Raw genomic sequence first — 72,089 nt, forward strand, 5'->3', positions numbered from 1 at the left:
ACACACACACACACACACACACACACACACACACACACACACACACTGACACACCATGCATGTGAGATGACAGATGGCATGCAGCATGCTTGTGATACAACTGACAGCATGCAGCTCAGACATCAATAGTGTTTGTAAGCATACCCTCTGGAATGCACACTACAGCAGGCAGGTGTCATATCATTATCCATGCAATTCACACGATCATGGTAGTATGCATGCATCCCCATGATACACCATGTGGACCAGAACAGGATAACAGTACACATGGCTGACGTGACCTTGACATGTAATCTGCTGACGTGTGCATTAACATGCATGCATGCCTGACACAATGGTGTCCTGACACATGTACAGCATCGTACTGGGTATCACATTGTGGTGTTGTCCATATGCCCTACAGATAGAATGCATGTTGAGCAGATGTGCATGGGCATGGTAGGGGACTGAGCCATCTACATTGTTGTACAGTGTGATTTACAGACACTGTGCCATTGCATGGCATCATGAGGCATCTATATTGCTAAACAGTGCATGTTATGTATGCATTGCATATCCAGAACTGCATGCATACCCATGACATACCTGTGGATTGTGACCTACAATGCTGAGGTGTATACACACCCAACCATGCTGTGTCATATGACAGGTCACTGGAGGACATACAGATGACACCCCTGCATGATGACTACAGAGTGTCAGCTGTCTGGAAACCATGTCCACACATAGCTGACCTGTCATGTCACCATTTCACACCTGACATTGATGTACCACGCACACAAGGTGCACAGCTAACAGTGATGTCCTATGGCAGGGGGGAAAGTACAGTTTCTGTGGCCTGGTGTTACTGTCAGTGGAATCTGTGAAGGTGACTACCATCATGCTATGACACAGACATCATGTTCAACACATCCTATGAGGTGCATGTCACTGACACCTCCACTAGCTGTGCACAGGCATTTATGATGTGCAGAGTACCACATCACCTGTACAATCGGTCTAGTATGGCTGTACTTGGACCATGTTTGGACAAAGTGGGACAGGGTGTATCCACATCCCATCTACTGTGTGGCTACATGTCTCTGGCCATCCCCCATGGCCATGTGTGCACATGTGTTGGCCATGTATGTGATGGCCATCTATCACACATATCTGTGTTGTCCCATATGACATACACCCATAGATGTTGGTTATGTCACCATCCACAGGGCTATGCAGACAACAGGTGTATGTGTGGTATGTGGGGTATGGGTTATGGGAAATTGTGACAATATTGCAACCAAAATGCTACGTGTTTCAGACATGTTGGATGGAACATCACAATGTGTGAATCCATCGCAGGGGCATATAACACAATGATGACACCTGTGGTCTGCCCATCTCACTGCTCACTGTGCAGTACTGGTTTGTGTACCACACATTTTGTTCCACTGTATAGTAGATATGCCTCCATTATAGAACACCTCCACCATTGTATGCACAGCTGGACACACATGTAGCAATGACAAATACTGTAGTTTCATGTCTGTGTATCATTTCAGTTGTATATATTGCGCATGGGTGGCCTGTGTGGATGATGGGTGATGTGACCTGTATATCCATGTATTAACTGGCCACATGGCGAATAGATCTATGCTTTGACATGCCTGATGCTGATTATAGTCTCACCTGCAACAGACTCTTGTCTGTACGGCACGCCAGAGGTACTTGTATAGGGTGACACAGCAGTATGAACATTATCCATGACTGTATGACAGCCACAGGTTGCACAGTGCAGGTTAACACATTCACCTGTACAATAGCATATAGTCAGCGCATGTGTGCATACCATATCTCTCAACCTCTTAGAAAAATAAATGTGGACAAAGCCTACTATGATGGGGGACAAATAGGGACAACTGTGACATATTGCTCTTACTAACTTAGAAATTTGCTAGACTAATAGGTTTGCATGCACATGGGTTTGACATGGAATGTGCAGTCGTAAAAACAAATGTATGTCATCATTTAATGACTCCATTCCTCAGCTATTTGTCAGAAAGGGACAGATATTAAGGGGAACACACCAACAATATGAGGCAGACATCTGGACATCCTGCAAATACCTGTACAGTTCGGAGGTATGGTGCAACACAGGGTAGCATAAAGCATGTGTGTCCACATACCTTGCATATGTTGTTACATTACATGATGTACACTGACACATGCATGTACGTGGGGTATACTGGCCATATGTTCAGTACTGACTTACCAGGCAACTCCAGGCTCATTGGTTGGGAGACACCCACCTCCACGATGGCAGCTAGTGTTTGTGGGGGCTGTTCTGAGGGTGTTCCCAGACTGGCCAGTAGCTCCTCTGTGTGTGTGAGTGGAGGCTGGGTTGGTGGCCCACCACCCGTTTCACCTTGTTCCCTGGCGATTGCAGTGGCACGCTGTTTTGCATGACGTATCAGGTCCGTGCAGTGTCTGCACACCTGCTGGTAAGTGCGGTTGTGGCCACCCACTTTGTTGACCCTCCTGCGAAGATCCTGCCACAGGTCATCCTCTGCTGTGCATGCTGTGGCACATGGCTAAATAACACCTCATAGTTCTCATGGAGGTACGGGATTACAACATCATCCTCCTGTCGGCTGTATGCTGGTAGGCGTGTACGGGGCATTATCAGTAAGACATGAAAAAGGTGACAGGTCACATTTACAGACATGTACAGTGATACTGCTGCACATACATTTCTAGTACATTCGCACAGTTATCTTTCCAAATCAACATGACACTAACACGATTGGCATGTATGTGTCACACACATGTAACACCCAGTATGCATTGGATATCATTCCCATATATGTGTATCACCTCATTAGTGTTCCTACTGCATGTGACGTCAGTCTCCACGTGGGCATGTCTGTTTGCCTGCACTGGTGTTCTTACCTATCTACTCATGCCTGATGTATCCACGGTAATGCTGTTGACCTTGATGCTGTGGATATGTCACATATCAACACAGACACAGCCTTACTGGACTTGGGCAGTGACAATGCACCAAGTACGCATGGAAACCTGTACATGCATCTGTTTTGCCATAGACATCTACACTGCACTGTACAGCTGCTCAACATCCTGCCACAGATAGCATGTGTCACATATGTGATGGACATGGGACAATGGGTAGTCGGACGTCATTCGCCTGTAAGGTTATCGGCTATACCATGTACAAGCTGGGTTTCCTAGCTGTATCCAACACCCATTATGCCACCGCGAGGGGCATCAGTGACACATTACTGATCCAGATAGATGATACTACATCTACCATACAGCCATCACACGATGTATGACAGGGATGATATGTGCAGCTATGTGGACAGGGCTGCATGGTATGGCAGGAGTATGTCACAGGTATGGCACAGGGATCTGTCCAGCATGTGGCCATCCTAGTCGTAGGACGGTGGTTGTCCATGACGTATGTCTTTCAGATCAGGCTATGGACATGTAGCATGTCTAACAGCATAGTGTGGCATATGTCTGTATGCAAGGTGGATAGCATGCTGCATACTGGAGGTGAGTATTGTGGAGGCTGGTATCGGCCATCCACGCATGGGCCCTACCCCTGGAGGGTGATGTGTATTCCAATATTGGTCACACAGGTGCTGTGTATGCATGTCCAATCATCTCCATGCTCATGGATACCACCCTGTCATGTCATGGGTACCTCGGATGACTACCTAAAGGGCCAAGGAGATGTCTCCAGCTCAGGGAGGTATACTACATTACACCATCCCTAACACAGTGTCCATACTGTTAACCACAGCCTAGGTGTTTCTTAATGGGTATGGGGGTATTTCCCTAGTGGTGTCATTGCTGATATCATCCACCAGAATGTGAACATATGTCTCACACACACAGCCCATTCTGTATGTTGTTCGCAACACTGTGACAACTATTGCCCATAGGTCATGGCCATTCACATCCTCACATACACAGATGGCTGACATTTGTCTGTTGTGCTACAATGCGGGTGGGGTACAACAGATTAACCCTGGTTTACTGTAGCTGACACCGTGTGATATGCACATGTCACTGTAGCACCTTTAGTAGTTGTGAGTGTGTCAACAGGCCACTAGTAGAACACTCCTGTGACATACAAAGGCATCTGTAGCCGAACATCCGTACTGTCTTGTACATCTGTACTGCTAACATCTACACTGATAATGGTTCATGGACTTGCAGACCATACCCAGCAGTGTTCTGATCCGGTGCCACCAATCATGACTGTTGTCAACACTTGTGGGTTGATATTATCCAACACCCTATCTGTAATGTATGGGCATGCTCGGCACTTCTTCAGGGCTTCTTGGCACGTTATGAGCTACTGCTTAGTTTAGTACCCATTTCACACAAGTACTCACAGGTACACTGTCTGTCCATACATTTCCAGCTTGATAACTGTACAACAGCTGTCGTACACACATCATTCACATACCTCGTGAGACATGGTGATTTATACAGCGTGTCCACCTGGCACGTACCACTTATATACAGGCATGTCCAGCTGGCACGTACCAGTGCTATTGTCTGTCACTATGATGACTATGTTGTAAATGTGGCAATAGAGCTATTCTCATGTACACAGTCAATGCACACCTCCCAACATACAACAGTACAGCCTGTGGGGGATGCACATATGCAGCCCTGCTGGGGGTTATACTGTCACCAACCCTGACTGCACCTGACAGTCATGTGGGGATGTGCAACATTGGCAATGCACCCCACACATCACATAGTCTCACATGATCCCCACCACAGGCCACACATATGGAGACACCTTGTACAGTACCCCTCCATACTCTGTGTGGGCACCAATGACAGCCCACATAGCCAAACACAGCCACACCAACCTATAGCCCACAGACAAGTGTGCCCATCACATACAGCCAATAGGGTGTCATAACATACACAACACACCTAACTTAGGTGACTGTCGGCAGTCACACTGCTGCTCCACTCAGCAGGCTACACAAGGCGATAGTCACTTACATCCTGCTGTCAAGTAACTGGTTCTGCAACATAACCTATGCACACATGCCACAAGTCAGCAGGTACGATGTGACTCATCTTCCATGTTGTGTGACTGAAGTTGTCTCTCAGGGCACAGACTACGTGTGTAGGGACATGCAATAGCCCACCAGTGTTGTAGCCCTAATGGTGTGGTCCAAGCCCTGGGAAACATTTTGCAGACCTGTTCGCACTGTACTACGAACAACTGTGTCACTCCAAACAGTTGTCCATGCTTCTGCTGTCATTCTCCAGGTGTCTAGTATACGTCCACTTTGACAGACCCGGCCAAACAACATGATGCTGTGGCACAGTTGACCTGCACTGGTCAGCCCTGGGAGTACGGATCACATGTTGGACTCTTGCTGCTTTTATACTGCCTGTCTTGCACAGTGTCCAATAACAGTCACCATCAGAACGGGAACTGGCTAGCAAAGCATGTGTTCATGTCACACAATGCTTGACATCATCCTCTGTGACGCATGCAGGCAAGGCACACCTGATACTGCACCACTTCAATATCTCTGCAGTGACTGGGACCTGCCACTTGGCTCTGCAGAGCACACCTGCAATGACTGGCTATAGACAGATCGTACCTCTCAGGCATGTACCTGGACTGGCACACCCACAGCTGAGGTGTCCCCATATTCCACTATGTTGTACACACATCCTGGCTGGTTACTTAGCACAATGCATCACAGGTGCTCCACATGCATATAACTGTGTCCGGAACTACTGCTGTAACTAATGTGAGACTGACAGTAACCCACACTTAACTTTGATAGCCGCACATGTACTGACACATTAGGCATACACTGTGTGTGAGTCATAACCTCCGCTTGGCTGGTTCGACCCATACTCCACCTCCAAGACCAACAGTATCCTTTACATGGACACTACCAACATGTGACTGCTATTCCACACCTGGGGTTTTCCCCTCATTTGTGGAATCCGAACATCTGCTACCCACCCTTGTTAGCCACATACTTCATGGCATACACAGTATATGAGTACTACAACACTAACTACAGATGTCGTATGACAGCAGTAGTTGTTGTTGTGACACACGTGCAGGTGGACAATGCACATGCAAATGCTGAGACATACCCCAGTGCATTTCAATAGCACATACATGACAATATGGTTAATGCTATTCCACACAGAGCCATGATGGTACACACCAGATTACAGACGACACTCTGGGGGTGCAGTTCCACGGATATACTTTACAACAACAGGTGGGGGCTGTTACACAGTGGTTTACATTCCCATGGGTGGGGTGACGCACTGGTCAGCCTCGGTAGGGCCACAGGATCCCTCATCACATACTCCATAACTAGCTACGTACACATTACTGTGATACATTCTGAGATGTACCACAAGGCATTATGGTGGTATGTCAGTAGTTGTATGCAATACCCACATCTGCTCACACATACAACTGTCACTCTGGAACATGACAGTAACAGGTGATGTTGGTAACATGCTGTCTGATGGCTTCAATGCTAACATTACACCCTCTCACTCCCTGCAGGGCCACATTCCTTGCAGGAACATTGTGGTGTACCTGCAGTCATACATACACAGTACTGACCTGCACTCTATATGTCCTAGGACACAGGCCCCTTATCACACTACAATATCCCAGTCTGTGATGTCCACAGACCTCTGAACAGCATGTCTCCCCACTGGAACACCATATTCAGTAGTAGCCTTGTACCAGACATTGTGGCCCCTGACTGGCACACAGTGAAAGTAACACTCCACACAGGTGGCGCCACAATGCACGACTGGGACTATTGCCCTACACACCTCACTGGACTGTTATGCACGGCTATAGGGCACATCATCATGGACATCATTTGTTGAGTCTTTGTTGTGCTCCAGTCCTTTGATGCCAGCTGGGTTGGTCTTGTTGGGGCCACAGCATGCCTCCTACACCTGTTGAACACCTTTCCTACAGTTGCCAGAGTAGTTGATGACGACACGGGTTTCCACACGGCCTGCATTGTCCTCTCGCTGCCATTCAGCACCGTTCTCCATTCTGGTATTGACTACATACACATCCACCTGCACATCCCAACATATGTCTCCGGATGTTATGCAATGTGGCTAATGGACGGGACACACACACTGAGGGTGGCATACCATATCACATACTGCATTCCAGTTACACTTGGCTTACCACAGTCCTCAGTCATGGGGCCCTCATGTTTGGTATATGCTTCCCTGAGGTACAGGCTACCACTGAGGAGACTTCCCTGCCTAGCTTTACAGAAGCCTCATACCCAGCACCAATGTTGCTCCACCAGCTGATACAGACCCCATCCATTCTGGTGTCACTATGATGGATGCCGATATGAACATCATGGCCTCTACCTGCACGACACTTGGTATGAACATCACCTTTGCAGTACACCATCCACCCACTGGTTATCACATAGGTGTTAGTCCCCTACATACATGTCGCATTGTACATGTTTGTAAGACACATGTATGTTGCACACACTCCTGTGATTACTACATTGCCACTGTGGTGTGGATATCCTTCTACGTGTCCACACATGTCTGTACTGGGTGTGTAGCTGGTACATAGGCACCCATTGTACCTCTGCACACCAGACGTATACACACATCCATGGGTAAAACACCCCGCTTAGGGTGTACCTTACACAACAGCTTTACATAACTCAACATTAAAACGCCATGACATTTATTGAGCTACGACTGTTAAAGTATGCGTCTTATGTACAGACATCATGTCTGTACACATTTGCGGACTACATACTCAGGGGTGATGTCTGCTGCAAAGACAGGGCCCATGTCTGTATGGATATACTCCACATACCCAACATACACAATAGCCACTATGAGCACGATGCTCATGGATATGTGCACACACGTGACAGTGTGTGGCATGTGCTTGGGGGTTGCATTCCCAGACCGGACACTCACCATTCTTTGGGACATGATTCCTATGTACATCACGCATGGACAGTCAGTAGCAGTGTTCATGTGATACCTCGCTTGGTGGATGGTGGACACGTACGCCAGGGATCACTGCAGTGGCTGTACTGTGCAGTGATGCAGGTTACACATGGCTCTTCTGTTCACAGGACATTACCCTAGAGAGGTGCCACTGGTGTGCACACTGTAGTTGTTGTTACACATAGACTTGCCAGACTGCATGGTACCCCACTATGAACCTGTGGAGCTATTACATGTCCTTTGTGCATGGTTACTTGTATAGCCCTTCCAGTTAGATAGGCTGTCATGCTATTACAATGTCCCGTGACTACAGGCCATATGTATACTGTTATTGTACATGCCAATCATGTTCATGTTTGTCTGTCACATCTATTCTGCTATTCTAGTATGGGAGTAATGTTTACGTCCTTTGCAAATGCACATGAGTGGATTACATATTATTTCATCATAACTGTTTATACATATATTAATTACATACTACTCACATCACTATATGATACCTTTGATATGCATCATATGCCTGTTCTCCTGTGTAACATATCTGATGTATCAATCTACTTTACTATACATTACACATGTTTTACATGGTATCCCATATTTCAAAGCATACTTGCACAGAGGGTCCTCCTTAGACATGTCATTGATGTTATATGCCATACACATGCGTACTGTTACAGTATATCTACATATACTATCCCCTGCTATGGCATGTACTTATTGGACATACCCTGCGACTGACGGCGGGTCGTATGACATTGTTCTGTTTAAAGCCGTCATGTTGCATCCCTTGTGGTGTCTGTGCTGTTTACCATGTGTCCCACTGCTGGAGGCACATCTTCTACAAGCATTAGTACGATCAGCAAGACATCACTACATAAATACCATTCCCCACTTTATGCATGGCGGACACTTTTAATTACTGCAAACCAGGCTATGCATACACTGACATTACATAATACAGAACATACTATACATACAGTTAGGGTTCTACATACCTTGATATCGTTCTGGTGTTTCATCTCTATCTCGCTCTTCTGTATCACTCTTTCAACTGTTATACAGTATGAGCATACAGTTTGCATATCTGGCAAGTCATCCTTATATACATCTATACCTGCAAAATGTGGTTTACTGCCGCCAATTGGTGGTCCGGTGTGACTAATTATGTGCACTTCAGCTGTGCAGCTACTCCATTCGCCAATTACGCGGCAGCAGTGGAGTATAATTAAATTCTCCACTTGGGCATTGGCCATTTGCCCTGCCTTCTGGGAGACGGCCTGTATTGTGTTTTGCTGTGTGTAATTGCAACTGCTATGTGTAGAGCCAAGTCTATTTTGGGGTCATGTCCCCCGTGGATTGTGTGTGACGGCTTGACTATGTGGTTCTACCTGTGACTGTACCTGTCATCCCACCCGTCTGATAAAGGACTATTGCAAACACCTGTAACATCACCATTTGTTCCATTATATGACGGATACAATTTTGCATGGTGCCTTTAAATGTGTCTCTCACAAGGTATGTAAACGGTTCAGCAGATGTAATTGACTAACTAGATGTTTGGGCTGTGGTTACAGTCTGTATTGCTATTGTTTCCAGTATGGGGGATGTAGGCGGGTGTACGTAGCATATACGGTTTTGTGGGGCTTGCATTTCTATGTGGTCCATATATATGTGTGTGTGGGCCCCTTCCCTAATTACAGTGCTATCACTTAATAGACTTCTGTTATGGGAATTTACTTTGGGCCGCTGTTAATGGGTTTCTATATGGAATGCAGGTGCTGTTGATACTTCCATACCTCCGGATGTATGGCGATATGTGCAGGGATATTTGTAAATGACCGCTATCCCATGTATGTCGGTCCCAGATATCTGCAGTCATTGCAGTGGTGTTGGTGTCAGACCCTCTGTCACATGGCTTGCCAACTTTTCATATGGCTATAGTTGGACACTTGTGGGTCACACAGTGGTGTTTAGAGGCTGACATATGGCCACGGTCAGTACAGAGGATAGCACATACTTTTATCCTCATTACATACCAATTGTTCTTGGTCCTTCACTACTTATCGGTTTGCATGTAACATTTCCGTTTCTTACATACAGGCATGAGTATTTCCTGCAACTATTGCATATTATGTGGGACATACTAATGTCCTAAACTCTCGGACAGTTGCACTTTGTAATGTTTCATGTCAGGACACACCTGCCCAGGGGGGGCTGTCCCTCCCAATGTGGGACAGGTGTTTACTGCATGCCTACAGCTAGCTATACCCGCACCTACCGTAATCATCTACCTCCGAGTTGCCACCTACAGACACATTATGCAGACACACACACACACTTTAGTCACACGGGAACACACATGGCACCCTCAACACACACATACACAGGCTACATCACTCACAACCACAGTTGTACACAGTTCCTACGTGGACCGCACCACAGCCAGTGGTGACTACATGTCCTTACTATCGTCATATTGCTCGCAGTTCTACTGTTCCAGTACTGTGTTCTTTCTGTCTTTCAGCCTCCTGGTTACGTGTGTCGGTGTGTGACACGTTCCATAGTTGGCGGTATCCTGTTTATTTGTACCTAAAAGGTGTTTTGAATGTCGTCAACCTATCTATATATTTGCAGATGTCAGTGACCCCTTGTATATCGACATATATCACACTATCGCCCTTTCTATCTGTATTATGTATGTGTATATATATATATATATATATATATATATATATATATATATATATATATATATATATATATATATATATATATATATATATATATATATATATATATATATATATATATATATACACATATCTCGGACAGGGGTGGTGACAGGCACGCTACGCCTTTCATCGTGTGTTTGTCAGTGCATACTGTGTTTCCTGGACTCCGCACATTTGTGTCTGTACCTGTCACATTACACACCTACCATAGGTTAAGATTACCTCCCATCCCTCTTTGCGAGGGACAGTCCCTCTTTGTGCAGTTGTGTCCTGTGAAATATTTGTGAACATAGCAAATGTCCTGCAACTTTGGGACAAACATTCCCTATAGTTTATGTCATAGTTGCATAACACACTTATTCTGTATCTGACCCACCTACATGTTACAGGACACGGAACACGTACCTGCGACCATTACTAGACTAAGCTTTTTATCTATGCAAAACACTGATGTTCTGGTTTTCATCCTGGCTGGGTGTGTGTCATCCTGCAGACATCTGGCATATGTCCCACATTGGTCATTTGAACTGTGGCAACCATACCGTATGTACATCTTGCCTAGCAATAGTGTTGGGTGATTGTATACATGACTGTCTGTTCCACTCCTGGCAGTGGTCATTTTACCCTTCAGAGCAGGCGCTATTTGTTCAGGGTGACTTATGCTGGTGTCACCTGTTCTGTACATCATTGACAGTGATCTGCGCAGTGGTCGGTGACGCTTAGCCCTGTTTCGAGCATATCCGTATAGTCGTATTTAAACATCGCTTACCAGCTGTGGGCAATGCTTATTCCCACTAACGTGTACTACACATATTCTGATGACCTGCATCCGGAATGCATTACCTGTGCCATCGGGATTACGTTACATCCCTTGCGGGACGTGACACCGGGAACATGCATGACAGTCACTGCATGTACCGCTTGGACATCTGGGGGTTGTACACGAATTATGTCAATTTGTACGTGCAGTACACTGCAGCAGTTACTCCACACTACAATCACATGGATGACTCCATTAGTTTACAACTTGATGGGTCCAGTTAATGGTATGTCCATGTGATGTTTACTGGCTGTACTCCGGCACTGGGTATGTATATCACAATTAGCTATACCCGATAATTTGCTACACCTTAATACAACCGTGGATGCAGCATGCTGGGATGACGAATGCCTGTCATGGGTACATCCCCTGCCTTGACACAACATCCATGATTACATTTTCTGGAGCCCCTCAGTAACGCGGCGGGTAATCCGTGATGACTGTGTGTAGGACAGTGCTTACACACATGTGCTCCCACGATTGTCTCTGCTCCAGTATGCGACAGTTGCTTACTCGATGTTGTGGCAACAGGAGTCACTGTTTGCCCCGTTTGGTGTTTTGCCTCTGACAATCGGGCGTGTACCTACCGATGTACCTGGGAACTTATACACACACAGCACCAACAGGTGCTGATGGGCGCATCTACTGTTCAGGTGTTGACATTTCCGTGTTCCAATGGCTGTTGTGTGTAAAATGTTTGAGGGTTGCCTATGTAGGATTCCACAGTGGGCCACCTATACATCACAATTTACAGGTAGTCGTGTTTGTGTGCCATCAATGTTACTGTGTGTGCAGGTGGGGAGGGGTGTCAGTCTGTGGGAGCCTACACTGTCAAGGTATGTGCTATATGTTCCCTCTTTGCCAAGGCATAGGCATATTGGGCACGCCTCCGTCTGCCTACTCGGGCTGGCACAGTGCATCCATGGTCTGGATCCCTCTGTGCCTGTGTTGGCCTTGGCACTTGTGGTGGGCTGTGAGGCCCTCCCCCATTTTGACCCTGCTGCAGCTGTTTCCGCAGGATCATATTATGTAGCATGGCACATACTATGAAGATGTGGGCACACGTGCCTGGAGATTACTGCAAGGCTCCACCAGATGTGTCCAAGCACCGGAACCTTGATTTCAGCATCCCGAACACACGCTCTATGATGATTCTGGTTTGTGCATGTGCCTCATTATGGCGTTCTTGCATTGGTGTGTGTGCATTTCTGATGGGAGTCATCATCCATGGCTCCAGTGCATAGCCAGCATCCTCCACAAGGTGACCTTGTGGGATGTCCCCCCTGACAAATACCTGATACAACTGTGAGGCATGCCAGATATGGGAGTCGTGGTAGCTTCCAGGGCTGCCAGCACACCCATCCATGATAATGCCCTGGGCATTGCACACTACCTGGCAGTTGATGGAGTGGAATCCCTTGCGGTTTATGTAGCACCTACCATACTCACCGGGTGGTAACTTGATTTGTATGTGCGTGCAGTCTATCGCACCCAGTACCTCCAGGTAGTTTGTCACATGGTGGAAGTGACGCATATTGCTGGCCAACTCCTCCTGAGTTCGGGGGAAGTTTATATGCTCATTGGCATGGGGTAACATGGCATCCAGGAACTGGTGTAGTACCCTGGATGCCGATGCCTGTGAGATCCCCATTATATCTCCAGTTGGCCTTTGAAAGGTATCTGTGGCTAGTATTCGCAAGCTTACACATACCTTCATGTCCACTGGGATGGGTTACCCCCTGTTGTTTCTGGTTCTCAGACGTGGCCGGCACAGCTCTACTATTTGCTGTAATATGTCCCTGTCCACCCTGTAACGCCCTACTATCTCCAGATCATGTAGCCCCTGGTAGGGTACCCTTGGTCTGAACACTCTTCTCCTCCTCAGAGGCCTACGGTGGTTGTCGGCATCATCCTCCACAACACCGTCGGTCTGTAACACATGCTGATGAATCACAGCTATGGCAGCTCCCAACATGTACATTATAAAAGTTCCCCATCTGTTTACACCTATGGTGCGGTGTTTGGGAATACACAGGTGTGTGTTGGGTGCTTTCACACTTTATACTGTTTTGCTGTGAACACTGATGATGTCATAGGGTGTGTATGTATGATCGTGGCTACAGGGTATCTTCTGTGTTTTATTTACGGAACCACTATTGTGCTGCCTTTGGTGTTGCATTACATTTGGATGCCGTGAATTAACTCCTGCCCTTCCATTTACATTTGTGCATGTTACACCTACCATTTGCTGGCATGCATCCAGCTGCCTGCTTTCATTTGTGCTTTCCTAGACCTGGCTTATCTTGCGTAATGTGTGCTATTGCCAATCTACTGTGGGTTTGCTTTGCTCTGCTATGACAGTTCTCCTATCTTTGCATTCCAGGTCCTCCCCACCTTTCTTTGCAATCCTATGCCTCCCCTATCCTGTTTTGCAGGTTTCTGCATGCAGGCTTGTCTACTGCCGTTAATTGGCCGCCGTGAGTTGATTGGTGTTAATTGCTCATTAGTACGCCACTTACCCTGCTTCGGCATTTCCTTCTTTTCTTCCCCTGACCTTCCTGTTTGTGCTATTGTTCACGGTGCGTGCATCCACTTACCGGGTTTCAGGCACGAGTTCATCCCTGTACACATGCGCTTTCGGGCACCATCTGTGCTCTCACCTAAATGGTTCTATACCCTCCTCCCCACCCCTGCCTGCAGCTTTGCTTAGAAATGGCCAGGCCAGATTTGCATTGCTCCAATGTGCTTACTGATACGGTGGCACACCCCTCTGCTGATGTCATGTGTCACCTTTGATACACTCCTCGGTGTTATAGCGCTGCGCCGTCAGGTACAGCCTTAATCCAGCAGGACGTTTGCGATTCAGTATTACCTGCCTCATTTGCATGGCATTGACTACTAATTCATAGTTACAGCGCCGAACACTGTTGTGGGTCCCCGGCAACCCTTGCGCCTTGCTTGTGGTGTGCCATGCCTACCATTGCATATTATGGTGCAATCCTAATTTGTCTTTCATTGTGATTTTATGACATTTGTATATATTTCCTTTGTGTTTGCACACACATGCCCTGCAGTTGTACTGTGCGTTACTGTGGACATGACATTAAATGTTGTTTTTTAGGTGTTGTACATCATTTCTTGTGCCATTGGCTGTGTATTTCACCATTGGCATATGTTAACTTTGTAATACATGAGTCTGGTCCACTTCCATAACTCCAATGTTCTGTTTGGGAAAATGTAAACCATGTTTATTGGTTTACATTTCCGTGGGCTTGCGCTATGCCTGCACCACTTCGTGAATCACTGTATGCCTTCATTAGCATGGTGCGACACTGCGCATGGGGTGATTTGCATTCCTATGCTGAGGGCTGCGTAGATCTGGTGTATGCCGGTAGTGCAAATGGAGTTGGTTTGTACCTGAATCGCTCGGTGGACATATTTGGCGTTGTCTCGCATATGCTACACCTGTGCCTGGTGCAGAGTTCATGAATCTGGGGGAATATGTTCCTTTGAATATGTGAATAAAATAAAATATGTACCAAGGGGACATTTTTCATGTAACAGCAAGGGGGTTATTTATGCCTTAAGATGCCAGTATGGTTTATTTTATATTGGTGAAACAAAAAAAGTTTTAAAGTGAGGTTAATGGAACATATCAGGGACATAAAAAATCAAAAGTAAGATAAGATTTTGGCATGTCATTTTAGAGCTGTACATGGCAGTGACTTTTCTATGCTTCAAGGTTGTATTTTAGAGTAAGTATTTGTTGAAAATGATGATGACATTTTTTTTGAAAGAAAAACTGTTATACAAAGAGTCTGTCTTTATTCTGAAATATGATACTTTGGTCCCTATGGGACTGAATGGAGACGTTAATTGGAAGTATCTGATTTCATTGTTTGATTGTATTATTGATTGATTGAGTTTGTGTTTTTTGTATAAAAGATAGCACATTTTTAATTGAATTTTGTAACTCCTGGAAGGTTTTGTACTGAGGCGCTAGAGAATAAAATACTTTTGGTTCTGAACCAGTGGTCTTGATTTTCTTATTGTTGCTAGTTGTATGGATTAAATATAAATATATTAGTTGTCTCCACCAAAAGATCAATCTTCTAACAAACCTCAGCACTTGGATTTGAAATGATAAAGTGTTCTGATGGTGAGACCAAAGCGATTTCAGATACCACTGTATTTTTCTCATGTAGTGTCTTGCCATGGTCTATGTCATTTAATTGTATGCTTAACTGAGCGGATAGGTATTTGTCGAACTGACTTAAGTGAAAGCTCAATTAAATGAATGATCAGTAGCTGTAACAAAAAACAAAATTAAAAACCCTGCAAAGTGAGGGGCTTTGCCCTCATACCCCCCCCCCCCAGTGTGGAGGGCTGTCCCCCACACCCCCTTAACTAAATATACAAACTCTGAGATTGCATTACAGTGGGAAAAAGGGCAAATTCCTGACTATGGCCAATCACGTACTTTCCCTGGGAAAACATTTGCTTAAACGATCGTTCACTTATTTGAGCATTTGCTTAAGTCAGTTTGACAAATAGCAATTTGCTCAATTAACCATTTGATTAAATGTTATAGATCCATCTTGCAATGGGTATCATGAGACTCACAGATGCCATGAGACCCCAAATCCTAAGGTATTCCCTAGCAGTGACCAAAGTCTTAGTGGAAAATTTTAGAAATAGGTCTAAATAAATATCTATTTCTTTTTTTTTTTTTTTTTTTTTTTGTGGAAGAAAACCTCTTTGAACTGAGGTGTCTAGTTAACATCCCAGAAACAAGATCCTGTGTGATGGAGGCATAAAAGACTTTTGACTGTTCTCTTGGAATGCCAGCTTGGGCAAGAGATCTCTCACCCAAGACAAAGATTCCTAACACTTTGAAAAAGACTCTGTAAAGATGAGCAGGTCATTGAAATATGAACAAATGTGTATGCCCTGCAACCTTCAATGAGCTACAATTGGAGCCTGACACTTTGTGAGCAGTCTTGGTGTAGTGGATAGTTCAGAGACTAAGGCAGAGAACTGAAAATGTGATCCAGACACACAAAACCTTAAGAAACATTTAAAGTTTGGTTGAATAGGGATGTATTAATGAACATCTTTTAAGTCTAGGGCTACTACGAAATTTAAAAGAGGAAAAAGAGTTAACACATGATGATGTGACATCATTTTGAATTTGGGCGCTATTACAAACAGGTTTAAGGTACTCTTTCTTTCCATGACACTAGAAACATTCTTGAATAAAAGTCCTTCCCTACCTGGGAAGGAGAGACAGTTCTATCACTGGTTTTGACAGAATATGTGAAAGAACCAGTGGAAACAAAAGAATCAGATCCTGAGGATGAGTAATGACCCCCTGGAAAGGAGGTATTTCTTCCAAAAGCAATCTATAACCTTGATTAATGATTTTCATATCCCATTTACCTGAAACTATATGTTGCAAAAAAGACAAATGTAAATTCAGACTTTCTGGAAGAAAAAAGGGCCAGAGTGAGAGAGGTTCACAAGATCTGTGAAATGTTCATTCAGACTTGTTGGACTTTGGTTTTGGGAGATGTGAGACTTCTTTTTAGAACCATCTTGTGTTAAACATCTGTTTTCCTCTATTTTATCGAGACTGTTTATAATTCTTTTTGCCAAAACTGGATGAGAAGATAGAAAATGCCTTAGAAATTTTGGAAAAGGGGGCTAAAAAATCTTAAAGATTCAATGGATCACTTTGTCCCTTTTATCATAATTTATATATAGTAGAGGGGCCAAATACTAAATCAATATACAAAAGAGACTTTAAAATCTCATTTTAAAATTATCTGGGAAGTTCTGAGAATGTAACCATGTGAAGTTTCTCAAAGGCAGTACCAGAGGCCATAGCCATAGAAGAAGTATCAACATAGTCATACACACACTGCAAACAATGAGTAGTGATCTGTGCAATAAAAGAAAGTAAGTAATGTAATGTAGATTTTTCTTGACAAGAAGAAACTGCAGATACAACATTCCTCATACATTCAAAATTTGTCATAACAAACTATAAGATATGAGACTGAAAATTCAAAATTCAGAAAAATGAAAGTTGCAGAAGTATCTGCTTTTTTCCCATGCCTATCAATAATTTTCATGTCCTTATCAGAAAAAAAGAGGATTGGGCTAGGTGTTTATCATTAGTGTGATAAACTTGAGTCATAGCCGCTGGGTCAGGTTTAGGAATAGTGTATAAAAATTTAAAAGAATGAAGAATTTTATACATATTATCTGCCTTTTAAGGACTGTTGACTGACTATCAGGAAAATTGCAGGTAGTAATAAGCATATCCTCCAAAGCAAACAGAACAGGAAGAATGCATGTAGGATTTTTCTGTAACAACTCATAATATTTTCTGAGGTACTGAAAAACCTCAGTGTCCTCTGAATTAAAACACTGGCACATTCTAACAATAGTCTCAGAGAAAGAGTGACGCCAACAGAAATAATTAGAAACTGTGTTCTCCTCTGAGACTGAATCAGAAATTGGAGTAAAAAGCAACCTGTATCCATCCCTCCATCATCCTGTTCAGATTCAGAATATTGAATCTCTTCAGGAAAATGGGGATATGTCTTTCTTTTCCCATAAACTACTTGACAAGAAGGATTAGTAGCCTAAATTAATCTCTGAACAAGACCCAGTAAACTACTCCTACCCAAAGAAAATTGAGGAGTAGATACATGTTTGGATTTCTGTTCTTTTTGACAGGAAAATGAATAAACCAATGTTACTGATGGCAGTAGCAGCTTTCCTAAGGATGGGCACAGCATTTTGACATAATAGGGAAATCTAACCTGTTGACTTTATCAAGACTGACAAGAGAGGCTCTCACTTGCCCACTAAAGGGACTCCAACAGCCAAGAAGATATGGCTAACCTCCGGTCCATAGTGGCTTTAGCTGCTGCACCAGAGGGATTTAGGATAAAAGACGAGTGTTCTGAGGTACAACAAATGCCCTCAGCAGTCATCCGCCTGCAGCTGAAGCAAATTGCTAGCTTGCTGTAGTGCATACCTCTTAACTGTACAGATTTTCACTGAATGTCCAGATTTTGGCCTCGCATTTTTGATCTCTTCATCATAAAATCTGTTTTTTTTTTTGTTTTGTTTTTTTTGTGGCAAATCAGTGAGGACTGAATTCACTAAACAAATTCAGACATTTGTGCTTCAGAGTTCATATCCTTCAGAAAATGTATGTAGAGACAACACCTTTTATTCTAGATTCTTTCTAAGTTTATAAGACCATTATTTAAAATTTGTCCCTATTTTGTGTCATTTGTCCCCCCATTATTTTTGGCATTGTCCAGATTTTTTCTGCTAAAAGGATGAGAGATATGCTGTGGTGACAAAAGCTGTTCGCTCAATTTTTTTTCTTTTTGTGTGTCATGGTCAAACCAAAAATGGTGCCTTTTTCTTGGGGAAGAAAATCAGCATTTACTGGAAAACACTACCATACACAACATAGTAAAAATCACTTTAAAACACTATGACAGCCCCACAAAAGTAAAATAAATGCAATTATTCCACAGACAGAAATGTTTCCAGATACTTTACACCATTTTAAAACTAACAGAAAAAGGGAACTCTCCATTTAAAGATATAGTACAGTCTCAAGACAGTTAATTAAACACAATACTCCTAGCTTTAAATAGCATTCCTGAAGAGAAAATAACAGAACATCAACACAATTAAGGCATTTGTTTTACCAAACAGAACTTATTTGCCCAGCAAGGAAAAGCACAAGCATATTGTCAATCTTTGACAGCCTCAGAGGAGCGTACGTTCCTGCAGCGGCAAAGTCCTGAAGGGCTTTGCACCCAAACATGTCTTTTAGTCAGCTCAGCTTGAGCAGCCTGACTGGGCAGATGGAAGGTGCACTGAAGCTTTGGAAGCTGGACTACTGTTATACCGTTGGCAGGATATAGGTTCACAGGAAAGTACTAGGCTAATTGCCTTTTTAAGCCTAGATATTTCCCTTTTTGCTCTCAAATTAACTTATCCTATTTGGTTAAAGATTGACCTTACACATCCCATGGTCAACAATTATGTATATTACACCTAAGGAGAATAACTGGAAGGAGAATAACTGGGTTCATACCACAGATAATATGAGGGGACACATGCATAGGATAAAGCATTTAGGGGCTGCCTCTGTCTATTAGTACTACAGCAGCAGACCTGCAATAAATTTTCTGTGTCCCGTCCATAGATCCAAGTTGTGTTTGAATATGGCTAGAGATGAACTTTGTATTCTGTGGATGGGGCATCTGTTCTACAGCAGCAGTATCTATTTTGAGATATACCTATCCCCAACTGTTCTGCTGATGTTGCAGCAGAAAATTAGATTCCAAGACCTAGTATTTCTGATGCCATTTGACTTTCTGATGTGCAGTAGCTCCATCAATACTGGGTCAAGGGATGCCTTCAATGCCAGACACAGGTTACCTCTCTGCAGTCTGTAGGATTCTGAGTATAGTGAAAGGGCTTTAAGCAAGTCTGTGTAAGACCCGTTCTTTCGGCTGTGTATCGTTTTATTGGCTGTTCAATTTGCTGCATGTGTCTGGACAGATACATGGCAAAGAGGGCATTATATTCAATGACTGATCTAATGAGGGCTGATCACAATGACATCTCCGGATCTAGATGCAATCCCTTTGTTTATAAGCTGTGCAATACAGAAGTACTTTCTTACAGCAATAGACACATGTTGGTAAAAAGTATGTCACTGACCACATAAGTTACCAAATCCCAAACAATGGGTTGACCCTCAGAAGTGTATAGTGAATGTGGTAGTTCCCTGCCATAGTTGACTTCCCATAGGATACAATAATGCATTTTTTTGGCTTTTTGTTTCAGTCCATGATTTTGGTACCAGTTATTTATTTGGGACAAGCCTTCCTTCAGGATGGCAAAGCCATTTGGGGATTTGATGACTGCTCCTAGCTTGCAGTCATCTTCAAATTTAGCCATCCAGAGCTGTTTGGTATTTGCTTTTACTTCAGAAAAGTAGACAAAAAACAGGAGTGTTCCCAGCACAAAATTCTGGGGACGTCACTGGTGACTGGTTTGCTTGTGGAGGTAATTTCTCCTGTTTTGATTTCCTGCATCTTATATGTGAGCCAGCTGGCAATCCAGCATGTGAAAAGGGGTTTATTCCTAGTTTACTTAGCTCTTTTATAATGCCTGATTGAGAACTGTGTCATAAGCTTTGTCTAGATTGAGTTATGTGGTGTGTGTACCATTTAGTCTTCGTCCATTGCTTTAATGATCTTTTTTAAAAAAAAAACACCAGGTTGAGTAAGCATGACCTGCCCTTGATGAATCCAAACGGAGATTGGTCCAGTATTTGAAGGTTCACTATGTCCTGACTGATTAGTTCCATGATATCCTGACTGATTAGTTAAATGATAAGTCTTTACATGGATTTGCATAAGATGCTGGTCAGTCTTATGAGTCTGTAATTATTGTCTGGGTCTTTGGAAGGTCATCCCTTATACAGAGCCATTTGGTTGGTAAAAAACCTGTATGGAAGCTGAGCTTGAGCAATGTTGTTAAGGGTGAGGCAAAATTACACTTCGTTTTATTTAAGATGCATCCAGGGATATTGTTAGGACCCATGGATGTAGTATATTTAGCTTTTGATAGTACTTTTATATCTTGGTCTTGTGTGATAGCTAGAAGCAAGCTAGTTTCAGGTATATCTTATGGGACAGATGGGGGGGGGGGTGGGGGTGAGAATGGTGAAGTCAGAGCAAAATTTTTCATTCAACAGGTATGCTTTATCTTCAGCCTTGGTATAGATTAAATCATTCACAATCAGATCAGCATATTGTTGCATTGTGCTTCTGAGATTTTACATAACCTGTCCTTGGTAGATTTTTGTTAAGCTCCTAAAATGTTTGTTTATTTCAGTAACATGGGCAATAACATTCTGGGAGGTATTCTTCTTACTTTTTGTCAAAATTATTTTCCTTTTATTATGAAGCTTGTTGATATTATGGTTCCACCATGTGGGTTTGTTTCTGGGGTTTGCCCTACACTTGTTCCTATGGTGTACAGCTGCATCTATGCTATGTTTCTATCTGTTCAGTGGAGTTAATTGGGTTTGGTGGAGATACAAAGCTTGCTAATGTATCCCTTAAGAATAGGTAGTTTGTCTTAAAGAAATTTTTAAAGGTACCTTGGGTGGAAGGGATCTCTGGTTTCAATTTTGTTTTGAAAGAGACTGCTTAATGGTCAAATGTAACAAGTGGTGCTATGCAAGTCACAGTGCAAGATGCTCCTATATTAGTAAGGACAATATATAACCCATTTAGATATGGCTATTTCAGTAGTGATCAATATGATGAACATCTGGCTATCCTGTTAGCTTCTGGTAGAAATATTAAGAAATGAGAAAGTTACAAGGCCGTTCCCTAAGTTCTTTTACTTATCTAGCAAGCTAATGGACCTGATCCACAACCTCTTCTAATTAACAGCCTTTAATAAAACATAAAAAATGTGCCTACAAATGAAAAATTAAAGGCAGATACAAAATGCAGCAAAAAAATCAAATATAGAAACACAGGGTCTCTGAAAATTCATCCAGATCAAATGGATAAAGTAAAGTAGAAATGTGTGCATGGCAGATTTTATTTCACATGTATGTTTTAGGGAAGTAATATATGAAGTGTAGTCTGTCTTAGTTCTGGTACAATGACAGCTTTTGCTTCAATGTCTGATCTCAGGAGTATTAAGGCTTTCCTATCTGGGAATGGTTTCCGAGAACATTGTTGAATTATGAGGAAAGTAAAACAGAGAGCAAGTATGTTAGGTAGAGCGACAATTTAAAAATAGTCTGTTTGCTAAGAGGGTTGAAATACTTCAACAGAGAAAAGGAAAATAAAATGAAATATTCTGTTTAAAATATTACATAAACTACAACCATTTGTAATGGGTGCTGAGCATAAATATCAGTCATCCTTGATTTTGCATATCTTCCCTGATTTTGACTCATAATTTTGCCCTGTCCCTTGTAAAATCTTTGATTTTCATGTAAATTACTGAGGGTTGTAGCCAGTCAGTACTGCCAGATGTTAAAATGTCATTCTTCTTATTGGTCAGAAAATTCATATTGATGCAAATCTAGTTTTGTTATTATATTTTTAAATTGTACCTGATTTTGAGCCTTTGGCTCCCACCCCATTATTTTTTTGGTTCACCAGAATTTCTGAGCAAAGAGGTATGTTACAGAGACCACAATGGGGAGAAAATACTTTGTTCAAGGGATGCAGGTGCTTCTTACTAGAAGCAAATATGGCTTATCAAGAAGAGAATAATGAAATATTGGCTGCCTTTAGCTAAGCAGAAATCAGATTTTCAAGTGCTATTTTGAGAAGAAGGGGGAATCCAAATAAAAGATCTAGAAGCTTGCAGACAAGTATGGGATCAGCACTACTGGAGTAAAATGGGCCAATGAAGGGATATTCAATGTCAATTAACTGCAGTTTAAAAGATAAACCCCCAGATTCACAAAAGTTTGCACGGAGTGCAAGATGAGTGTAGGAGCTCACGCCTGTCTGCCATGCGATCCAGGAACAGCCGGCAGGGGCATGCACGAGAGCTGCTAAAGCTAGTCTTGCATGGACAGCATCATGGTATGCAAATTACCTCATTTGCTGGTGAAAGCCATGCAAATGAGGTGAATTTGCAATCCAACAAACACTAACTGTCCATGGAAGATTAGCGTTACCTGCAGAAATTTACTCAGTTGGTAACAGAGTACATTTGTGCAAATAGCTAAACGGAGCTATGACAGCTCCAAATAAAGGATGCATACAATTGAGGAAGCATGCCAATGGCCAAATATAAGGCCATTGGCAGTGCAAAATGTTTAAAAACATGAAAATGTAACTTTATTTTTCCCCCAATTTCCGCTGTTTAAGCATAGCACAGCACCGCGCAAACATGTGGCGCTTAAAAAAACAAGAAAATCATTTAAAAAAAGCCAAAAATAGACATTTTCACTAAAAAGCTAATTCTGCCATGCAGGGGAATGTCAAGCTGAAGACAACATGGCTACTGACTAGTGGTTGCTAAGGGGGGGGGAAGCTCAGTGCGAGGGATGTAACCATGCATTACTAGGAAATCCTATGCAAATGATGATAAGGATAGTGAATCCCAATTTTCCCCAGCATGTGAGGCATGTCCCAAGAGTGTAAGATTAGGAGTAGGTGAGTAGAAGACTAGAATATAGGTGACATCCTGAGGGTGTGTGTCAGACAGGCTGCAAGCTAATTGGAGCGCAGTGGCTCGTGTTTGCCCTGAGTTGCTCAGGATTGCAAAGAGACGTGTCTACAGTTGTCCTATTTGAAAACCTGAAACCCAAGGTGCACACTGTTAAAAGATAGGAAACTCCTTGTAAACATGCACACAGTATGTACGCACGTGTGCACACATTTGCGCTAATTTGTGCAATGCTGCCCCGGGAGGAAACAGAAAGGCAAAAGGAAGGAAAAGAAGCAGTAGGAAGTTAACCAAGGAGAACTAGCAGAGCTGCCAGATGAAATATATCAGAATCAGCCAATTACACAGGCAGCAGACTAGCCCAGCCCAGCCCATAGGTTCATAGATTCATAGGTTTATACTAGGCTATCTGCCCTAAGGCATTTATAAGCCTAGCCCAAATTATTGTGGCTTACGCCACCCCTTATATGAAAAAATACTGTGCCCATTAGTTTGTTGTGCCTCTGTCCAGCAGTGACACAGAGATGATTCCCGGGGTAAACCTACGATCTCCCATCCACAGGTCTAGATTTCTCTTGAACAGAGTCAGCGAGGTGCTCTGCCTCACATGGACCGGGATTTTATTCCACAGCATAGGGAGTCTCTGAGTGATAAATCTATCCCTCCAGCACGTCCTATTTATATCCGTGCTAAGGTTTAAGTCGCTTGCTCTAGTGGATTTGGTGGATTTGGATTTTTTGAGGTGGAGCATGTCCATTAATTCCGGGTTGGACATGGCCTTGTATGTCAGGCACATGTCACCTCTGAGCAGACGGTATGCGACTGAATAGAGCTGGAGTTTCTTCAATCTGGCAGCATATGACAGATTTTGGAGTCCCTTTATCCTTTTGGTGAGGAACTTTTGGGGTCTCTCCAATTGCTGCAGATGTCGGGTGAGATACATCCCTTTAAACTCTGCAAACACCATTCCCCCCTGTTTTTTCTCAAGAACTCTGCAACACTGCAGTATACAAAGAGGGAAAGCTTAAAAAGCTTAAGTCAGACAAAATGTTAGGGGCTGCTCTTGCTATCATAAGCCAAAATGTGCAATGTGCTGTGGGTGGTGATGTTGTGAATGCTGCTGAGCAACCCATAGTGAGGAGACAGAGAAGAGTGTACAGACCCAGAGTAACCTACTAGGGGCTACATGAGCTGGAGATAGTGGAGCACTATAGGGTGGACAGGGACCTCCTACAGCAAATTGTTGAGCTGTGCCAGCCATGCCTCACACACAGAACCAACAGAGGGGAACCCATCCCAGTGGATATCAAGGTATGTGTTGGCCTAAGAATACTAGCTACAGGTACATTCCAAAGACCAACTGGTGATATGATGGGGATTTCACAGGCATCAGCATTAAGGGTACTCCACCAGTTCCTGGATGCCATGTCAGCACATGTCGGTGAGCACGTATATTTCCCCAACACCCGTGAGGCATTGGCCAGTAATATGCATCTTTTCCACCAAATAGCAGAATATCCTGAGGTAGTGGGTACAATAGACTGCATGCACATATGCATCAAAGCACCACCCGGTGAGTGGGGTAGGGTCTACATCAACTGCAAGAGCTTCCCCTCCATCAACTGCCAGTTTGTGTGTGATGCCCAGGGCATAACAATGAATGTGTGTGCTGTATGCCCTGGAAGCTATCACGATTCCCACATTCGGCATCTGACCCAGCTGTACCAGTTGTTTGCCAATGGGCACATTCCCTACAGTCACATAGTAGGGGATGCTGGATATGCACTGGAGCCATGGCTGATGACACCCATCAGAAATGCACACACATCTGAACAAGAACTCCATAATGAGGCACACGCGCAAACAAGAATCATAACAGAGCATGTATTTGGGATGTTCAAGTCACAGTTCCGGTACCTGGACACATCTGGTGGAGCCTTGCAGTACTCACCAACTACATGTACCCAAATTGTTATGGTATGTGCCATACTACACAATATGATCCTGCGGAAACAGCTGCAACAGAAACAGCATGGGGCAGGGCCAAACAGCCCCCCACCAGTGCCAAGACCTGAACAGGCACAGCGTGACTCAGAGGAGGAACAACCTGAGCCTGCCCCAGTAGGCAGAAGGAGGCATGCCCAGTATGTCCTGGCCTTGGCAAAGAGGCAACACATAGCACATTCACTGACTCAGTAGGAACCCTGGAAATTACACCTCTCTCTGACTCGGACATACAGTAAAAGGGATGCCTAACTTGACGTTACCTGTTTTCAAACATGTATAGGAATGTACTATGTGCATCCGACATAGGCAGCCCTGCAGCACCACCCTTAATACTGGCACAGACACAACTTAAGTCACTCACACATACCAGTTGGGGGGGGGTCACATACCTAACAGTCACAGCTAGCAGGAAAGTTGTAGACAAACGCAAACACAAACAAACGCTGTATCATGCCCTCTGAAGAGGCCTATGGGTAACCTCCCCCAGGCCTATGCAGACAGATAACAGCAGGCCAGGCAGTGTGATGTGGGTTGTGTAGGCTATGAAGTCACAAACTAATATGCATGTAATTGGAAGCTAAGGTCTGTAGTACAGTGGTATGCCTCAAGCAAGTACAATAGGCAACAGTACAGACTGAAATGAAGTACCTGACATAGCAGTGCAGGCCTAGCAAATGTGTATTAGTGTCAGGTGTACCCCTCATCCTATGTACACCCACAGTAATAATCAGGTGTGTCCCCCGGGTAGAAATGTACAAATAATAGCTGTCCCCCCCTGTATGTATAAATGTTAATAAGTCTATGCAAATTGATTCATGGAAGCACTGCAGGCACAGCGTGCTTCCTGCCGTTGTACAACACAAAGGTGAGCCCTGAAGTAAAAAACAACTTGATTTGTCACACACATATAGTATATATGCCCATAGTGGGCATGTTCACACACTTAAACAAATTTAGCAAATTTCAGTCAACAACATACTGAAAGGTCATACTGGGCATGCTCACACACTTAAACAAACGAAGCAAATGTCAGTCAACAACATACTGAAAGGTCATACTGGACATGCTCACACACTTAGGCCATGTCTGCGTACAGCAGTGGGCCACACATATCTGGTAGTAGCAGTTCTTACTCCAGACACATGTCACTATTCACCAATCCTGCCTTGCGCACACAGTGATATGAAAACAGACCCATATAATATATTGGACCCCTGTCATAATCAGACTATGTAATACAAGTAATTAAGCTGTTCAAAGAAAGTTAAAATCCAAAGAAGATCAATAAATCTCCGATCAGTATCATCAAGAAACAATATCCAAGCCAAGCTCTGCCAAAAATATTGCCAAAGATTCCATAGAGAACCATGAAGCTTTCTTTAGCTATGTCATAAATATCAATGTAAACTCATATATGTTCTGAGTTAGTGCAAAGTGTAAATGAATACATGTACATGACTGACATTGCCAACATCTTGTCAGATAGGTTCATACATATTTACCCCCCTCTTACTGACAAAAGGGCCCATTACCATACCTGGAGATTGTGAAAACCCAAAAATCACATATCCAATGGTTAAACAGCTCTATCCAAACCTAAAAACACGGCATCTATGGGATGACATGGTGTCCCTGGCTGTGTCATATGTGAACTCCAAAGCAAACAAACCATGCACCTGAACAGTCTATTGAGACTCACCCTCTGTGTAGGATATGAAACTGTTGAATGGGTTACAACAATGTTTGGCACACTCCACAAGTGATGGTGCACAACAGACCATGGGAACTATTGTCTTATAAGCCTAATTAGCCTGATCTGCAAGGCATTGGAGTCCATCATTATGGAACTCATAAACAGAGCTATTGGGAGCCTACAAACACCAAACCCTACCCATTTTTGGTTTGGTCAGGGGCAGATCATGGTCCCTAAACCTGATAGACATTTTTCAAGGCAGTTACCCAGGACATACATCAATGAAATGAGCTCCACACAGCCTACATAGACCTTGAAAAGCCCTTTTCCAACATCCCACACACATGTCGTATCCACAAAATCAACAGCCTGTGCATAAACACGTATGTCATCTGATGGATTGCCAACTGGGGCACAGATAGATCCCACAAGGTAAGAATTGTTGTCTCCCTGTTGGACTGTAAGCTGGTAACAACTGCTGTCCCCCAAGGCTCAGTCCTGAGACCCCTCCTGTCTGGTGTATATTTTTCAGAAATACAGTCAAACACATGAGGGCTATGGTTAGCAAAGTTTGTGGATGACTGCAAAAAGGCTGTCGAAATTGATGTTTGGGACAACAGAGACATCCTTAAAAAGGGTCTCAGTCAGACAGATATGGTGTCAAAATTATGGCCTCGAGATACAGTTATACAGATTCTACATAGGTGCCAACATCATAAATATGGAGGAAATAATAAGGGATCTATGGAAACATTCAGAAACACATTCACAAAGTGGTTAGAAAATCATGCTATGTGTCCCCACAAATTGCCAAAGTCTTTGCATGTAGGTCAAAGGAGGTTCCCTCTACTCATCAGTCATCACACCCATCAGAGAGTACAATGACACACTTGCGATGAATCTGACTAGGCACCTTCAGCAGCTGGAAAGACCACTGAAGTACCTCAACAAGAGGATTACTGGCCTCAAACAGTTGCCCCATGCAACAAGACTGAAGTAACTCAATCTGTTCTCTGTTGCATACTATCTACTCAGGTGATCTCTGCCCAACTTACAGGTCCATGTGCAATGCAGAACTGATGTACATGCTCTATCTGAAGTAAACCAAAGCTCACAGTGGCACATGCTCTAGGGATATAATCATCACAACAATAAATAGAACAATTTGGAGGGATACATTACTAACTCACAGACTTCCCTTGCTTTGGAACAGGCTCCCAACCTACATTAAGCTGAGTCCCTCACTGACACTCTTCCAGAGGAACCTTGATGAGTGTACGTGAAACTGAACTGTCACACCATGGATCACTTCATCAGCTCTACTACACAGAGGCATAGGGAACTAACCCCAGGTGTGGTGATAGCTGCACACTCTGGCCATACGTATATATGCCTTCAGGCAGATAGCCTATTACCTACCTACCTATGTACCTATATATGTAGGGGGAACATAGTATAATAAGCCAAAGGTGGATGGGCAGAGATGTGTGTAAGAGGGTGACCATGACAAGGAGCCATCCAGGACATTCACACCCAGCACACATCCCAATGGCACAAAAGACTTGAGGTGCACATCTCACCCACTGTACATAATAGCCACCAGTATCTGTAAGCATTACAGTGTATGTGGTGCATGTGCCTGCTGTACAACATGACTGTACAATGAAGTACACATCTACTATCTGTAGACATGTACCTGTCACATAGGTTCATAGGTATGTAGTAGACTATCTTCACAAAGGCATATATTAGCCTAGGCAAGTTGTGCAACTTTCACCACCCCATTGGTTAGTCTCCTAAGCCCTAGTTCTAATAGTTAGTACCCTAAGCCCCTTTCTAGTGGGGCTGCTGATGTGATCCCTAGCGTGAATTGTCTGTTTCCCATCCACTCAGTCTGTCTTTTCCTGGGGAGGGAGCAACCTTTTTGGAGACCACTCATACCTCTTAAAAGTGATATACTCATCTTTGTCAAGTCTGATGATGTCACCATCCTACAAATACAACTGTGGAAAGATTAAATGCCATTAATGCATATAGCGTGTCGTATAAATGTGTACTGCTGTCATATCATAATGTAATTAGGTAGGAGTTTGAAACTTGCTAAATGTGTGTGTGTTCCGAGTGTGTGACACTGTTGGTCAGTGTGGTGTGGGTTTTGATTTTTATAGTGTATTACATATCACAATGACAACTGTATGTGTGTAACACATGTAAGGTAGATGTGGGGCAAAGCCATATACATATATGTGACCTCATTTTTTTCATAGGTGGGTACTATGCTTTCTCCATGTAAGCATCTGTTAGAGCATGCTGGCACTTTCCAGACCTTAGGTTACTTCTGTATGCTTGTGACAAGCTTAGCCACTGCAGTGATCCGTGAGCTATGTCTTCTGTTTCACATCCACTCATCACAGTTTCTATTGAAGAGTATGAGTGAGAGTTTATGCTTGACATATATTTGAATCCTGTTCCAAAGTAAGCAACGTCTGGCAAAGATGACTAATCATTATAGGTGTGCAACAATCTCTGTTGATCTGCTTGCAAACGCTTTATTGCTTATGTGCTCCACAGGGATTTCCAAAACCCTTTGGTAATGTGATTATCAAAGGAGAGATGACTAAACACATGGCTCTATGTATACATTAGTACCTGTTCCACATTTTGGGGGCTACTACCTATGTGGTACTCTGGGGATACTTTGTTTTCTAAAAGTGGATAACTATGCTTTCTTTGGATTATAGCTTTACAGCATGATTTTGGCACCGGGTTTCTGTCTCTATGATACCCTTTTGGAGGATGTGTGTGTCATCTGGAGAATAAAGTATAGCCCACAGTATGCATTTTCATCAAATGTGGACAGACATATCCCTACTGTGTTTGCCTGTACCTAAGAAAGCTATATGCCAAACAGGAGTGGTCACAGGACTGAGTGCAGGTGAATACCACTTGTTACTGGCATAGAATTGTACATAGAGGTTGCAAATGTTACTGTGTGTCCTACATCTGTGCATCAGTTGTCAGTCCATCATCTAACAGCTGTTTATGGTCAGTCTGTTGAGGTTATGTATAATACCAGAATGTGGGATGGGTATGAATTGTTGGGTGAGCTATAGCTTGGCTGTGTGGACCTCCCCTCCCTCACCTATAGCCTTGTTAACTGGCTTGAAGTCTACTAGGTGTAGGAGCCATGATCTGGCCTTTAGAGAACCTAAATGGGTATGGTGCAGTGTTTGCAGGTTCATAATGTCTCTGTTAATGAGTTCCATAATGCTGTGCTCCATAGCCTTCCAGATAACATTTGTTTGGCTTATAGGGTGATAGTGTCCAGGATCTGTTGCAGCTCTACCCTTAATCAATTTATGTTAACATTTGCACTGGGTGTGATGAGGGTGGACAGGATTAGGAATAAGTATATTAGAGGGTCAGCCCAGGTTTGAAGGTTAGTAGACCAAGCCAGATAGGCAGGATTACATTGGTTTGTACATGTGCTGAGGAGGGATGCAGAGTATATTGTGAAATAGATGCTAAGGATGAAGCCGCCAGGTAACAGGAAAAGAGGAATGCCTAAGATGAGGTTTATGGATGTGGTGAGAGAGGACATGCAGGTGGATGGTGAGACAGCGCAAGATGCAGAGGGCAGGAAGAAATGGAAACAGATGATCTACTGTGGTGACCCCTAATGGGAGCATCAGAAAGGAAAAGGAGAAGAAGAAGATGTAGTTCAACCCTTGTGGACTGTGAACACCATTACTGTGCATCATTGCACAAGTATGTAACCTGTATAGAGGCTGCATCTGAACAGAGTGTTTAGGTGAGTGGTTACTTCATATGTCAGCTTGTGTATGACACAGCCAGGGACACTGTCCAGTACCATTGCCACTGTGGTTTGGACTTTGGTAAAGAGATGTTTTAACTAGAGTGTCTGTGAATCACCAGGTTTTACATTCTTCAGGTCTGGAAATGTGTCCCTTGTGTAACAACAGGGTGGTGAAATCTGCATTCAAATTGTCTGACAAGATATTGATAATGTCATTCAGATAAGTGTACTTTGTGACCATTTACATTAACTCTGACCTGATCTGAAATGTCCCCTCTAGATTATAAACAACACTAAAGAAAGCTTTAGTGTTGTCTTTGGAATCCTTGCCAATTTGTATTTTGAAGCTTGCCTTGAATGATTAATGAGAGCTTGTATTTTCCCAATGATAGTGACCAGAGAGGTTATCCCTTCTTGGTGTGTAACTCTCTTTTGGTACAACTTCACACCTTCTATTATATATTTAGTTTATGGCAGGGGTCCATGAGACTAATGCACTTTTACTGTATACGTGAGTATTTCTTGTGTTTGTGATAGCACGGTCCATGCAACCCTGTAGGTGAACAGTGTGCATTACTAAAGGATTATGCAGCTGGGACAGTGTTAACCTTAGTAATGCAAACCAATGACAGATAGCAACAACAGCATCACTCACAGCACAGTGTCAACCCATGTCATACAGCAACATGCGTACTCAAGTTCCAAAATGTGTGTAGTACAATGTATACTGGCCACCAATAGAAACTATGGAGTATTAACACTGGCCAAAACAGGACATGTCACCCTGCCCATGTGTCCAATATGCATGTACATGGAGACAGTGCACCTCCACCATGTTCACAAATGGACACCTGCAAACCTGTGTTGCACACACCCCATACTTACTGCCAACTGTATAACGCATGCTGACACAACTACACACATCAGCCAAGTGGCACATGGGCAAACAAAACACAATTGGAATAAACACTGGTGAAAACAATACAACATTGCTAATTACAGCTTTAATGCATCATGCCTGCTCAGCTACACCTTCAAGGATATCATTACACTTTACTGCTGACAACATGCTACACATCCAACCATTGCTATACTTTATTAAAGTCACCCAGTGCATCAGCACCATGTCAGCCTGTTCCTGCATCAGTGTTACAGATGACAGGAGGTGGCACAGGTTTCATCATATGCACAGGGTGTGCTATTGGTTTGCCAGAGGCCTACACTGAGCCATACAATCGACATGTGTGTGTGTGTGAGGGCCATGAGTTATGGGCCAATGTTGGTGTCATATGTCCGGGTATGCGTTTGCCCTTGGTTTCTGATTTATGTGTGTGTGTCTGCATGCACACAGTTCCACCATGTGGCTGCCATATATGGGGATTTGTGAGGCAGCTACAGACTGTACCTGGCAGGCTTTAGAGATCACTGTCTCTGGCCATGGATACAGAACGTGTGCCTGTCAGGGGTGCTACAGACAGTATCAGGTACTAATTCAAATTGGGTACTATCCGAAGAGGTTGACAAATGTCCCCTGGATCCAGGTCCCTGCTGGGACTGGCCAGAGCCTTGTGCATGTGGTTTGCTAGGACGATCTGTGGACAGCCCCCCCCAACATTGCTGGGGCTGGTACTGGCACTACAGGAGTGGCTGTGACTTGCTGGACATCCACGGTGACCTCCAGCTGGTGATGTTGCTGGCATATGTCCACGTCGACATCTCAACCATCCCGCACTGTTCTGACACATGGACATGACATTCTGGAAGACATCCAATGTCTCACCCCAACATCTATCAATGACCTCAGTGTAGTTACGTATGGCACCTGCTAGGTCATGGATACTGTCATTTACAGAGGTGTAATGAGCCCTCTGTGCCCTTAGCCCCTGTCTGGTGTACCACTCCATTCGTGTCTGTACCTCCATGACAGCCTGGAACATGCATGTGGGAGAAAGAGGTGTGGCACATCTGCCAAGGGCATGATGACCAGCAGTGCTCTGATGAGAACCCATGAACATCTGCCTATGTGATACTGTTCCAGACTTCTGGCTATGGCTGCTGTGTCCTGATACATGTGCCATAGATACCACACTGTCCTGGCCAGTGCCAACCATACACTGTCCTTCAGCTAAGGGCAATGGTGATAATGGATGCACAGGCAGTATGACTGTGTGCATGGATGGAGTGGAGACTTGTGCACTGTCAAATGGTGGCCCAGCAACAGACCCTGACAAACCTGCCTGTGCCTCAACACACCTATCCTCATGATCACTGTCTGTCTCAGTGACATCAGGTTCCCTGCTGTACTGACCCAGTCCCACCTCGCCACCTGTGAGAGGTAAGAAACACACTTTAAGAACTGAACATGACTTCAGACCACATGCACACATGCACACACACAAAATTACACTCCTCCTGAAAGCAGACACACACAACACCAGCAATCACAGAACATACGCAATAGCAGGTGATGGTGGAGTACAGTATCACAAGCAAAACAGTCATATCACACCTGTCAGCATGCAGGACATGTGTTGCTCAACAGCATGCAGTGCAAGTGTAGTCAATCCTTGTTACTAACAGTATACATGGCTTTGATGCATGTGTTTTGTTATTCGGTGATGGCCCTCCCCCTGGAACACAATGCATACATGGACACAACATTGCTGTGCAGGTATTCATAACCCTGTGTTGTACTGTGCACCATAATTCACAGGTGTACATGCCATTGCTGGATGTGTATCTGTGTGTCAGATAGGTATCCAATGCTGATTACAGCCTCTGTGTCTTTAGCAAATAATTGTGGACACGTGTTAATTGTGGACACGTTTTCAGCACATGCATGATGAGTATTTACACAACATCATCAGTGGTGCATGGATAACTGATAGAATACCATTTGGCCACATACCCAATGTAGGTACTTATGGTGAGTGTAGATCATATTGTGGGCATGCCAGTCTCATCTATCACATGGCATGCTAAAACACGACTGCATATTTAAATACTACACATACCCAATATGTGTCATATGACCTAGCCACTCAATGGCATCACAAGACATATATGTGTCAGTTGTACAAATGGTGATTGGTATGCATACTGTTTAGAGGTGCATATGTGTGCAGACATGCATCATTATAGTGTGTAGCAATGACAGCTATGTGTAGTACTGTGGTTACAATAACTGGATGGGGTATAGTACCATAGGCCATCATCATGAGGCATCAGGTGGTCACTCAAGGCTACAAATGTTTCACAAACCAGCATAAATCATGCTGTGCTGGAACTGTACTACCTTGGCTAAATTCACCATTTCACAACCAGTTGTTATGTGATTTTGTAAGGAGGCCAATAAGGAGCATTCTGATTCCCTGCCATGAATGTGTAGTGTGTTGTGGAATGTTTAAATGCCCCAGGATAGGCCTCTACCCCTCAGGTATATTCTGTGTAATGTGTGGATGAGGTTTTGGATACTGGAGTGTGTCATTACAGAGGGTTTGGGAATCCTTTATGTGTAGCATGTTAAAATGCTCTGTGTATGACATAGATGTGTATGTTATGTGCATGTTGAGTATCAACTGTGCCTATCCAATGGTCACTACAGTATAGCCACATTTGTTTGAGATGGTCTGGGTATTGTGTGTGTTTGAGGCTGCTAATCACATTAGTGAGATGTGCGTGCTCTTACACCAAACATGCACAGCATGCATTATGGGTAGGTGTGTTACATGTGTACATGGCCTACACCTTAACTATGACATGCACTTTTTATTTCCAATAATAAATGTAGAACACACTCACCAGCATCTGTCCACTGCCTTGACGTCACCCCAGAGGTACCTACATAGAGATGAGACAGTTTGTCAGTGGCCACAATTGTGGCATTGCTACTGTGTGTTTGCAATCTTACAGTATGACAACAGTTTACATTCACAGGGCTACAGCTTATGTTCCAAATGATCAGTATTGCACAACAACAGGCTCCACATCTTTGCACGACACACTCCACATCTCACATATGCATGATCTACCAATACAGATAACAGTAGTCTACAGATATGCCATGTTACCTGCATGCTCCATGTGTTCTTGCTGGGTGGCTCCAACCTCCATCATGGTGTATATCTGCTGCTGTTGTTGTTGGGTAGGTGCCACCAGGCTCATCAGCAGCTCCTCCACTCTGGTGAGGGGGGTTGGATGCTAACATCACCCCCTGTGGAAGCTGTTCCATGCGCACAGCAGCGGCACACTGACGAACATGTTGGAGAAGATCACTGCAGTGGTGGAGTACCTGCTCATATGTGCGGCTATGCAGGCCTACATCAATGACCCTGCGGACAAGATCTTACCACATTGCAGTACGCGCCTGCTGGTTCTGGCTGGTTCGTGAAAACAGTAAATGGTAGTGATGAATCATAATGCTGGTGATGATATCATCTTCATCCCTACTGTAGGTTGGGTTCCTATGGTGGGCCATGATCCCTGGAAGTCATAAATACAAAAATATGTCTGAGCAAGTCATATGGCACATTTAACATTATACAGTACTGATATCACTGAACTGCTATATATATATATATATATATATATACTTACATACATAATACAGTATGTTGTACCTGAGCACAGATTACAATAATTACTCACACACATACATCTACATGTTGGAATACATTTTCTGTAGTGTTGCATGATTGTACTGGATGTTATGTTTGTGAATACATAAATGATATGCATATCTGAGATGGCTTAGTGGCAAATCACTTATGCTGTGATGTGAATGGTTGTGGGTTTTTTCCTAGTAAATGCTTTTCATTCTGTTACTAGCCAAAACAAAGGTCAGAGGCTACAGATGGAATAAGGCACATTTCAGCAGTTGCAAGTGGGTTTTCAGAAGGGTAAGCACAGCTTATGAAAGTTTAGCAACCTATAAGCTAACCAAGAGTGAAACACTGTAACTGTCACTTATCACTGCTCACCCCACAACTGCTTGAAAGTGCCTTGCTCACTCTCTATCCAATTAACCATGTTCTGCACAGCAAAAAAATAAAATCACTATATAAGGCTATAAAAGAGTACCTGGCACACTGTATGCCACACGATACACCACCTAGCCACAGCAGATATACATCAAGCTGATGTGTAAAGAAATATATCATCCATCACAATCAGTGCAAGGTCCAGTAAATGTATTAATATTATACCACACAACTTGTTAATGCCACACCCACGGCCAAAATATGTGCACACTTGGGAATATAGATCACATACTGTTGTAGTACACTAGGAAAGTTGCTAGATACACAGTTATATGTATAACCACATATATGTCAAAGGACATGTTACAGACATACCCACAAACATGTCAGACATAATTACAGGACACAAAGATATGACAACCCAGATAATCTTTCAGTGTTTACTATACAGTACTGTGTGTCAGTACTTACACAACCTTAATCTTGAGAAATGTAATCTGTGATGAATACAGGGACCACACAAAACAGTAGATGCAAGCAATGCGGACATGCACCATACTTTGCTGTACAGGCCCAAAGCTTCAATTAGTACTACAGTACACACAGGATTTGCTTTCAAGATCGGTACCAATCAACAATCATACATGTAGTGCTTTAGCCTCCAATGACACACCCTATTTAAAACCAAGGGACTTAATCACACTGTATGCAATAGCACTTGTTCTGCCTAGCAACAGAATACACAGCTTTTGCTAGGATCAAAGCAAGGACCCAGAATACCATAAAATAAATAGTTTCCCAGTAAGCTATCCCACATATACATATCTTTCATGTATTCACAAACATATTGACCATCACAATCAGTCAACAGTACAGAGAATCTATTGGAACAAGTAGATGTAGGTGTGTATGCGTATATATATATATATATATATATATATATATATATATATATATATATATATATATATATATATACATTTACACATCAATTTGTCTACATATATACACACACACACATATATATATATATATATATATATATATATATATATATATATATATATAGGCACATATACAATTCACCTTTCATAGTGAGAATATCAATTATCCAAAGGATGTAAGGTGTACAGTGATGTAATAACATTGCACAGTCTTGGGATAAATGCATTGAAGGTGTTCACATCCCAGGTAGCTTTAGCAGGCCTTACTGGCTTCAACATTGCAAACTGAACAAGCCACCCACAGTGTTTAACCACCACATGTCATATACCAGCATTGTATGCTGTCTTGTTTGTCACACACTAAAACCTAAATACAAATATGTACATACTAACCTTCACCAACATATATATCCCCCCTTCACAAACAGTTGCAATATGTCCCCTGATTTATGCACATATACAGATGTGAATATAAATGACACATATATATTTCTCTGTATGTGTGTGGCATACACACACATGGTCCACACTGTTGTAAGTCCCTGGACTTCACAGCTGAACTGTTGGGCCTTGCTGCAACACAAACAGGTGTCACATATGAACACAGACTAACATTAGAGGGGCTATATATGGCAACATATGCTAGATAAGCATACTAGACTGCTACAGTGCTTGCCAATGTTAAGCTACACTTTAATATGACTATCATGCATGTGTTGTTCTGTCACACCCATGTTTATATAATGTCAGCGCTAATTCCCCCAACAGCCATTGGCCACACTACTGTACAGAACACAGATAACATGGATCAGATCTTTGACATTTAATGCTGAGCTACACATTTCATAGGTATGTCCCACTGCCCACAGGTATACACAGTATTGTCTATAGTAGTAGTTAAGCAGAACATCTGTGCAGAAAGAAGTACTGCTGCCACATATGAATGTTTCACATTATGTAGACTATTCTTCAATAACATCTACTAAATGCCAGTAAATACATATGTATCACATGCCTTTCCTTTGTATAATTTGGTAATACTTCTTTTTCCTTTTCTCTCTCTCTCAGTCTCTCTCTCTCTCTCTGTCAGTCTCTGCAATAGAGTGATTGAGTTTGTTGGCATAGATTGCAGCCTGCTTTTGTAGGAATTGCACATGAGCATGTGATAGCCTCTGCACCAATTAGTGCCCACCATTTGCTAATTGCATGCAGCCTGCTGTGTAGTAATTGAAGTAATCGTGGTCATATTTACACAGTACTATAAATTGCTGACTCATGTAGGCGTGGCCCTTTCAGCTTTCCAAGATGGAGATCATCCTTGTTTGGTATGGACATCATTGTTTAAGACAGAAGGTTGGAATAGTTCTGATATCAGAAGCCAGGTGTGTAGCCAGAGATTTACATTTTGTACTCAGACCTAATGTTGCTGCTTCCAGTACCCACTTGTCAGTGTAAAAATGTACTCACCCCTCAAAATGCTACCCCAAGATACATGGAAAGATGTACTTTCTTTTCAACTGTTACAATTAACTGCCATACAAAGCTAGTTATAGAGATGTATTCCTTTGGCACAAGAATTGTTTGTGAACTGCTATACTGAGAATATTCATTTGCACAGTTCTAAACATTTTGTGCTTTATTAGTGTTGATATTAGCACAAGCTGATCAGAAAAACTGGACTCATTTCAGTACAGTGAGTATGCTTACCTACATCCTTGGTAGACCCTGCACACACAGGTAAATTCTACATTTGGGTAGGGTTGCAGAAGCACAGAGAGCATAAGTAGTATTGTGTGCATTTTATCTTGCTGGACTTACAGGGTTGCTGTGTACATGTTACGTTATCAAGGAATGTAGTCTGTCTGTGTAACTCCCAACTGTGGACCTATCCACACGATAGACAGATAAGTAGCCTACTATTTTTGTCTATGCACCACACAGGTCTTTTCACCAATAGAGCAATGGCATTCTTACAGTTGGTTGCTACTAGTACATGGCTACATCCATTTGTATTTCAGTGTTTTATTCCTACATAAGGGTATGTTCCCAAAACTACTTCCAAAGCTATTTACACAGTGTGTAACAGCAGAAAGGCTGATATGCCTCTGTGTTTCTGCCTCTGCCAGACATCTCAACCAATCAGGGACAAATTTGAACAGAATCAGGGAAAAATAAAAAAAAAAATCCAGGACAATCAGGGACACTTTTAAAATATTAGTGCTATTAAGTTGAAACATTGAGAGAATCAGAGCATATGAATTAATACACCTTTTCTGAAGTAAAAAAAGTGTATAACTCTTAATTATTGGTCATTATTCATTAAGTGCACTTCACCACCTTTTTGCCCAACGTCAGTAGTTTTAGAAGAGGTTCAGAGGGACAGAGCAAAAATTTGAGTCAAAATCAGAGATGTCCCTGAAAATTAGGGACAGTTGAGAGGTATGGCCTCTGCCCTAAACAGATATGCCAGTGTTTGTCCTGCTGTGATACTGTGTGGGATTGTAAAGTGATGGTGTAACATTATTTCCTGCTAGAATGGCTGCTTCTCTTATCACAGTCATTTAATGTAATCCACAACAACTGTTGGTCAACATCCACAGAACAAGTTGTGTGGCATGATATTCCTAATTTTCCTTTACATTCACTCATTCTGATGCATGATATAATTATTTAAGCACCAACTTAATGTATATCTACCATGGCTTAGTAGTACTTCATGTTGTGTAATGTGTGCGAGGTCCTGGGTTCAAGACTTGCAGAGGTGTTTTATTTTGCTCCTAAGCAGAACAAGGGCCCTCACATAGAGAGTGACTAAGGCACTTCGAAGCTGTTGTAAGCGGGTTTGTGCAGGTTTGCGCAATGCCTTGTATTGCTTAGCCAAGCGCAAACAAGCACAAAACCATGCAAACCCGCTCACTACTGCTTAATAGTGCTTACTCCCTCTCACCCCCGCGCTAATTTCTTTGAAAAAAAAAATGAGGAGATAGGAAAGTGGTGAAAAAGAGGCACAAAGAGGGAAAGACAGTATGGAAAATAGCTCAGGATGGGTGTAGGGAAGGTCCATAGCTGCCCATTTCTTCAACAGCAACAACTTTGCATATGCAATAAATTTGAAGGTAGATACGAACCCTTCAACCCCTGAGAGAGGGGTGAGGGCAACAAAGTATGTTGCAATGCCAATTAAATAACATTTCATGTGTCCAGTGGACATATATGCAAAATGGGCAGCTATGTATGGGGCGTACTTTTTTTTTGGGAACAGATTGCCCTTTTTTTTTCAGGTGTGAATAGAATGCGGGGTAGGGGAAGTAGGTATATTTGTGGAGGTAGGTTGGGGAGGTAAACAGACAAGACATACAAGACACATACAGAGGAGGTATATGACACATGTGGTGGGTGAACACCTTTGACAGGGGGGGATGTTTGGAAATCGCAAGCTCATGTGACCCAGATGGAAACAGTGGGACTGAGGTCCCCACCCATGGGCAGTCACCACTGCACCTTCACGGTCCAGAAGGGGGCTGTGCTGGGGGCTGTGTAGGAGCGGCAGGCTGACCCATGACTTGCACCACGTGGGCCTCAAGCTGACAAAGAGGTTCTGCAACAGAACGCTCAATTTCTCTACGCACCACAGCCCAGACCGTACAAAGGGTGATAGGTGCCGCTACACCTACACTTGCACGGGGGGCCAAGCCCCATCCCCTGCAGCGCTTCGACCCAAAGGTGGCACAGGGCCAGTGGAGGAGGAGGTCCCAGGCTGGGCACCGGATCTGCTGGTGCCAGGTGCCATAGCCAGCTGAGGTGGGAGAGGTGGGTCTGCTGGGACCGGCCTTCCCATACAAACTATGTTTTGGAGAGTTTAATAAAGATATGGGTTAGTAACAGTCAACAGCATTCCCAGTTAGTTATAAAAGCATGCAGAAGTCTTACCATTAACCCAACACACCAGATTTTCAACAGTTGAAAAGCAAGCATAACACATGCGTATATAGAACAATAGTGGACATTACAACAGCGTGCAGGTTTAATTGATGGCAACAGGCCACCAATATTGTGGTATTTTAACAGGGCATATGCATAGAAATAAATGCAAATATTTATAAACTGGTAGGACATATGTCCCAACAAATGTTTTGAGATTAGACATACCGACTGGGGTGTGAAATTGCATTTTTTTTGCACATACAGTAGGGTGGAAAAAGATAGCTCAATTAACAACTTATATATCCTTCTAGTTTTCACTACATTCCTATTAACTGCAGTTATATGTCCCTTACATGTATTATTACACTACCCAATGTCCTTATATTGTGCAATTGGATTTTGCTAGATCATTATATACATGAGCTGTATCTTATATACAAACTGCTCAAGCTTTCTCAACATAAGACTGGCAAGACCAGACAGGAGGAGAAGGAAACCACACACACCACAAACCCAGTCTCACATAGTACTATCACAACTTCAAATCATACACATAAACACACAAAGACATACTCGGTGGCTCGGATCAAAAATCTACCAAAACAGCAGAGGCCACCAAAGCAGACACCCAAACAACTGCCACCTCATGACACAACATATGCAACACATAGACCACAAAGTCAGTGTGCCAAACAGTCACAGCCCTTAAGGCCAAACACAATGCCAGACACACTTGTCATAGATGACTCCATAGTCAGACACACTGACATCCCACTCACCAGATTGAGTAAGGAGGAGGTCACAGTAAGCTGCCTGTCAGGCGCTAGAATCCGCCACATAACGCAAGCACTCATGTCACTCAACAGCAAGTACAAGGATGACTCAGTCATTGTCCATGCTGGTGTGAATGACCTGAGACGTACCTCCCTGGACTACATGAAAAGAGACATAGAGGAGCTCTCTGATTATGTAGCCCAGGCAGGTATGACCCTGACCCTGAGCAGTATCCTACCTTCACCAAGAATGATGCCACAGTACAAAGACAAAATGATCATTTTTAACAATTGGCTTAACTACTAGTGTCATTCAAAGGGGATCCAATGTCTGTCTGCCTGGGATGAAATGCTGGACAAGCCACGCTGCTTCGCAAGGGACGGCTTGCACCTGTCACCCCTGGGCTTCCGGATATTGGCAAAGGCTCTTGCCACCCCCATAGTGCCTTTTTTAGGCAAGGCTCAAATTCTAAACCTACCACCCTAGAACACAAAAAAGAAAATAAATTAAGGGTAATGCTGCTCAATGCCAGAAGTCTAAACCTCAAGATGCACGCACTCGAAGCCCTTCTCAGTATGGAGAACATTGATGTCTGTGCTGTGACTGAAACCTGGTTCAAGGCTCCTGAGAGCACCCCGGCCCTATCAGGTTTTACCTCATATCATGCGTTCTGGCCCCAAAACCCGGACCACACAAAGAAAGGAGGTGGGGGTATCCATATTCATCAAGGATACCCACACCTCCAGGTTGGTGGCAACGTACAAAGCATCGGAGACCATCCAGGTGCAATTAACCGTAGGAAAGACTGCTCTGCAATTTGTAGCATGTTACAGGCCACCTTCTCAAACTCAGGAACCTCACACAGCTTTCCTGAAAACACTTGAGGGGATAAATGTATCTCCAAACACCATCATATTAGGTGATTTCAACTACCCGAATATAGACTGGGATCATTACTCAAGCCCCAATACTCTAGCCCAAAGGTTCCTAGAGTTCATAAACTCAAATGCCATGGAACAACTAGTCACCATCCCCACAAGAGGAGAAAACATACTAGATCTCATCATCACGAACATGGGGACGCAATGTTCAGCACCGGAGGTGTACCCCTCATTGGTGAGATCAGATCATAAACTAATCTCACTGGAAGTCCACATCACACCCCCACCCCAGATAAAAAAGACCACAGTGAAAAACTTCTCAAAAGCCAACTTCACACTTCTTAAGACTGGTGTGGTTTCCTTCAAGGCCCCCGAGCCAGCGGAAACCATTACCCAAACAGCTAAATCACTTACAAATGCCTTCTATCAGCACCTCCAGGACTGCATGGATCAGGCAATCCCAAACAAAACAAAGACTCTTTGCACCAAAGGCAAGTGCCCAGTCTGGTGGACCCCAGCCATTAACAAGCTCTACAATAAAAGGAGAAAGCTACTACAAGATAGAGCAAAATCCTTAAAAGGGAAGACACCCTTGATCACTATAAGTAAAAAACTACGATCGCTCATAAAATCATCCAAGGCAAATTTTGAAAGAAAAGTCGCTAAGGACTCAAAAGACAATCATAAGGCCTTTTTTAGCTATGTTAGGAACCTGGGAGGAAACTCCCAGATATGCTCAGAATTAGTTCAAAATGATGTAAAAATCACTGAACCAACAGACATTGCCAACATACTGGCTGACAGGTTCAGTGCTAATTTCTCCCCCCCTCCCCCCCAAAAGGAGAGATATCTATCCCAGCAGACTGTAGCCTCCCACACATCTCAGATGCTCAGGTGAAAACTGCTCTCTCCAAGGCAAAAAACACAGCACCTATGGGACCAGATGGTGTCCCCGGTTGTGTGCTCCACGAACTCAATGAGGAATTAAACCCGCTGTTAGGGCAGCTGTTTAATCTTAGCCTCACCTCAGGATATGTACCCAAGGAGTGGCTTACGGCAACTGTGGTCCCACTTCACAAAGGCGGTGCCTCCACTGACCCTGGAAATTACCGCCCCATCAGCTTGACAAGCCTAGTCTGCAAAGCTATGGAGAGGATCATAATGGAACTCATAAATAAAGGCAAAGGGGACTTACAGACATTGGATCCAACCCAGTTTGGCTTTGTCAAGGGCAGATCATGCCTTTTAAACTTGGTTGATTTTTTTGAAACCGTCACCAAGGCCATTGATGAGGGCAAGGCAGTCCACACAGCTTACCTTGACCTTGCAAAAGCTTTTGACACAATACCTCACTCGGGTATCATAGAAAAACTCACCAACTTAAATGTAAACCCATACGTCACAAGATGGGTCGCAAACTAGCTAAGTGACAGAACCCACAGGGTCAGAGTGGCTGGCGCCATGTCAGACTCCAAGCCGGTCACAAGTGGTGTCCCACAAGGCTCAGTCCTGGTCCCCCTCTTGTTCGGCATCTACTTTTCAGAAGTACAGGCAAACACAGGAGGATTATGGCTGACAAAGTTTGCAGATGACTGCAAATTGGGCGCCATAGTTGAAAACACATCAGACACAGATATCCTCCAGAAGGGTCTCATAGAAATGGATAACTGGTGCCAAAGCCGTGGCCTAAAGTTAAACGCCAAAAAATGCATAGTCATACCCTTCGGGAAAAACAAGGTTACTTCTAGCTACCATATAGGTGGCAATCCACTAAGCACAGAAGAGGTTATCAGGGATCTGGGGACCCAGGTTGACAGTAACCTTTCATTTGACACCCACGTTGCCAAGGTAGTTAGGAAATACTTCTACATTGCCCACCTGATCATGAAGGGATTCACATCTAGATCAAGGAAGGTCATTGTTCCCCTGTACTCATCACTCATCAGACCAATGATTGAGTACAATGCCCCATTCGGAATGTATCTTACCCGACACCTGCAGCAATTGGAAAGGCCCCAAAAGTTCCTCACCAAAAGGATAAAGGGTCTCAAAAATATGTCTTATGCTGCCTGACTGAAGGAACTCCAGCTCTATTCAGTCGCATACCGTCTGCTCAGAGGTGACCTATGCCTAACGTACAAGGCCATGTCTAACCCGGAATTGATGGACATGCTCCACCTCAAAAAAATCTAAATCCATAAGAAATACAAGAGGAAGTGACTTAAACCTTAACACAGTTATAAATAGGACGTGCTGGAGGGACAGATTCATCACCCAGGGACTCCCTATGCTGTGGAACAAAATCCCGGTACATGTGAGGCAGAGCACCTCGCTGGCCCTGTTCAAGAGAAATCTTGATCAATGGATGGGAGATCGCAGGTTTACCCCGGGGATCACCTCAGTGTCACTGCTGGACAGAGGCACGGTAAACTAATGGGCATAGTACCTTTCAAACTTAAGGGGTGGTGAAAGCCACATAACTTTGGGCTAGGCTTATAAATGCCCTAGGGCAGATAGCCTAGTATAAACCTATGAACCTATAAGATGCAGATGTTACTGCAACATATTTTGAGAATTGCTCACACACACTACTGCTAAGATGGTACACTGACAGCTCTACTTTCATATAATTATGTACATATGTTCAGGTGAAAGTATCAGTTATATGTTGACAGCTCCCTACATTTCTGGCTGCATACTGATATTTCTGGGGAACACAATACCAAGCTACTCATGTGCCAGATTAACCTGTACATGCTGGGCATGAACCAACAGTTGAGGGCTGTAAATATGCATACTAGCTACTGGCACTCCCTTCATCCACGTTATATGGGCCTACCCAAGTGTGGGTTGACACTGCTTAATACAACACTACTATTTGGAGAATGCAACAGTACAACAACATATCAAAGAAAATGACACAGATGCACTCCATCAATCATACATTTATTAAAGGGTTATTACACCTTTATTTATTGGGTTAAAAGACTTTTTGAAGGCTTTCTGATATATTTTATATAATAGTACATGCAGAATAATTACTAACCTGCCTCATGACGCAGCTGTTGCAGCCTATCTTAATGGGCTTGCAGATTCATAGCCCAGTCATCTGCAGCTGTGAAGTAAATGCAGTGATATTGAGACATACCTATCCATAGTATAGACAAGCATGGCAATTCTTAACTACTTAATACAATGGCTACTTACTCAGTACTGAAGCATTAGGCATCATATGGGATTCCTGGATCCACTGGTGTAGTTCATCACCACTACACCACTTCAGGTCAGAATAATGGTGCCTGACCTGCTCACCAGTCCGAGGAACACCAGTGGCATTGGTGAGATCATGGGCAAGACTGTTCCAGGCCTCCATTTTATATTGGACACCCTGGTACTGGCCCTGCAGGAGTCTTTCCTCATGTTTGTGGACAAGGAGCCAAACCATAATTTTGGACTCCTGGATGCCCCAGCATTGCACTCTAAAATGAGTGCCCTCACCTACACCAGCCATGCTGACTACAGAAGGAAGCTACAACCAGTTATAGCAAGTATTCCAGCCTGTGGAGATTAAATATGCCTAATTTCCTGCACTTATTTGTGATTGGCCAGTTTTGGAAAAGCTCAGCTGCGGGCACGGCTGCTTAGCTGATGTTGGCAATGTTTAAAATCCCTTTGATAGATATGTCTCTGTTGAAAGTACATGTTCATGAAATGCTATCATTGCTTAGTGGTTAAGTACTGTGACTATAGTGCACAGTATCCTGAGTTCAAGCCCTGTCACTGCTTTTTATTTTCCTGTAGGGCAGACCTGACTGCTTAAGGAACAGGAAAGCAGGTGTGAGCATGTTTACCCGACTTTGCCTGACTTTGCCCAACGTTGCCCGATGTAGCACTGGTTAGCATGGAGTTGCGCGAAGGTAATCATCAGTAACATGTGGTGAACCTGTGTTACTCCTCCTTAGCATAGCACAGCTACATGCAAATGTATTTAAATATGCTCAATACTGGTAAAATGTGGTTAGCAGTGCTTTATATTGCTTAAAATAAGGTACTCATGCCTCAGAATGCATAAACATTTCACCTTCATATATATATAATTCATGCACTACTAAATTTAACATTTCAATGCTTTTTACAAAACTTATACATAAAAAAATGTCAGGAAATGTTTTTGTATACAGATTTCACACAGAAAATGGAATGTGCAGTAGTGGTACTCAAACCAGAAATGCCTCCTCTTTGTGCAAAAAGCTCTAACCACTACACTGTCTCTATGTTGCTTCTGTTGCATATATTTTTCTTATTATTCTCTTCTGGTGTCTAAGCTGCTGTAACTGTAGCTAAGCAATAGGCAAACCCAGGCAAACCCACACAAATATGGGCAGCTATATCGGAAGAAAAAAAAATTATTATTTTTATTTTTTATTCTGTTAGTTGTTGAACATATGGGGGGGTGTAGTGTTACATTGTACACATGTGAGCGGACTCACCCATTTAAATGTGAAGTTGCGGCATTTCTTCATTGCAGGGGCGTGGATATTTGGACTGCTCGTCAGTCCAACATGCCCCTTAAACTCGTCCACGATCCATGTAAGCTTTGGAGTTGAGGTAGCGCACCCTCATTAATATGCATGGCGCGCTGCCGTCATACCCTTACCCTGGCGCTTCTTTGCAAGACTAATCTAGTCTTACATGGAAGATTAGTAAATCTGGGGTAAAGAAAAAATTCTGAGTTTAACATAAGAAAGTTTTAAGAATATCATTTTTATTTAGAGTAGATGAAGTGTAGATGTCTAGAGACAGAGTTATCAGCTATAATTCAGGGTGATCTAGGGAAAAGAGATCTGATATAGTGCATAGACAGCAGATGATGTAGCACAAAACTCTGTGGAGCACTTCAGCTAAAATGGGTATAGACCCAAAGAACAGGTTACTATAGACCTTTAAAGGCCAACTATAAGAAGCAGAGGAATAGGGCCCAGATGTCCAAAGATTATCTAGTGATCTAAGCCCTGGAGGAGCTGGCAAGAGAAAATATTTGTGGGACCCATGAAATAGCTCACCTAGTGTGTACTGGTAGTTATTTCATTTTTCATATGGGTTTCCATTTTCTCTGTTATTATTCACCCATGACTTGTCCTTGCAAAAAAATGCATACGTGTATTTTATTTTTGTTTCATTGTGTTGAGTTCTTAGCAGGTTAAAATCAGTGAGATCAGATTCTACAACATGCAGGTCAAGCCTGCAAAGCAACTTGTGACTTGCTGTAGACAGTATTGGTGGAATTGTTAGTGTGACAATGACACATCATTGTGGAATGCCAGCATTAAGCTATCACATGGATGGGAGATTGTAGGTTCAGCGAAAATCATGATGACTACCTGTTGCGCGGTCTTCCATAAAAGACTGTCACTATAGGTAGAATTAAAATATTAGCTGTAGAAGAAGTGATCAGATTGTAGCTTGACAGGAAGAGAAAAAGGCACAGAAAATATACAAGTCTTGAATCAAGGCTAATGCATACAGCAAAACAGACGGGGAGGTTGCCAAACTACTGACTATATCTATACAATTCTTAGAGAATCAGTTTTGGTGAAAATAAGCTTAAAGGCTTTTTAAGTCAATAAGAATTCATGATTTTTCCCACATATTTAGGGAGACCAGTGCTGTGCCTAGTACAGACCCCAGTCCGTGTCTTCATAAACCAAACTGTGGTGTGTAAGATGTATTATTAAATGTTTTATTCTCCACTGCCTGCTAACAGTTAGTTCTCCCATGATCAGTTAGCCCATTCATTCCCCTTTAGAGTTCAAGTCAAAGGAGAATTTTGTGACGATGGCCTATGTCCTCACTCTCGGGCAGCTGGTGTCGTCATTCAGTTTTAACAAAGAAAGTGCTATGTCTTTCCATAAATGCAGATGTGCATGTTCCTGTACATGCCTCCAAATGGAGGCTACTTCTTATGCATCTTAGCAGTTCCAAGTACGTATCACTGGTCTCATGCCGTGCTTTGCACGCCCACATTTTCAGAGAAGTTAATATTGCAGTAGACCAGCCTACACTCCATCCCCCAAAAGATGGTATTGTCCCCTCACTCACCTTCTCTCCAGATAGGCTTCGCCAGTGCCTGGGCCGGCAATCAAACCTGAATCATGTGGACATAATCAAGGACTACTCCATCTGTGCCACACAGCTGATCACAAATGCTGATGTTTTTAGCTGGACCATCCCAATGATTTAGGCATTTCAGTGACTGACAAAAAATAAATGGGTAATAGTAACTGATTTCAAATGAGTTATTAAACTAACCACTATTAATAAATAAGTAAAAGCTGAAATGATAAAAGACTATTAAGTTTCAAAATGAGGATAACATTCATTTTTCCCATCCTACCATAACTGTGGAAGATTCTTTAGTGATTTTGTAAATTAATTGTCTGAATCTGTTTTAATTAACAAATGCGATGATAGTTTAGAGAAATGGTGATGTCAGAGAAGAGCAAAGGGATGTTTTGGCCTGGAGAAGAATTTTCAGTTTTTTTTTTTATTCTGTTCCTCTGATAAGTGAGAAAGCCTCTTTTCTTAAATGACCAGACAAAGTGACTTAAAATAAGTTTTATAAACTGTAAGTGGATTCTGATCGAATTATACTAATATCAAAAGGAATACTCTGTGCTAATCTGCATGTTTTCTAATCTAATCTCTGGGAGTAGTTATTTGGTTTGAACATTTAGATATGTTAATCTTAAGGATAAAGGTATATGCTTCATGCCTCTGTTTACACAAACATAACATTTTTCACAGTGTTATGCTGACTACACAGGAAGTTGGCTGCTTATTCTAAAATGTACATTTTAACATGCATTTTTCTGCTGCATGCACTAATCTTAAAGTTTAATATAAAAGAGGAGGTCTGTGATTGATTTTAGTAGAAATTAAGTATCTGAAATTGGAATCAGAGTCAGGTTTTCAGTCTCACAATGGACTTAAGATGCAAGATATCAAAATGGACTACCTCTAACTCACCTTCTTCAAAGAGAAACATTTTTTCCTCGATTGATTATTTACTGGATTGATGTTGGGGTTTTAGATGATACTGCAGTATAGAATATGCATCAAATTGAGCTGTGGAATCCCAGTTCTCAGTAAAGGTCTAGGTGTAGGCAGTGTTTTTCTCATTTAACAAATACTTTTGTGCTAATGGTATGATATTGCTAGTTGTTTCTTTCAGCAGTAAGAAAGAGAATACCAATAGGGTAATAAATGTGAGAAGAATGGAAAAAACTGAATTATACAATGACCCCCCCCCCCCATATTCCAAAACGTGCACGCTGATTGGTCAGTGTGCCCATTGTAAATCTGACCTATACTAATGGAAAAAGGTCCGGTCACCCAGACTTTTTCCATTGGTATAAGTCTTTACTTTTTTTTGTGTTAGGCAACAACGGAGTGTGGAAGAGCTCCATTGCTGTAATCTTGCTATGTTAAACAAGTTATAGCAAGATATCTTAAAAAAAGCAATGGATATTTTCATTTCTCTGTTGCTTTTTTTAAAGCTGTCTCACTATGTTAAACTTATTTAACATAGTGAGACAGCTTTAAAAAAGGGAACGGAGATCTTCCTTTCTCTGTTGCTTTTTTTAAAGATATCTCGCTATGTTAAACTCATTTAACATAGTGAGGCAACTTTAAAAAAGCAACTGAGATCTTCCTTTCTCCTTTGCTTTCTCTACATACAGCTCTGATGTGCTGCATAAGCATACGCATGCACAGTACATCAGAACTGCTCAAGGATACAGGACAGCTGCTGAAGGGCAGCACGGAGGCATTATACAATGCCATTATTTAAGAAAAGTATTTTTTTTCTTCGGTATTGTCATTGTATAATAGCAATAACCCACTTCTGGGTGTGGGTAATGCTGGATTTACCCACGGTTGTCTTTGTTTGGCCACTCGGGCTTCACCCTTGTGACCAAACCACACCAACCATGGATAAATCCAGCATTAGTCACACCCAGGCGGGGGTTATGGCTTGGGTATCTAAAACTCTACAAGGCTAATTAGTGACATATCAGTCTACTTTCATATGACTTTTTTTGACTTGAGATTTAGAGCGGCTTTAGACCGCATAAGTTTCATAAGGTTTTGTCTGGATAGTGTTCCAAATTAATGCATATTCCTGCATTAAAGGTAGAGAATATCTTGAACAGATATGATAAATGAGCTTATAAAGAGGCTTTATTGCTGAAACTGATTTTGAAAACTGATATTTACAACAGAGCAGACAACCGGTGCATTTGCCCTTGACTGACTTAAAACCTTATGATGTGTAATTGCAATCTGGGTACTGTTCTCAGATATCCATTAGCTGCATATTGTACATTAAATAAATGATTTACTTGATATATACTAAGTACTGCAGTATAACTCACATAAATAATGATATAACTAACATTTGTATTGCTTTGTCTGTCTCTTACGGTTTTTTCATCAACTAACAAAGTAGCACTTAACTCTCTTACCTCTTATTTATAGGTCTTAAAACTGAAGTTTTTCATCCCCTTCTTACACAGAAGATTATTTCCTAGCAAAATGAAAGCAAACTTGTTGCAAACTGTTGTAACCAGTGGCCAACGTTAGAGTCTAATATCTCGACATTTATAGATACTCTGAATATCAGGATATGAGAATATTTATAGAGGAAATAGTCACGCTGCCAAGGAAATACTTACAGTTGCATCATTAACTAGATTAACCCTGAAAAGAGGGAGGGAGGAAACAAAAGAAAACATGGTATGTCAGCCTCTGCATAGTTTGCAGATCAAAGTATGACATGGAAAAATCCTTATCTCTCGTATCCTCCGATGTAAATGACTCATTCAGTTATTTAATACTACTGTGTTACATAATGATTTTCTAGAAATCTCAATGTGCCAAAAGGGTACAGTATAATTAATCTCTGCTAATAATGACATTAACAGGTTATCTTTAGGTAACCTTTTATTAATTGCACTGTGTTTCACTGTGTTAGTTTTCCATACCCTTTCTGTATTAACTGAACTGGCAATCACTGTGCTTTACCTGGTAGTAGTTAGGAAACGTTCATGGTTTGGTACTTTTTGAGCTCTAGTCCTGACTAAACTCTCTGACAATCAAATATCTTCCTGGCAATGTTTGATAGCAGAGTTAAATTCATTTTTATTACAAACTGGAATGTTTATGGTAGGATATGCATAACAAAAATCAATGCACACTACACAGTATTTTTTTAATAGCAAACAATCATGTATGTCAAAGTGAGCCTTTTTGGTTCTTTGTAGCAAGCTAAGTTACATTTATTTTTTTATACACTGGAATGTTTCTGGTAGGATGTCCATAGTAAAAAGTATGCATAATGTATGGTATGCTTTTTTTATAACAAACAATCCTATATGTCAAAGTGAGACTTTCCAGTACTGAATAATCCTCTTCATTGAAGAAGCATTTGAAATTATTTGTATTTAGAAGCAAAGAGATGTCACCTATACATTTCTGAATGCCTGGGAGAATTTTTTTTAGTTTGTGGTTCAAAAATGGATATTGTTCATAGGTTCATAGGTTCATAGGTACGTACTAGGCTATCTGCCCTAAGGCATTTATAAGCCTAGCCAGAGTGTATGTGGCTTACACCACCCCTTAGGATGAGAATACTACGCCCTTTTAGGGTTTAGTTTACTATGCCTCTGTCTAGTAGTGACACAGAGATGGCCCCCGGGGTAAACCTACGATCTCCCATCCACTCGTCGAGATTTCTCTTGAATAGAGTCAGTGAGGGGCTCTGCCTAACATGGACTGGGATTCTGTTCCAGAGTGTAGGGAGCCTCTGGGTTATGAATCTGTCCCTCAAGCACGTCCTATTTATTTCTGTGTTGAGGTTTAAGTCACTTATTCTCGTAGCTCTGATGGATTTGGATTTTCTGAGGTGGAGCATGTCCATTAATTCAGGATTGGACATGGCCATGTACGTCAGGCACAGATCACCTCTGAGTAGGCGGTATGCGACTGAATAGAGCTGGAGTTTTTTTCAGTTGGGCAGCATATGACATATGTTTAAGACCCTTTATCCTCTTGGTGAGGAACTTTTGGGGTCTTTCCAACTGCTGCAGGTGTCGGGTGAGATACATCCCAAATGGGGCATTGTACTCAATCATTGGCCTGATAAGAGAAGAGTACAGGGGCACAATGACCTCTCTTGATCTAGATGTGAAACCCTTCATGATAAGGTGGGCAATATAGAAGGTCTTCCTAACCACTTTGGCAATGTGAGTATCAAATGAGAGGTTACTGTCAACCTGGGTCCCTAGGTCCCTGATTACCTTTTCCATACTTAATGGATTACCACCTATGTGATAATTTGTGGGTACCTTGTTTTTTCCCAAAGGGTATGACTATACATTTTTTGGCGTTCAGCTTAAGGCCATGGCTCTGGCACCAATTATCCATTTCTATGAGGCCTCTCTGAAGGATATTTGTGTCCGCTGGAGTATCAATTATGGCGCCCAGTTTGCAGTCATCTGCAAACTTTGTCAGCCACAATCCTCCTATGTTTGCCTGTACTTCGGAAAAATAAATGCTGAACAAGAGGGGTCCCAGGACTGAGCCATGTGGGCTGAGCCCTGTGGGACACCGCTTGTGACTGGCTTAGAGTCTGACATAGCTCCAGCAACTCTGACCCTGTGGGTTCTGTCCTTGAGCCAGTTTGCAACCCATCTTGTGACATATGGGTTTACATTTAAGCTGGTGAGTTTGTCTATAATGCCCGAGTGGGGTATTGTGTCAAAGGCTTTTGCAAGGCCAAGGTAGGCTGTGTGAACTGCCTTACCCTCATCAATGGCCTTAGTGATTGTTTCAAAAAAGTTGACCAAGTTCAAAAGGCAGGATCTGCCCTTGACAAAGCCAAATTGAGTAGTATCCAATGTCTGTAGGTCCCCAATGTCTTTGTTTATGAGTTCCATAATGATCCTCTCCATAGCTTTGCAGACCAGGCTCATCAAGCTTATGGGGCAGTAATTTCCAGGGTCCGTAGAGGCACCGCCTTTGTGAAGTGGGACCACTGTTGCCGTACGCCACTCTTTGGGTACATATCCTGTAGTAAGGCTAAGATTAAACAGCAGCCTTATGTGTGGGTTTAGTTCCTCTTGGAGTTCATGTAGCACACAGCCCGGGACACCATCCAGTCCCATTGATGCTTTGTTTTTAGCTTTAGAGAGGGCGGCTCTCACCTGGGCATCTGAGATGTTAGGGAGGCTACACTCTGCTGGGATAGTTATTTCTCCTTTTGGGGGGGAGGGGGAAGAGAAATTTGCACTGATCCTGTCTGCCAGAATGTTGGCAATGTCAGTGGGTTCAGTGTATTTTGTGTCATTTTGGACTAACTCTGAGCATATCTGGGAGTTTCCACCCAGGTTTCTAACATAGCTAAAGAAGCTAGTAGGGTCTGTCTTTGCACACAGTGCAGGCTGGAGAAGTTGTTTGACTGCAACTGAGCTACAAAATATAAGTATCTTTTGATTATTTTTACAGATTACTGTTTTTATAATTTAATATATATAAAGCACTTTGTCTATTCAGAATCTTCACAAATCCTTATCTGTTTAAAAACTTTCATTTGACTCTGTAGTGCTTTGCTGTCTTAGGCTATTGTATAAACTGAAACATTTACTCTGTGTAATTATCTCTTGGCTAGTGGGGGCTGGTTCTTTTGTGTTCTTGTAAAAAAAAAAGTTGTTGTTCCGGTCTTGCCCTAACTTTGGTAGGGTCTGTCTTTGCACACAGTGCAGGCTGGAGAAGTTGTTTGACCGCAACTGAGCTACAAAATATAAGTATCTTTTGATTATTTTTACAGATTACTGTTTTTATAATTTAATATATATAAAGCACTTTGTCTATTCAGAATCTTCACAAATCCTTATCTGTTTAAAGACTTTCATTTGACTCTGTAGTGCTTATACTTGGTGGCTTTGCAGTTGCCCGCCCCTACTGTGACACACCTCCCAGTCTAGTGTCATTAGCTCATTCTTCTTAATACAGAGAGAACATTTGACAACGCCTTCTGTTCCTCCTTTTTCCCTTTTCAAAAAGTAAAACAAAACTTTTTTTTTCTTTTTCGCCTGAACCTTCTTGTGTTCTGACTGTCCTTCTCAAACATACTGGAAATATACAGTATATTTCAGAGCATTTGTTATAACTGTATTTGCTATAACTGATTTAAGTATTTTTTTCTGGCTTTTTGAATATTTACTGCTTAGCGACTGCATCTTAGCCTGTTTATACAGCTCTGCATTCTATTTAAACTGTTTTTGTGTTGATTAACTGTTTTGCACTCTTAAAAAGTTATTTGTTGCTTAATTTTACCTGTAGGCTAACACACTCTAGTGTGCTAGCCGCTTAAAAGCATTTATAGCATTTACTGTCTGTTTTTTGCCACTTAAAAGCATTTATAGCATTTACTGTCTGTTTTTTTCCTTGTCTCTGTAAAAAAAACAAACAAAAAAAAAAAATCTCTTGTTTTCCCACCTTACTGAACTAGAGTAGTCCAGTTTCAGAGTTGCTGATCCCTGGGCTTTGTTTTTAGTTCCTGTTACTGATCCATTGCCTTATTAGGAAGGAGGGAAGTTTCTTTGCTTACCAGTGGGAGTGGGAAGCACTGAGCAGCCTTTTTGTCCGAATTGGTGAAGTTTCAGCCAGAAACTAGTAGTCCATTGGTCGTTTTGGGCCAATTCCTAGCTCCTTTCAGCCCCCTGCTATAAAACATGCTAAACACGCGTTTTCCAGCTTGTACCAACTCAGCACAGATCCTCGTGGTGGCCTGCAGAGTGATCCAAGCAGCAGAGAGCTAAAAGAGTGACTTTCTACCAGATATAAGTATTTTTTGTGGCTTTCCCACTGTTATTAAGCTAGCAACTGCATTTCGCCTGTTTTCCTGCTACTTTAAGTGATTTCTGCATTTTACACTGTTTATTGCACTTTAAGTTACTAATTGTTGCAAATTGTTTCTGTAGGCTACACACTAAAGTGCGCTAGCCGATTTACAGCATTTATAGCATTTACTGTCTGTTTTTTTCCTTATCTCTGTAATAAAAAAAAATCTCTTGTTTTCCCGCCTTACTGAACTTAGAGTAGTCCAGTTTCAGAGTTGCTGATCCCTGGGCTTTGTTTTTAGTTCCTGTTACTGATCCATTGCCTTATTAGGAAGGAGGGAAGTTTCTTTGCTTACCAGTGGGAGTGGGAAGCACTGAGCGGCCTTTTTGTCCGATTTGGTGAAGTTTCAGCCAGAAACTAGTAGTCCATTGGTCGTTTTGGGCCAATTCCTAGCTCCCTTCAGCCCCCTGCTATAAAACACGCTAAACGCGCGTTATCGCGGAGTTGCCACTGTTGCACACAAGAGCAGCGGCGGTTAAACAAGGTTAAACTATTCGGGCCATCTAAATTCCACTCTTCAAATTTTCCCTTAGAACTACCTTCCTCGAGCTGTACTGCTGATCTAACCAGCATATCCTATAACTGAAAAGTTCATCTCTACTTGATTCCCAAGTAGACTATTCTCTATCTGTAAAGCCTAGCACTTACTCCTACAGTACTTGCACCTTGATAAAGCACAATACATATCCAGTCACACATGGTACCATCACAACTTCAAATCATACACATACTCACACAAAGACATACTCGGAGGCTCTGATCAAAAATTTACCAAAGCAGCAGAGGCCACCAAAGCAGACACCCAAACAACTACCACCTCACGACCCAACACATGCAACACATAGACCACACAGTCAGAGTGTCAAACAGTCACAGCCCTTAAGGCCAAACAAAATGCCAGACACACTTGTCATTGGTGATTCCATAGTCAGACACACTGACGTCCCGCTCACCAGACTGAGTAAGGAGAAGGTCACAGTAAGCTGCCTGTCAGGCGCTAGAATCCGCCACATAACGCAAGCACTCAGGTCTTTCAACAGCAGGTACAAGTACGACTCAGTCATTGTCCACGCTGGTGTCAACGACCTGAGACGTACCTCCTTGGACTACATGAAAAGGGACATCGAGGAGCTCTCTGATTATGTAGCCCAGGCAGGTATGACCCTGAACTTGAGCAGTATCCTACCTTCACCTAGAATGATGCCACAATACAGTGATAAGATGATCAGCTTTAATAATTGGCTTAAATTCTGGTGTCATTCAAAGGGGATCCAATGTCTGTCTGCCTGGGATGACATACTGGACAAGCCACGCTGCTTCGCAAGGGACGGCTTGAACCTGTCACCCCTGGGCTTCCGGATATTGGCAAAGGCTCTTGCCACCCCCATAGTGCCTTTTTTAGGCAAGGCTCAAATTCTAAACCTACCACCCTAGAACACCAAAAGGAAAAAACTAAGGGTAATGCTGCTCAATGCCAGAAGTCTCACTCTCAAGATGCACGCACTCGAGGCCCTTCTCAATATGGAGAACATCGATGTCTGTGCTGTGACAGAAACCTGGTTCAAGGCTCCTGAGAGCACCCCAGCACTAACAGGTTTCACCTCATATCATGCATTCCGGCCCCAAAATCCGGACAACACCAAGAAAGGAGGGTGTCCATATTCATAAAGGACACCCACACCTCAAGGTTGGTGGCAATGCACGATGCATCGGAGACCATCCAGGTGCAATTAACCATAGGCAAGACTGCTCTGCAATTTGTAGCATGTTACAGACCACCCTCTCAAACTCAGGAACCTCACATGGCCTTCCTGAAAACATTGGAGGGCATAAATGTATCTCCAAACACCATCATACTAGGTGACTTCAACTACCCTAATATAGACTGGGAACACTACTCAAGCCCGAACACTCTAACCCAAAGATTCCTGGAGTTCATAAACTCAAATGCCATGGAACAACTAGTCACCATCCCCACAAGAGGAGAAAACATACTTGATCTCATCATCACGAACATGGGATCAAAATGTTCAACACCGGAAGTATACCCCTCACTGGTGATATCAGATCATAAACTAATCTCGCTGGAGGTCCTCATCCCGCCCCCACCTGAAACAAAAAAGACCACAGTGAAAAACTTCTCAAAAGCCAATTTCACACTTTTGAAAACTAGTGTGGTCTCCTTTAAGGCCCCTGAGCCAGTGGTAAACATTACTCAAACCGCTGAATCACTTACAAATGCCTTCTACCAGCACCTACAGGACTGCATGGATCAGGCAATCCCAAACAAAACTAAGACTCTCTGTACCAAAGGCAAGCGTCCAGTCTGGTGGACCCCAGCCATAAACAAGCTCTACAACAAAAGGAGGAAGCTACTACAAGATAGAGCAAAATCCTTGAAAGGTAAGACACCTTTGATCATTATAAGTAAAAAACTAAGAGCTCTCATAAAATCATCCAAGGCAAATTTTGAAAGAAAAATCGCCAAGGACTCTAAAGACAATCATAAGGCCTTCTTTAGCTATGTTAGAAACCTAGGAGGAAACTCCCAGATATGCTCAGAATTAGTTCAAAATGATGTGAAAATTACTGAACCTACACACATTGCTAACATACTGGCTGACAGGTTCAGTGCAAACTTCTCCCCCCTCCCCAAAGGAGAGATATCTATTCCAGAGGATTGTAGCCCCCAAACATCTCCAACGCCCAGGTGAAAACTGCCTCACTAAGGCAAAAACACAGCATCCATGGGACGGATGGTGTCCCCGGCTGTGTGCTTCATGAACTCAACGAGGAATTAAACCCACAGTTAGGACAGCTGTTTAATCTTAGCCTCACCTCAGGATACGTACCCAAGGAGTGGCGCACGGCGACTGTGGTCCCACTTCATAAGGGCGGTGCCTCCACAGACCCTGGAAATTACCCCCCCATTAGCTTGACAAGCCTTATCTGCAAAGCCATGGAGAGGATCATAATGGAACTCATAAATAAAGACATAGGGAACTTGCAGACTTTGGATCCAACCCAGTTTGGCTTTGTCAAAGGCAGATCCTGCCTCTTAAACTTGGTTGACTTTTTCGAGACAGTCACCAAGGCCATTGATGAGGGAAAGGCAGTCCATACAGCCTACCTCGACCTGGCAAAGGCCTTCGACACAATACCCTACTCAGGTATCATCGAAAAACTCATCAGCTTGAATGTAAACCCATACATCACAAGATGGGTTGCAAACTGGCTAAGTGACAGAACCCACAGGGTCAGAGTTGCTGGAGCCATGTCAGACTCAAAGCCTGTCACAAGTGGTGTCCCACAGGGCTCAGTCCTGGGTCCACTCTTGTTCGGCATCTACTTTTCTGAAGTACAAGCAAACACAGGAGGGTTATGGCTGACAAAGTTTGCAGATGACTGCAAACTGGGCGCCATAGTCGAAAACACATCTGACACAGATATCCTCCAGAAGGGCCTCACAGAAATGGATAACTGGTGCCAGAGCCATGGCCTGAAGTTAAACGCCAAAAAATGCATAGTCATACCCTTCGGGAAAAACAAGGTTACCCCTAGCTACCATATAGGTGGCAATCCACTGAGCACAGAAAAAGTCATCAGGGATCTGGGGACCCAAGTTGACAGTAGCTTTTCGTTTGACACTCATGTTGCTAAAGTAGTTAGGAAAACCTTCTATATCGCCCACCTGATTATGAAGGGATTCACATCTAGATCAAGGGAGGTCATCGTCCCCTGTACTCATCACTCATTAGACCTATGATTGAGTACAATGCCCGTTCGAATGTATCTGACCAGACACCTGCTGCAGCTTGAAAGGCCCCAAAAGTTCCTCACCAAAAGGATAAAGGGTCTCAAAAATATGTCTTATGCTGCCCGACTGAAAGAACTCCAGCTCTATTCAGTCTCATACCGCTTGCTCAGAGGTGACCTGTGCCTGACATATAAGGCCATGTCAAACCCAGATTTGATGAATATGCTTCATCTCAAAAAATCTAGATCCCTCAGAACCACAAGGGCGGGAGACTTAAACCTTGACACGGTTATAAATAGAACGTGCTGGAGGGACAGATTCATCACCCAGAGACTCCCTATGCTGTGGAACAACATCCCGGTACATGTGAGGCAGAGCACCTCGCTGGCCTTGTTCAAGAGGAATCTTGACCAATGGATGGGAGATCACAGATATACCCCAGGGATTACTTCAGTGTCACTGCTTGACAGAGGCACAGAAAAATGATAGGCATAGTTTTTATTCAAACTAAAGGGGTGGCGAAAGCCACATAACTATGGGCTAGGCTTATAAATGCCCTTGGGCAGATAGCCTAGTATGAACCTATGAACCTATAAAGAAGGCCTTGTGATTGTCTTTTGTGTCTTTTGCGATTTTTCTCTCAAAGTTGGCCTTGGATGATTTTATGAGTGATCGTAGTTTTTTGCTAGTACTGATCAGAGACGCTTTCCCTTTTAGGGATTTTGCTCTGTCATGTAGTAGCTTCCTCCTCCTGTTGTAAAGTTTGTTTATGGCTGGGGTCCACCAGACCGAGCGCCTGCCTTTGGGGGAATGGGTCTTGGTTTTATTTGGGATTGCATGATCCATGCATTCTTGAAGGTGCCCATAGAAGGCATTTGCAAAGGATTCAGCAGTGTGGGTTGTGGTTTCCACAGGCCCAGGGGCCTTGAAGGATACCACTTCAGTCTTAAGAAGTGTGAAGTTTGCTTTTGAGAAGTTATTCACTGTGGTCTTTTGTGCAGGGGGTGGGGGTGGGATGTGAATTTCCAGTGAGATTAATTTATGGTCTGATCTTACCAAAGAGGGATATACTTCCGGTGTGGAGCATTTTGTCCCCATGTTTGTGATGATCAGGTCTAGTATATTGTCTCCTCTTGTGGGAATGGTGACTAGTTGTTCCATTGCATTTGAGTTTTTGAATTCTAGGAACCTTTGGGCTAAGGTGTTGGGGCTTGAGTAATGTTCCCAGTCTATGTTTGGGTAGTTGAAGTCTCCCAAAATGATGGTATTTGGAGAGACATTCATACTCTCCAGTGTCTTCAGGAAGGCTGTGTGGGGTTCCTGAGTTTGAGAGGGTGGTCTGTAGCATGCTACAAACTGTAAGGCAGTTTTGCCTATGGTTAGTTGCACCTGGATAGTCTCCGATGCTTCGCGTTGCCACTAACCTGGAGGTGTGGGTATCTTTGATGAAAATGGATACTCCCTCCTTTGTGGTTCGGTCCAAGTTTTGGGGCTGGAAAGCATGATATGAGGTAAAACCTGATAGTGCTGGTGTGCTCTCAGGAGCCTTGAACCAGGTTTCAGTCACTGCACAGACATCGATGTTCTCCATACTGAGGAGGGCTTCGAGGGCATGCATCTTGAGGTTTAGACTTCTGGCATTGAGCAGCATTACCCTTAGTTTTTTTCCACTTGTGTTTTCTAGGGAGGTACGTTTGTCATTTGAGCCTTGCCTAAAAAAGGCACTATGGGGGTGGCAAGAGCCTTGGCCAATATCCGGAAGCCCAGGAGTGACAGGTGCAAGCCATCCCTTGCGAAGCAGCGTCGCTTGTCAAGCATGTCATCCCAAGCAGACAGACATTGGATCCCCTTAGAATGACACCAGTAATTAAGCCAGTTGTTAAAACTGCCAGCCTTCTACTGATGAATCTTTATTATGAATGTCAAATATCTGTCCTGTGGTCCAAAAACTGATTCATTTATTTAAAAAAAAAAAAAAACATTATGCGTCAGGGTGGATTAGTGGACAATGATCTAGATTTAATTAAGGTACAAGAGTCCCACATTTACACTCAAAATCACCAGAGAAAATGAGGTCTTAAGTGACAAAAGATGGACAAGGCCATTAGAAATTAGTATTAGGTACAGACACCAATAAATCAGGGCACCGGTACTCCACTGATGAAAAGTTAAGTAGTAGGCATGAGAAATAAATTCACCAGTAATGTACAGCGATAGTATAAGGAAGGGATGGATACTGAGCATGTGCAATGGTGGGTGGAGCCAGGTATGTAAAAAGAACAGGATGTGGATATTAAATAAAGGACATTGTGCAGCTAAGTATACAATGTTATGATCAAGAAGGGATATAAGTTATAATAATAATAATAATGAATAAGGCTGTCTTGGTCACCAACAATGTGTGTGAAATGGAACAGTGAGAAGGAAGCATGCTGAGGCAAGAACAGGACAGAAGAGAAGGGATAGTCCTTCAGCAGAAATGTAGCAGGTAGTGATGAGAAGGAATAAAAGTGTGATGTGCCTTGGGGTACATAGGTTAAAAAGTAAGCAGGGTGGTAACTGCATGTGATAGTAACTCCAATGGAAATATGTATTACACAGACATGGTTCAGGGAGACAAAGGGAAACGGAAAGAAATAAAAGGATAACTTAATAAAATAATTGGAGCTGAAGCAGCAAAGCACGAGTATTGCTGTATTTAGGAGCAAGAAAAGAGGCACTAAAAATTACAAAACAATGGTAGTTGACGGGAGAAACAGAGGATAACCTGACTCAACATATTAACAGGTAGAAAACCATTAGGACAGGTAGAATAGAAATACTAGTGAAAGATTTTGTAGATATGATGAACAGAGAAGGAGATATAATAAGCAGAATTAGCACCAAGAAGAAGTAAAGGATTGTAAGCTTCTTAACAACTGATGTTAGCCTAACCCCAAGTTAGGTTTTCTACCTTAACACTAAATTAAGTGTTATAGCAAGAAATAATTCACTGTGCTGAGCAATAGATGCTGAAATGCAAGCAGTTCTCCAGTATGTTTGAAAAAGCAGTGCTGGCTCTTGACAAGAAAAAATACTCACTCCTGACACCAGTGGGCTGTGAACCTGAATAAATTTCCATAGCAAAAAAAAAATGCATATTTTTAACACAAATTAAATAATTTTATGCTAAAACTTTTCTGATAAATAAAGAAGATTGCAGATAGATTTTTCTACAGGATGATTGTCCATGAATGTCTACCACTTGGGACAGGAAAAAGCACAAGCTACTTTAGCCATTATTAGAGAAGATTTCAAATAATGGCACAAGCAATTCCAAACCTTCCATAGCAAATGAAAGACTTTAACATGCAAGTAATATGCAACGTAAAAAAGACTCTTGGTACAACTAATGAAGCAAAAAAACATTAAATGTAGATAACAGTTTCTCTAATTGACCTGTATAGTAGAGCTCAGGGAACATGCAAAACAATGTTTTTGAAAAACCAAAGCAGGAAGTTTAACACAGAAAAGATTTGATGAAAAAGAGCTCAAGAAGAAATAATTTAAAGATACACGGACTTCCTGATGTGAAAGGGAAAAACATAAGACATTTTATCAGACTGATTCCTTCAATTATTCCTTTACCATAAGCAGTTTTTGTCTTTTTGTCACTAAAATACTACATTGTTCTTTAGCAACCCTCCCCCACTTCACTTTCATCTCAGAAGTCAAAGTCATATTCAGGCAAAATAAACACCAGGTCTTAAGAATAGCTTGTGATCTTCCGCATACTATCCAGCCATCCTTCCATCAACAGCAACTTTTCTGCAGAAGGTCTACCTAGAAGGAATGAATCATGGCACTCTGTACGATTCAAAATATTTATTGGAATCAAATCTCATATTTTCTACCTGGCTAAAATCAAAGTGCTGTATAAAAGTCAACATTTTATATCTAACAATTTAGAAGCATCCATTCTGCAACCACAAAATGAATAAATAAATACATTGTTTTCAGCAAACACTATGGACTAGCAAATTACAAACCTCACAGGTCAAGCACCAATGGAAACTGAAATTATTCACCAGGTCTCAAGTGACAGCAAATATGTAAATAAGTGATTTCCAGATCCTTTCTGCTATCTATGATAAGCAAAATATTTATCAGCACTTCTTACTATTCACTGATTATATTCACTCCATTACCTAATGTTATCATATCTGTGCCTATTTGCTAGTATAAATACCTCTCCTTGAGACAAGAAAGTATTGCAAAAGATGTTTTACCTCAGAAACAAGATGTGGTATTTTCAAAAAATATATATTTTACCCTTCATGCCACTACTTTTGAATCCTTGTCTAAATAATCCTTATATAAGTAAGTTTAAGACTTCACTCTGGTAAGGCTATAAATACAAGTTATCTTCTTGCACTTCAATTTATAACACTTCAAAAGCACATATAATTAGGGTTTAAAATTCTCTCCCCAGCTAATTTCCTGAATACTTCCAAACACTTCATGCCTCAGTGTCTGAGATTTCAGAGAATATTGCTGCATCCCTAAGATATCCCTAGTAGATAAGTACATGTACCTGCTTAAATTGCACTTTTTGATTTCCATCTGTGCTAGTTTTATATCTTTGCATTATTTCTTCTGTCCTTGCACTTTAAATCATTTTAAAAGTGCCTTTGTAATTAGCCATATCAGTATGCTGGTCTATGTACTTTATGGACTCCCTGGTTTAGTTAAGTTTGCTAATACTGCTTTTTTTAAACTATCTGCTTCTGCTGAAGGTTTTGGCTGAACTCGGGGGCAAGAGAGAGTATTCTAATTTCATCCTGAGCTGTGCATCACTTTAGAGGACCATAAGTATAATCTCATAATTGGTCAGGGAGCCATTTTGTTTGTTTAGTCAGTTTCTGGGTGTGGCTTATTTCCTAACAGCTTCCAAACACTTGACTTCCACACCTCAGATTTCTGAGAGTTTGACTGCAAAACCATGCAATCCTTTGCAGATATGTACATTTACCTATTTAAATTGCAAATTTTGACAATTCTTAACCATGCTAGTGTTATTTTTTTTGCATTATTTACTGTGTCCTTGCACATTAAATAATTTTAAAGGTGCAGTTGTTCTTAACAGTCTGTTTGCTATATTGTTGTATTATTTACTGCACTTTTAATTGTTTAAATCCTTATTGGCAACTATAATTAATAAGTAATTAATAATAAGTAATTATAGTATTTGTTTAATCATTTTCTTTGTTTCAAGGGCACTGGCAAGCATACTCTATGTACACTATATCATACATTTTGGTGAACCAGGGGTTAAGAAAATCATGAAATGGTAAACATTTTGCTTGCTGCATTTTTTTCTCTTCTAGCTACATTGATAGTTCGTCCATTGACTAACTCTCTTTACAGCTTTTTTTTTCAGACCAGACATAATTTGCACATTTCCTTGTTGCTGGGGAGAGAGGGGGAGGGGATAATTAAAAAAAATGCCTGCAAAATTGCAGAATGGGTAGTAACTTGGGCTGTGGGGGTGATTTAAAGAAATAGTTATTACCTGCAGCTGAGTTTGGCGGGCTGCTTACTACCCATAAAGTACAGTTTTGTACCTACCATAAATGTAGATGTTCGAGGATCTCCATTGCTGCAGTCCTGACAAATGGGTACTCCGCTGCCCACCATCGGCCCGAATACCAAAGGGCTAGAAATGGCGTCGGTCACGGGCGCCTGAGACTGACGTAAGTACTTGTCAGTACAAATGCGCATGACTGACGCCATAACCTCAGTCTTTCTTGCCTCAGACGTCAGAATGCAAAAAAGAAAACACCACCCAAAAAACCCCAATGTAAAAAGAAAAAGGGGGAAGGAGGAGGGAAAATAGGACTGCAGCAATGGAGATCCTCGAACATCTACATTTATGGTAGGTACAAAACTGTACTATGTTCGTCGTCTCCCATTGCTGCAGTCCTGACAAATGGGTAGAATCCCAGAGCAATGGAAAAAGGGAGGCTGGCTAACTAAATAGCAGGAGGAGCTGCAGACATGCCCTGTAAGACTGCAGTGGCAAACCCAGCCCTAGACCTAGAATAAAGAGGCAAATGATAATGCTTTGTAAAGGTATGTACAGAACTCCAAGTAGCTGCCTCTAGAATGTCTTTCGTAGCTACCCCTCTCAAAAAAAGCAGTAGAGGTGGCCGTAGCCCTAGTAGAATGAGGCCTGATCCCAACTGGAACCTCCTTACCATGATGAGAGTAACAAAAAGCAATACAATGGCCGATCCACTTGGAAATAGTTTGTTTCGAGACAGCTTTCCCACTTGAAGCCACAGCAAACGAAACAAATAACTGTTGAGATCTCCGGAACTCATTGGTTCTGAACAAATAATACCGTAACTGCCTATGCACATCCAAAGAATGCAAAACTCTTTCCCCTTCATTTTGGGGGTTAGCATAAAAAGTAGGCAAATGTATAGATTGGTTCAATGCTACATTAGAAACTACCTTAGGCAGAAAAGTAGGATTAGTACGCAAGGAAACTCTGTCCTGGTGAAAAATCAGAAAAGGTTCCACTGCCATGAGAGCCTGTAATTCAGACACCCTTCTAGCAGAAGTAACAGCCAATAAAAAAGCAGTCTTCCAGGACAACAACTTCAATTCAGCCATAGCTGCAGGTTCAAAAGGAGGCAGAGTCAGCTTTTCCAAAACAAAATTAAGATCCCAGGCAGGAGTAGGAGCCCGTCGTGGGGTCTTATATTCTTTGCCCCTCTAAGAAACTGTTTAAGCAAAGGATGTGAAAATAAAGGAGGATCACCATCATAGTGAGCAGAAATAGCTGCAGCATGCACTGTTATAGAAGAGAAGGACAAACCCTTGTCCAGTAACATAGCCAAATATTGCAAAGTACAACTCAAATTAGGCAACGTGACATCAAGGCCTTTAGCTGAACTCCAAAGAAAAATCTCTTCCATTTATCAGCATAAACTTTCCGAGTACTAGGACGCCTGGCTTCCAAAAGGACATCCAAAACTTGTTGAGGGAGCTGAAGGCCCTCATTCTCTAAAACTGAATGCCAGGCTGTCAGATGTAGGGATTGCACCCTGACATTGAGAAAATGATTGTTTTCCTGAGACAATAAGTGAGGAATCCGCGGTAATGGCCAAGGTGTCCCGTGAATTAGGCTCCTCAGCAGAGGGTACCAATGTTGACGAGGCCAATCCGGCGCTATAAGGATCATGCAAGGTTTGTCCCTCCTGACTTTCAACAGGACCTGTGGAAGAAGAGGCAGAGGAGGAAAGGCATACACGTGAAGGTTGCTCCAACTGAAGGATAGTGCATCTATTTTCCAGGCTTTCGGATGAAACAGCCTTGTGCAAAACAGAGGTAGTTGGAAATTCAGAGGAGAAGCGAACAGATCTATGTCTGGAGTTCCCCAAGCCATGGTCAACTGACGAAATACCTGAGGATCCAACTTCCATTCGTGAGGATCCACCATCTGTCTGCTCAGAACATCTGCTAATGAATTTTGTGCTCCTGGCAGAAACCGTGCTCGAAGAGTGATGTGCAGATCCAAAGCAGTTTCCCATAACAGCATTGCTTGTCTGCAAAGAGGGTAAGAATGAGTACCCCCCTGCTTGTTGATGTACCACATGACAGTTGTGTTGTCTGTTCGAATCAACACCAGTCCCGGTCGAAGTAGATCCTTGAATGCTTTTAAGGCAAATTGAACCGCCAGCATCTCCTTCATGTTGATATGCAAGTGAAGCAACTCCGGGGACAAAGGTCTTGAATCCATTTTCCTTTGAAATGAGCTCCCCAGGCTGACTCCGAGGCGTCTGTCGTTAATATCTGACTTGCCTCCGGTTGGGTCACAGAGAGTCCCTTGTTTAGGTGACATTCCTGAGCCCACCACACAAATTCTTTCTGAATGCAAGGGAGAATCCGAATGACAGTATCCAAATCGTGGCTGTGTTGAGTCCAAACGCTTTTGAGATACCACTGTAGCTTCCTCATATGCAGTTTGGCATTGGGAAGTACTAGAATGCAAGATGCCATGAACCCCAAGGCTTGAAGGACTGTCCTTGCAGTCAGCCTGGACATTATGGATAGCTGTTGTAAGTGAAGATTTCTTTGTTTGTCCGGGGTAAGAGATGCCATCTGAGTAGCTGTATTCAGTCTCACACCCAGAAAACACATCTCCTGTGAGGGTACTAGACTGGACTTTATTTTGTTCACAGAATACCCTAGGCATCTGAAAACTGTCATCACAAACTGCAGATGTCGAAAAAGTTCGTGCTTGCCCTGAGCCAGTATCAAACAATCGTCCAAATAAGGATAAATTTGAATTCCCCTTAGCCGGAGAAAAGCTATTACTGGAGCCAGGACTTTTGTGAATACCCTGGGCGCAGTAGATAAGCCAAAGGGCAACGCAGAGAACTGATAATGCAAATTCCCAGTCCGAAACCTCAGGAATTTCCTGCAACTGGGCCTGATAGGAATGTGAAGATAGGCCTCCTTGAGATCCAAAGTCACCATCCAGTGATCTCTGCCTAGCATAGGCAACAGCTGCTGCAGCATCAACATCTTGAATTTCGGAATTTCCAGAAAGGTGTTTAGAATGGATAAATCCAGAATGGGCCTCCAAGTATTTCCCTTCTTTGGCACTAAGAAAAGACGGGAATAAAACCCCGTGCCTCTGTCCACAGAAGGAACTGCCTGTATTGCTCCCAACCGGAGCAGAGAAAAAATCTGTGCCTGCGCTTCCAGTCTTTGCTGATGAGGCACATCCGGCATACCTTTGAAAGGAGGGAATGTGTGAAAATAAAACTTGTAGCCTCGAGTTATAATGTCCAATACCCATTGGTCTTTGGTAACCAAATGCCAATTCCCTTTGAAAAGTCCCAGTTTTCCCCCTAGAGGAGCTGCCAGCAAAGCAGAGTCTGGCAGCTGAAGACACAGGTCATTGGGACTGCTTCCGAAAGGACTGACCCCTGCCCACCCCAGCAGAAGGGGTAAAAGAATTCAAAGGCCTAGAAGTAACAGGGCCCTGAGAAGAAGCCCTACCTCTACCACGCCTCAACCTGCCCCTAGAATGAAAATCCGAAGAGGGAAAAGACCATCCCCTAGCAGGCCAATTCCTACTGAACTTAGGGGGCTGAACCTGTAAGAAGTCCTTTACCGTCTGCATAGACTTAGTTTTTTCCTCCATCTTTTTCAAAACTGATTCCACTGGAGGGCCAAAAAGAACATCAGATTGCAAAGGAGCATCCATAATGCGAGCCTTAACATGCTCTGACAAGGACTGATCTCTAAGCCAGGCATGTCTGCGAACAACAGAACTAGTAGCAGCCACCCTGGAAGAAGCTTGTAAAGCATCAAAACCACACTGCAAAGAATGCTTACCAACCTGGTCTGAAGCATGCACAAAATCCTGAAGCTCCTTACAGTCAACACCTTCAGACAAAGCATCCACTTTACATTTCAATTGACTTAGCAAATAATTCTGATACCTGAGCATATGAAATTGACAATTCAAAGCTCTCATAGCCAAAGTAGAAGAGGTATACAGTTTTTTACCCCACCTATCCATGGCCCTAGCATCCTTGTCCAGAGGAACTGGATTCTTAACCACAGAAGCCTTAACATCTTTGGGGCCTTGAGAAATAGTTTCTGGATCAGCCCTAGGACTCTTATACAAGTACTTGTGAGCTTCCGGAACCCTGTAGTATCTATCTGGTTTAACTGGGGCAGGGGGCAGAGAATCTGGGTTAAGGGCAGCCTCAGAAAATACATCCTGAACAACATCCAGTACAGGGGGAATAGCCAAAGGCCTGTGCTGAGGTAAAAACAAGAATTCTCTCAGCCTTTTATGAGAATCAGAATAATCCTGGCCATCCCACTGGAAATGTTCCCTCATGGAATGCAAAGTTTCAGAGAAAGAAAAATCTTCTGGAGGGGCCTTGAGGGAGTAGCGTCCTCAGCCTCCGAATCAGAATAGGGAGGGAAATCCTGAAGCTCTTCCACAGAGGAATCTGACTCATTGGAAGACTGAACCAGACCCTCCAACTCTGTGCCTATCCTGGGCCACTTCACAGGGGGGGGGCATGGAACCCCTAATTAAAGTAATCAAATCTTCAGCCATCTTTAACATGTGCTACCTAGGAGCTGGACCCTGGGGATTAGCACCAGCAGGGATAGACTTAGATTTAGAATGGCCCTTGCCCTGAGAAGGAGGAGGTCTAACTACCCTATGAGGGGAGGAAGCCACCGACAACAAAGAAGCACCCTCAGCCTGGCCTAACACAGGAGAAGCCACTTCCTGCAGTAACAAAGGCTCCCCTAGACACACTGGTAAACTGTCAAAAGGAGCCACTGAAGCAGTCAGTGGTTCCACAGAACCGACGTCCGGAGTGGACGCCTCATCCTGTTTGGACCGCAAAGACTTATCTTTGCGCTTCTTAGAAGAACCAGTCGTCGGAGAATCCGATGGCATGTTATAATTACAACACTTACCAAACACCAGCCTAGCACAGTCCAACCGACGTTTAATAGTACGCTTGTTAAAAGTAGCACAAAAGCGACACCCAACAACGTCGTGCTCAGGCCCTAAACAAGGAATGCAGAGTGAATGGTAATCCCTATGAGGAATCTTTTTCCCACAAGAAATACAGTTATTAACTTTTTCTGACATCCGGCAATACTGAGGCAAGAAAAAGACAAAAAAATGTTCCCAACAGGGTACTTAGCCAACTTGGTATCCGGACTGAAACTCGAAAACCGACAGTTCCAGAACACCAAACGGCACTTGCAAAAACTGCTTCTGCTGAGGACCATGCAGCAAGAAAGACTGAGGTTATGGCGTCGGTCATGCGCATTTGTACTGACAAGTACTTACGTCAGTCTCAGGTGCCCATGACCGACGCCAGTTCTAGCCCTTTGGTATTCGGGCCGATGGTGGGCAGCGGAGTACCCATTTGTCAGGACTGCAGCAATGGGAGACGACGAACATATGCAGCTGCAGCCAAATTCATAGCCCCCTTTCTTTATTTATTTTTTTATCCAGTCAGACCGTTGTGGAGTATCGTCATTTTTGCAGTCTTAAGTTAGAGTTGTTAAAATCACATATTGGATTCTCCTCATTTGAATTGCATTTTACCATTGCCTTACCCTCCTTGCCTGGCTAGAAATATACCGTTTTGGATTCAAAGCTTTTGTAAAACTTGCCCAGTACTCATTGAAACAACTGTATTTTTTTTTGGGGGGGGGGTTGTTAGCCATTAGTAGTTGGCAATGGATTTTTATTCTTTGTAGAAAGCAACTTACCAAACCTGCTGTTGCATTTCTTTAGATAAGGAGATCAGCTGAGGAGCCAAGGGGAGAGGGTAACTGGAGTTTACTTTTCCTCGTTTTTGCATGGACAGACCAGAGCAATTGCTGAAGTAGAGGAGGTTTGCACTGGGCATTTCTATACAGCCACAGAAGTAGTGCTGCTTCATTTGGCATCTTTCAACTGGTGACACGATTTGATCCAAACAAGGGGTAAGTTACCACCCTATTTTGATCAGGACTCTTTTGATTTTTGCCATATTTTTGGTCTGTTCCTTAAAACTGACAAATCAGGATGGAACTCTCAAAATAATGATGCGCATTTGAGTTTAGACATGCTCATATCCTTCAGAAAATGCATGCTGACACAAAGCTGTTATTGTAATAACTTTCTAAGTTTATAAGAGCCATATTTAAAATCTGTCCCTATTTGTGAGCCTTAGTCCAGATTCTTTGCACTAAGATGTTGAAACATCTCTCAACTGTCTGTGATTTTCACTCAAAGTTTAGCTCTAGCTCTCTTAATCCCTCTTAAAACTAGTGATTTCTGGAGAGAAGGTAAAAAAATAATGATAATAATTAGAGTTATAGACTTATTCTTTCACACCAGAAAATGTATCTTGTCACACTCTTATCCTGTCAATGTTTCAAGTTACTAGTACTAATATTTTAAAAGTGTCCCTAATTGTCTCTGATTATTTCTGGATTTGTTTCTGATTCTGTTGATATCTTCCTGATTCATTGAGAGCTATGGGTATACAGGGGCCCATATCATATCATCAAACTTTTATTTATTGAATATCTCTCCATTGAATTTACTATGTCAAAACCCCTTTTTGTTGAAAGTCCAACTACCAATCATTAAAAAAAAAGAAAAAAAAAAAAAACACAACATTTAAAATCCACTTAGGTGAGATGCTTTGCCACCCATGCCCCCCATACCCCCTAAATAAATATACCAATTCTGAGATTGCACTACAGTGTTGAAAAGGACAAATTCTCAGTCATGACCTACTGCAGTTTTTCTCTAGGAAAATATTTGCTAAAATGATCGTTTGATAAAAAGAGGTTTTGACAAAGTAAGTTTGACGAAGAGGTATTCGACAAATAGTAAATTTGATGATCTGATATAGAGCATGTATACGGTGGGGAATGTTGAACAGCTGTTAAGCATGCTTCTCAGCTGTCCA

Source organism: Protopterus annectens, chromosome 8.part0 (genome assembly GCF_019279795.1).
Source record: "Protopterus annectens isolate FY-2018-M chromosome 8.part0, PAN1.0, whole genome shotgun sequence".
NCBI classification, from domain to species: Eukaryota; Metazoa; Chordata; order Ceratodontiformes; family Protopteridae; genus Protopterus; species Protopterus annectens.